Source organism: Lampetra planeri, chromosome 40 (assembly GCF_965212315.1).
Source record: "Lampetra planeri chromosome 40, kcLamPlan1.2.h2, whole genome shotgun sequence".
Taxonomy (NCBI): Eukaryota; Metazoa; Chordata; class Hyperoartia; order Petromyzontiformes; family Petromyzontidae; genus Lampetra; species Lampetra planeri.
Window position 1 is genome coordinate 5,553,539 of NC_136146.1, and position 68,874 is coordinate 5,622,412.

At 54.9% G+C, this 68,874-nt stretch overlaps 5 protein-coding genes across 15 annotated transcripts; all 5 read right to left on the reverse strand.

The window, feature by feature from the left end:
- Positions 1-7,155: 7,155 nt before the first annotated feature.
- LOC144731788 (uncharacterized) lies at positions 7,156-12,307 on the reverse strand. Its single transcript, XM_078613020.1, has 6 exons — positions 12,060-12,307; positions 11,193-11,342; positions 10,430-10,641; positions 9,758-9,918; positions 9,117-9,249; positions 7,156-8,327 (listed from the first exon to the last, which is right to left on the reverse strand). The coding sequence occupies exons 1-6, from the start codon at positions 12,211-12,213 to the stop codon at positions 8,043-8,045; spliced, it is 1,095 nt and encodes a 364-aa protein (XP_078469146.1). The 5' UTR covers positions 12,214-12,307; the 3' UTR covers positions 7,156-8,042.
- Positions 12,308-13,505: 1,198 nt separating this feature from the next.
- LOC144731791 (tetraspanin-33-like) lies at positions 13,506-24,798 on the reverse strand. The gene is made up of 8 exons (XM_078613026.1): positions 24,675-24,798; positions 23,468-23,525; positions 21,863-21,990; positions 21,628-21,702; positions 21,396-21,491; positions 20,834-20,962; positions 20,101-20,316; positions 13,506-15,315 (listed from the first exon to the last, which is right to left on the reverse strand). The coding sequence occupies exons 1-8, from the start codon at positions 24,747-24,749 to the stop codon at positions 15,181-15,183; spliced, it is 912 nt and encodes a 303-aa protein (XP_078469152.1). The 5' UTR covers positions 24,750-24,798; the 3' UTR covers positions 13,506-15,180.
- Positions 24,799-25,985: 1,187 nt separating this feature from the next.
- MTMR14 (myotubularin related protein 14) lies at positions 25,986-46,195 on the reverse strand. 4 transcript variants are annotated; one of them, XM_078613023.1, is made up of 18 exons: positions 45,776-46,193; positions 41,837-41,988; positions 39,803-39,911; positions 39,352-39,530; positions 39,107-39,232; positions 38,144-38,217; positions 37,448-37,518; positions 37,120-37,194; positions 35,697-35,763; positions 35,281-35,366; positions 34,639-34,715; positions 34,331-34,367; positions 34,009-34,079; positions 33,273-33,331; positions 29,409-29,541; positions 28,816-28,941; positions 28,423-28,536; positions 25,986-27,717 (listed from the first exon to the last, which is right to left on the reverse strand). In XM_078613023.1, exons 1-18 carry the CDS (start codon positions 45,872-45,874, stop codon positions 27,558-27,560), a joined length of 1,815 nt encoding a protein of 604 aa, XP_078469149.1. In that variant the 5' UTR covers positions 45,875-46,193; the 3' UTR covers positions 25,986-27,557. The 4 variants fall into 4 exon arrangements, with proteins under 4 accessions (XP_078469149.1, XP_078469151.1, XP_078469148.1 ...); XM_078613025.1 differs by lacking the exon at positions 45,776-46,193 and adding an exon at positions 45,388-45,620; XM_078613022.1 differs by lacking the exon at positions 28,816-28,941 and having other exon boundaries at positions 45,776-46,195.
- Positions 46,196-49,565: 3,370 nt separating this feature from the next.
- On the reverse strand, positions 49,566-52,631 carry LOC144731792 (putative protein BRICK1). The gene is made up of 3 exons (XM_078613027.1): positions 52,409-52,631; positions 51,662-51,744; positions 49,566-51,173 (listed from the first exon to the last, which is right to left on the reverse strand). Exons 1-3 carry the CDS (start codon positions 52,524-52,526, stop codon positions 51,147-51,149), a joined length of 228 nt encoding a protein of 75 aa, XP_078469153.1. The 5' UTR covers positions 52,527-52,631; the 3' UTR covers positions 49,566-51,146.
- A 3,661-nt stretch (positions 52,632-56,292) lies between these two features.
- LOC144731793 (nuclear respiratory factor 1-like) lies at positions 56,293-64,463 on the reverse strand. 8 transcript variants are annotated; one of them, XM_078613031.1, is made up of 11 exons: positions 64,269-64,463; positions 62,243-62,322; positions 61,944-62,148; positions 61,722-61,836; positions 61,274-61,400; positions 60,334-60,480; positions 59,792-59,950; positions 59,035-59,328; positions 58,835-58,929; positions 58,200-58,300; positions 56,293-58,087 (listed from the first exon to the last, which is right to left on the reverse strand). In XM_078613031.1, the coding sequence occupies exons 2-11, from the start codon at positions 62,318-62,320 to the stop codon at positions 57,981-57,983; spliced, it is 1,428 nt and encodes a 475-aa protein (XP_078469157.1). In that variant the 5' UTR covers positions 62,321-62,322; positions 64,269-64,463; the 3' UTR covers positions 56,293-57,980. The 8 variants fall into 8 exon arrangements, with proteins under 8 accessions (XP_078469157.1, XP_078469158.1, XP_078469156.1 ...); XM_078613032.1 differs by having other exon boundaries at positions 64,210-64,463; XM_078613030.1 differs by having other exon boundaries at positions 64,274-64,462.
- Positions 64,464-68,874: the final 4,411 nt, after the last annotated feature.

The window sequence follows — 68,874 nt, forward strand, 5'->3', positions numbered from 1 at the left end:
TTCCCCCCCCCCCGCAGGCTCTTCCCCCCACAGCCCCGCCCCCTGCTGCCCACAGCCCCGCCCTGCCATTGTATTGCGGGGCCACGTGATCCGCCGTTATAAAAAAAAAGTCGTCATCGTGGAAAAACCCCGCACAATTAACGCCACGTGGTTTGCGCGCACGTGGGTCGGTGTGTGTGTGCACCTAGCCTGGCACAAGCGCCGTGGTAACGTCACCGCCGGCTCAGTTTGGCGATCCTGCGGCTGTTGTTGCCGCACAGTCTGCGTGAACACACGCACGAACACACAGGCACGCGTGAACACACGCACGAACACAGGCACGCGTGAATACACGCACGAACACACGCAAGAACACGCGCGCGTGAACACACAGGCACGAACACGCGCGCGCGCTGATAGCTCCGTACAACTTGCGCGCGTGCCACTCTCTGCGCGCGTGCCACTCTCTGCGCGTGCCACTCTCTCCGCGTGCCACTCTCTGCGCGTGCCACTCTCTGCGCGCGTGCCACTCTCTTCGCGCGTGCCACTCTCTCCGCGTGCCACTCTCTCCGCGTGCCACTCTCTTCGCGCGTGTCACTCTCTCCGCGTGCCACTCTCTCCGCGTGCCACTCTCTTCGCGCGTGCCACTCTCTCCGCGTGCCACTCTCTGCGCCGTCGTGGACGGGCGACTCCCCTCGTGGTTGTCGATGCGGAGCCGTTATGGACTCGCGGCGATGTCACGACAGAATTTTAAAAAATGTAAATTTGTATTTAACGGTTCTCACCAAATATGTACGGCAGTCAAGTGTGGACAAACATCCCCCCCCCTCATCACCCTCCTCGTATAGCCCGAGCAGACTGTTGGGGAAAGTGCTTTTAGCGAATACCGATGAAGGCCGGGGCGATGTGGCCAACACCACGCACGGCCGTCTTTGTCTCGCTCGTGATGTTTACACACCGCGCCAGGTACTCAATCTGAGGCTGAGTCGACCTAGGGGAGGACCGGTTCAGATATTGGTCACCGATGTTGGCCGTGAGCTGGAATCGGAACTCGGATCGACGGGTTCGCAAGCTCAGCGCGCCGACCGCTGCGCACGTGCACGCGTCTCCACGTGCAGAGGGCATCGCGTGACGCGATGTGTATACCACGTCGTGTGCACGTCGTGCGTGAGGTTGCATGTAAAGTGCTGACACACCAAAGTCGTGGCCATCGGTGGCACACTGCTGATTAGTGAACGCAGTGGCCTCTAGTGGCCGGATGGGGTTCACGGAACTCCAAACACATTCACCGGTCGGCTGCGTTCCTGAGCATGATGGCAAAGCTGCAAGATGTCCACGAGCTAGATAACAACGTCGCGATCTGCTGCCGGCCACGCCGAGAGGGCTCCAGCACAACACACAGAGACAGAGTTCGCGTCGTGTTGCTGCTCCTCCGTTGCGGGAGCGCAGGCTTCAGTGGTTTTACTTGATGGGTCAACAGTGCGGCTTGCATAGCCACAATCGCACGACTCTGGCTCGTGTATTTAGTTTTCCATGGTGGCATCACCAGTGTGTTCGAGGAGGAGGTGGAATGTCAAAGTCAGGTGGTTGTGTCTACAACGAGGTGTTAACTCTGGACGTCCCCGTTGTTTCAGGCGGCTCGTCAGCAATTGAACCATGCGCTTAGACAATTTACATTACTTTTCTGCTATAAATGTCAAAATGATAAACCATATTGTTGAGCTTTCATTTGTGGCGAGGTCGCTTTTGAAAAATCAGTCAATACCTCAGTGGGCTATGCCTGGTAGGATGAAGATGGTTCAGTTTTATTTGTATGTTTGTTGAGTGATTTGTTTATATTTCTTGTACTGTTTGTTGTTGTAACGTCCTTACCCGCCCCGACTGGACATCTGTGAAAAAGAGGTTTATAGCTCATCGGATTCCTCCAGCATAAATACACATTCTAATTACGATTCGTTTGGACCTGAGTGAGATAGCAGGAGGGTCACCGCAACAGCGCGCACCCAGAAGGGCGATCGGGACGTGAGTCGTTCGCGGCGAGGTTTCATGTTGAGGTCTTGGTTGATGATGGTTGCAGGTGGTGGTTGTCGTTGGCAAGAAAACCTGTCAACTCCCTCGCAGTTTACGCCATGTCCCCGTCGATATTGGCAGAATGTCCACCAGAACGGGGAGCCGGGGGATCGATGTTGGCCTCGGCGTTCGCGGTTGCTGCGTACGAGCTCCTGGAGCTCCTGGAGCAGCAGGCACCCCCAGGGTCGCTCCTGCAAGCTGCTGCTGCTGCAGCAGGCCCACTCTGGATTTAGTCCTACCACGAATGTTTTTACGTGGGGTTTAAAGGTCAGGCTCCAATCCATGATGACTGCTAGATCGCCTGGGAACACTGGGCTACCAGAGGACACATTAATCGTGGCATTTGCTGCGCAGTTGTTCACGTGGAAGGGCGCTTGAGGTGGTTTTGGAAAGATTTGACCAGGCTCCAGTGTCGGAAACATGCCTCCAGTAAAGTGAAACCAGCTGTTAGCGCGTTGGCAATGTTCTCGAGGTTTGTGCCCTTTGCAGTAAGGGCTGTGTCACCTGCATTACGAACTTGTGAGATGATGTACGTGGTAGGTCACGTTATAAATGCTAAATGGTGACGGTGCCAGTTCCGATGTACACGACTTGATGATGAATACGGGTCCATCACCCCACACTTCACCATGTCTCTATTTGCACGTTGTCCCGTACCTTGCTGCCCTGAGCTCATTGGGTGGCCCCAAGGTTGTAAATACTGGCAAAACGTCGTAGTCAGATTGTAAATATTGTGGTGTGGCACTCCAACACACCGGTTAGTGCTGTACTAGTGACGAATAGGCCACGTGCTGTTGACGTGACAACCCTTACCAGTCGGCTGTGTCAGGTGGTGGCGGGTCTAATGACACATTCATATATTTACGCCATATTATCCAAACAACCTCTATTATGGCCCCAGAGTGTTTCAGAGAGACAGGGAGAGAGACAGAGAGCACTCGCGATTAACACCACGGCCTAGCCCGGCGTTATGGAATTTGTCTTAAGAGGCCACACCCCTGCTGATGATTTCTAGAACATTTAAATCGGTTCAAAAGGGCGATGTAAACATGTTGGTACAGATGCCACGGGCTGATGAGGTAACAATCGCGAGTCCTGATGCCATCACTCGGTGGTGGTGATGACGATGATGGGCACTTCCTGCCAGCGGCTTGGCATGGCGCGTGGCGCGTTGCGTCGTCTCCATGACACAACGCGGGGTGTCGTCAAGGCCGTTACGTGACCGAGGCTGGGAAATGAGGGAGTGGTTGTGGGGGGGGGGGGGGCGGTCGTGGGGGGCGGTCGTGGGGGGCGCAAGGCGGGGGGCTCCACTGAAATCCATGTTCGAGTCGATAAAGGCGCAGCTCTGCAACTGTCCGCCCGCGCCACTGTTGGCGGAAGATTGCTCCGCCAGGGCGTTCGCTCTGGAGAGAGAAAGAGAGCCTCTCGTGAAGGGTGTTTTTGGCCTACTTCTCCAAGTCTTGGCCGCACGTCTCGGAAAAAAGAGGTGGGAGCTACCCACTCCATCACACGCAACCTGCCAATCACACACTACGCATGGTGTGCACAGTACACCCGTGTACACCCGTGTGCTGGGTCATGCTTTATGAACAGATGTGGGGGGGGGGGGCGGGGGTGTGGGGGGGGGAGTTAAATAAAATCGCCTCCATTGTTTCAACTGCCGCGCCGGGAGATCGGACCAATCCGTCGATCTCTCGATTGCAAGTCCCGTGCGCTGCTCTCCCGCTGCCAATCCGCCGCTGGACTGGGCAGCTCTCCCCCCCTCCCGCCCGGAGGGGCAGCGAGGAACCGTTGATCATACTTCACCAGCCCTGTCCCTCTGCTGCCCGCAATCCCCAACCACACCTCTCCATGTCGCCCCTGCCAAACGCTGTCCAGGCTGAAACCTGCTTAGCTTCCGAGGTTTGGCACATACCGGATGGACGTGCGTAAGGGGGGGGGGGGGGGTTAAATATTTCCTTCATTTAACCAAATGAATCACCTCCCACAGGTTACGAGCAACACGAGTCCTCCTGCTGCCAGGAGACGCGTTCCTGAGTCAGCAACCACCGGAGCGATTGCCTCCGATAGCAGTGAAGTGGCAACATCCGCCAACCACCAGTCCACTCACCCCCCACGTCACCCATGCCCCCACACTCCGCGTCACCCTCCTCCCATCTCACCTGGCCGACAGCCACCACAGGGGTAGGGCGCCGCCCCACCCAGGAGGAACCAGACGAGAAGGCAGCAGCAGCAGCAGCCACGCGGTGAGGAGCCAGCGCGAAATCCCCCCCCCCCCCCCATCAAGCTCTGCGGTTTATCTATATACGAGGAAACCAGAGCTACAGCAAAAAACCCACGTGTGAGAGGGATAACACTATATCCCCGTACAGATGGAAACAGATGGCGATTATTCCACTTGCTGTCCTGGCGAGCTAGGGTATGGCTTTACAACGCCCACCCACAGGGAGTTTCACAACATCCGTGCGGTGATCCAACAACCCTCGCTGCTGCCGCCACAGTGCTGGATGATCACGGCATCATCACCGACGGGGGGGGGAGGGGTTCGTGACGAGGCTGGGTCCATCGGCTCGGTGAACTCCAGAACCGGGTCTCGCCACGGGCGGGCGAAACCCCGATTTGAACTCATGCCCTCAGCAGTGCCAGCTGCCTCCGACACGGCCATTGTGAACCCACCGACCCACCTGGGAGGTGCGTGTGGCAGAATGAAATTGGAGAGCGGTGGCGTGGCGGTTCGTGCGCTACGATATCCGGCAATTTGATTTCGATTCCCGCTCACAGTTACCAACGCGAGTGACGATTACCAGAACCAGTCCTAAGCCTCCTCTCGGTCGACTCGCTCTCAATTGAGTACTTGGTGCGGTGTGTAGCAAGCATCGCCGCGATGGAGACAAAGGTGGCCGGGCGTGGTGCTGGCAACCCGTCCCCTCGTGTGCCATGCTGGCCTTAATAGGTGCTCGCAAACATCACTTGCCCCTACAGTCTGTGGAGGCGAAACGGGGGATTTTTTGTCTTTGTCAGAGAAAGAAGAGGCTTATCGCAGCCGTGGCTCAAAGGTGCGATGGACTTTCAACAGCACCTCCATCTCTTCTCTGTCGACCTGGTCAAGACCTAAGATGCCATCAAGGGGCAAGGGCTTTTGGTTATTCTTGATGCTATTTGGGGTCCTTGACCCCTCTGTTCACGATTCATGAAGAATGACGCGATGAAATTTCGATCTAAAGCTTTCGTGACTGCAGGGATTCATCTTCTTGGTTCTTTCGGTAAAGTCACGTAGAAGGGAAATAAAAATCAAACGTAATAAAATTACAGGTGAAGAAACAGAGCTGTCGGAAAGACAGCGTCCTAATGAACACCGCCAAGCTTGGCAGCGTATATTTAAGCTGGTCGGGAGGAGGAGAGCGCCTTAACAAAAGGGTTTACATATCAACAGCGGAATTAAGCATATTGATGGCAAATGCAGATATGGGATTAGTCACTCCTTGTGGAATGTGTAGGTGGTGGTGGGGGTCTCAAAGTCACATTATGCTCGAGTATTATGTAGGATTAGCTGTGATAAAGGGAGGAAGTAGGATTAGCAGTATCAAGCTCGTGCATTGTGTGGGCAACAAAGAAGGGAGGAGTTTCTAAAGAACTGCAAATGCCCAACTACCAGATGATAAACTACATCAATGTTGATGTAGTGTATATTTTAGTTTTTTTTATCGGTTCACTATATGGTAGTCATTATATAGTGTAGCTTATACCCAGTTACTTAATGTTAATAGCTCAGCTTATTGAGCACATTGATTATATTGATGTAGTTTATATTTAGTTTTTTCACACAGGTGTATTATCTGGTAGTTGGGCATTTGCAGTTCTTTAGAAACTCCTCCCTTCTTTGTTGCCCACACAATGCACGAGCTTGACACTCCGTGGTTACGATTAAAATCCCCCTCCCTTTATTACTGCCAATCCTACTTCTCCCTTTTATGACTGCTAATCCTACATAATACACGAGCATAATATGACTTTGAGACCCCCCCACCCCCTACACATTCCACAAGGAGTGACTAATCCCATATCTGCATTTGCCATCAATATGTAAACTTCTTTGTCAAGGCGCTCTCCTCCACCCGAACAGCTTAAATATACGCTGCCAAGCTTGGCGGTGTTCATTAAGAAGCTGTCTTTCTGACAGCTCTGTTTCTTCACCTGAGGACGGCTGCTTGTGTTGTGGCCGAAACGTCGTGATAAATGTAATTTTATTATGTTTGATTTTTATTATTTCCCTTCTCCGTGACTCTACCGAAAGAACCAAGACGACGACGACGACGCGATGATGGTTGCGCACGCCTTGGGGGTCGCGAGCGCAGCTCCCCGGTTCACAAATCGCCGGTGGGACATTGGCGCCACTTAGTGGCGAAGGGCGGTAGTTGCTGTCGCCTGGGTGAGTGTCACCTGGGTGAGGGTCACCTGGGCGAGGGTCACCTGGCGCGAGGGTCACCTGGGTGAGTGTCACCTGGGCGAGGGTCGCCTGGGTGAGTGTCACCTGGGCGAGGGTCACCTGGGCGAGTGTCACCTGGACGAGGGTCACCTGGGCGAGGGTCACCTGGCGCGAGGGTCACCTGGGTGAGTATCACCTGGGCGAGGGTCACCTGGGTGAGTGTCACCTGGGTGAGTGTCACCTGGGCGAGGGTCACCTGGCGCGAGGGTCACCTGGGTGAGTGTCACCTGGGCGAGGGTCACCTGGGCGAGGGTCACCTGGGTGAGTGTCACCTGGGCGAGGGTCACCTGGGTGAGTGTCACCTGGGTGAGGGTCACCTGGGCGAGGGTCACCTGGGCGAGGGTCACCTGGGCGAGGGTCACCTGGGTGTCACCTGGGCGAGGGTCACCTGGGTGTCACCTGGGCGAGGGTCACCTGGGTGAGTGTCACCTGGGCGAGGGTTACCTGGGTGAGTGTCACCTGGGCGAGGGTCACCTGGGCGAGTGTCACCTGGGCGAGGGTCACCTGGGCGAGGGTCACCTGGGCGAGGGTCACCTGGGCGAGGGTCACCTGGGCGAGGGTCCTGGAATCCACACAGCCTCGAACACCGCCACAAGGTAGGAGAGTCCAGACACAGTCACTACGTTCGGAGATTTAATAAATTACAACAGAGGCGCCTCAGGTAACCGTAACTCTCCACCGTAATCAGCCCACTCACCGCACTCACCGCACTCACCGCACTCGCACCACTCGCACCACTCGCACCACTCGCACCACTCGCACCACTCAACATACTCGCTGCACTCACACCACCCACTGCACTTGCCACTCTCACCCCACTCGCCACTCTCACCCCACTCACCGCACTCACCGCTCTCACCCCACTCGCACCACTCAACACACTCGCTGCACTCACACCACCCACTGCACTCACCACAATCACCCCACTCGCCACTCTCACCCCACTCACCGCACTCAACATACTCGCTGCACTCACACCACCCACTGCACTCACCACAATCATCCCACTCACCCCACTCAACATACTCGCTGCACTCACCGCTCTCACCCCACTCGCACCACTCAACACACTCGCTGCACTCACACCACCCACTGCACTCACCACAATCATCCCACTCGCCACTCTCACCCCACTCACCGCACTCACCCCACTCAACATACTCGCTGCACTCACCGCACTCACCCCACTCGCACCACTCAACATACTCGCTGCACTCACACCACCCACTGCACTCACCACCATCATCCCACTCGCCACTCTCACCCCACTCACCGCACTCACCCCACTCAACATACTCGCTGCACTCACCGCACTCACCCCACTCGCACCACTCAACATACTCGCTGCACTCACACCACCCACTGCACTCACCACAATCATCCCACTCGCCACTCTCACCCCACTCACCGCACTCACGCCACGAACTCCGCACGCCACCGCACGCCCTGCGTGGATGCCGCTGCCGCGTCCCCCTCTGCCCCCGTCCCCCCACCTGCGCCCTCCGGGTCAAACGGGGCCCCTGGCGCAGTCGCGCACGCGCTCTTCCTCGTCCGCCACGGGGGGGGCGCCCCGCGAGCGGGGGCGGAGCGGGCACCCCGTCGTCACGGGGGGCGCGGGGCCCCCCCGGGCCCGGAGGGAGCGAGCGTGGGCGCGCTCGCAGGCCTCCACGCTCCGCACGAACCAGGTGCGGTCCACGATAGCGGCCAGCAGGTCGGTGCGCACCAGGCAGACGCCGAGCAGCGAGGCGGTGGGCACCGGGGAGCAGCGCGCGCTGCCGGGCCCTGCAAACACCTGCACGGCGCCCGCACGGCGCCCGCACGCAAAGGGGAAAAACCATCATCCCCCCGCCGCGTCGCCTTCAACGGATCGTCCGGGGTAATGGGAGGTGCTCGCGAGCGGCGCCTAGAAAGGCCATCGCGGCACACTGCGGTGGGAATGCGGTCGCCACCCGCGCCGATGTTTACACGCAGGGAACCAGGTACCCATTTGATGCCGAGTCGACCTGGGGGAGACCCGGCATCACCAGGCCAGATATACGTGACCAGCGTTGGCCGTGAGCGGGAATCGAACTCGGGTCGCCAGCTTCGAAGTGCAGTGCGCTAACCGCTGCGCCACTGCTCTCCGCACACGTGTACACGTGCAAGCAAACATGAACGTCTTTGTGTGCACGCCCATGAACAGACAAATGTACACGGGAAAGCATGCAAGAGCGCACCCGTGTATATTGTTGTGGATGGTATGAGTGAGTGATGTTGATCGTGTTGTTGTTGGTGTGAGTGAGTGATGTTGATATTGTTGTTGTTGATGGTGTGAGTGAGTGATGTTGATCGTGTTGTTAGTGATGGTGTGAGTGATGTTGATCGTGTTGTTAGTGATGGTGTGAGTGAGTGATGTTGATATTGTTGTTGATGGAGTGAATGATGTCGATCGTGTTGTTGTTGATGCTGTGAGTGAGTGATGTCGATCGTGTTATTGTTGTTGGTGTGAGTGATGTTGATCGTGTTGTTGTTGATGGTGTGAGTGAGTGATGTCGATCGTGTTATTGTTGGTGATGGTAGCAATGTGATGGCGATGTCCCACCTGTGGGTTGACGATTGTGTTCCCGTCATCGGGGCGGATGTTGTCGTCGATGAAGATGTGGTGGACGCTGGGGTCAAACGGGTCCACCCACAGGGGCTTTCCCCCCTCGCTCGTGAAGCCGTGCCTCGCCCACCTGCGCCGCAACCACAACCACAATCACTACCACTGCAATCACAATCACCAAAATCACAATCACCACAATCACTACCACCAACAACCACAGCCAACACCACCACTACAATGGCAACCGTGATACCACAACCACAAAGAGGATCTTGTCTGCAGACCGGACGACAACAACAACAACACAGCAACCAGGAGAGCGCTCTTCGGGTGAGTGAGTGCTTTGACCAGAGAGTCAGTGAGTGAGTACTGAGGCCGGTGAGTGAGTACTTAGGCCAGAGAGTCAGTGAGTGAGCGACCATATGCGAGAGTAGATGACAGGGGAGTCAGCGATTGGGCAAACAAGTACGTGGACGAGCGTGGACGTTGGCGAGCGACGGGGCGAGTGAGCGTGCGTACCTAGGTGAGCGAATTATGGGCGAGCGAGCGAGCCAAGTTGGCGAGTACACGGGTGAGCGAGCGAGCAAATCTAACGACTGTTGGCGAGTACACGGGTGAGCGCGTGGGGGAGTGCGTACCAGCGGAAGTCGTCCTGCAGTCCGTGCACGCCGACGAGCGCCGACAGGACCCTGTATGGAGCTCGCCCGTCCTCCCAGCTATTCACGCTCGTCCCCTCCATGCTCAGAGTCACCCCCCGGGGGCCCGGGCACACGCTCCCCACCTGCACGGCCACATCCACCTACGGGGGGCGGGAGGGGGCAGGCGGGCAGAGTTGGGCACGGAACGGTGGCGGGGGGGGGGGCAGTAATCTGTGGCAAGAGTCAGGGCAAGGAGTCAAGGTGGTTGTGGTGTCGGTGGCATTGGGGTCACAGAGGACAGTGTCGGGGTCACAGGGGTCGGGATTGAGGTTGGGTATTGAGGGTTGTGGTCAGATTTAACGAGGTCAGGGGGGTCGGGAATAGTGGCAACGACTCGGGTCGAGGCCAGGGAGGTCGAGGCTGAATGAGGGTCGGTGTCAGGAAGTGTGGTGAGGTCGGCGATTTCTGGGGTCGGCGAGGTCACCGTCGGCGAAGTCACCGTCGGCGCCGTAGACTTCGAGCCGTGCATTCGCCGCTCACGGCAAAGGGAACTCAATCGCTGCGCACGGGGCAGCAGAACAGGTGGGTTACGGCGGCTACGAATCGGGGAAGTGTGTCGGGGAAGTGTGTCAAAGGTCAGAGTTCGGGAGTCGTTCCCACGTCTGAGCACACCCGTCGCTGGGCGAGCTGGGGGAAGTCCGGGTGGTGTCCGTCGAGGGCGCGCCGCACCGCGCCCAGCGCCGCCTCCAGGTCGGTGCCGAACGTGCGCAGCACCAGGCCGAAGCCCGGGCGCCGGCGCGCAAGCCAGCACAGCAGCTCCAGGAAGCCGGGCAGCAGCAGGTGGCACGGGCGGCCGCGGGGTCGGCGGGTCCCCCCCTCGCCGCCTGCGAGAGACGGGGGGTCAGGGCCGAGGCTTGGGGGGGCGGGGTCACGGTCGGCTGCGTCCTCCGTGGGGGTCTGTCGGACGAGGTCGGGGCACGTCGGGTAAGTTCAAGCGAGGGCAGACGAGGTTAAGGGTCAGCAGGAGGGGGTCAGGGGAAATTATTTGAGGTCAGGGGTGAGCGGGAGGGGCGTGTAGTAGGCTTGAGCGGGGGGGGGGAGCAGCAGGGGTGAGCGGCAGCATTGAGCGGGAGGGGTGAGTGGGAGGGGTGAGTGGGAGGGGTGAGCGGCAGCATTGAGCGGGAGGGGTGAGCGGGAGGGGTGAGTGGGAGGGGTGAGCGAGAGGGGTGAGCAGCAGTGGTGAGCGGGAGGGGGTGAGCGGCAGGGGTGAGCGGGAGGGGTGAGCGGCAGGGGTGAGCGGGAGGGGCGAGTGGCAGTGGTGAGTGGGAGGGGTGAGTGGCAGGGGTGAGCGGGAGGGATGAGCGGGAGGGTTGAGCGGCAGGGGTGAGCGGCAGGGGTGAGCGGGAGGGGTGAGCGGGAGGGGTGAGCGCCGCACCTCCGGGAAGGGTGAGCTTGGGGTCGTCCCCGTGTCTCCACTCTAGCCGTTTAACCGCGCTCCTCACCACGGCCTCCGTGCCCCCCAGGGCCCCCCACTCCTCCAGCAGGGGGGCCACCACGGGGTCACTGCTCAGGGGTTCCCCCTCCTCTGTTAGGGATGGGAGGCGGAAGGTGGGGGCCACAAGCACGGCTCGGATGAGTCAAGTGGGGCCGTCTCTGGGTGCCATTGCCACGGTGCGCCTCTCCCACGCCTCTCTGCGCACCTTCCAGTCGGTCTGTTCCACGCTCGTTGCCTGATCACGGCGGAGTTCAAGACGCGCGTGGCGCAGCAGGCGGAACGAGCGACACGTTGGGGCCATCCGTCCCACAACGGTTCGATTGACCGAGCACGCGCGCTTTGGGGTAACGACAACCCGACGCGGGCACCCCCAGCGGCAGCTGTCCCCGTGCGGCACGAGGCGACTCGTATACCCCGTCAACCCACGCGGCGAAATTGAGTGAAACGATTTGTTCGTTTCTCCCTTGTGATGGGACTTTGCCGGGTGAACGTTGCGATGCACAAGGTAACAAGGGCACAGGGTGACCGACCAGGTCCGAGTTGGGTGTGTGACGAGGTGGGGCACTGACGAGGGGTTCACGGCGCTACTCCGCCATGATCGATGCTGCCGTGTAGTCGCGGTCGAGGAGCTTGCGTCTTAAAACCCACTACGGAGAAGGCCCGTTGCCCGAAACGGACAATACCGTATACGCGTCATTAACATAATCTGCGTCATTAACATAATCTGCGTCATTAACATAATCTACGTCATCTGCGCGGCCACGCCCCCACGGCGGGCGCCTCGCGACAGGCGGGCCGCCTCCTCACCAAGCCGCAGGCGCAGGAAGTTGGCGAGCGCCTCCTCTGGGCCCTGCGACGTCACGGAATCGGCCACCACCACCGTGTTGTTGAGGTCGACGTGAAGGACGAGCTTGGGCCTCCACCTCGTCCCCTCGTCCACCTCCTCCTCGTCGTCCGCCATCGCCTCCCACGTTATCCGACGCAAACCTCGAGCCGGCTTCTCAGCAGGAATCGATTCCTTCGATGTAATTCGTAACGTCGCTAATCGATTCTTTGTTTTATACTTTAGGGGAATCGATTGTCTCGCATGAACCGCAAAGTGGAATCGAATCGCGTCGCCCTTCAGCTTTTTGCGTCGCGCCGGAAGTTGGCAGCGCGCGAGGGGGGGGGCGGAGCTTGTCAGCGAGTGACGTCACTCGTTAACATAATTTGCATACCGCCTTACGTCAGCTGCTGGGCTTTACTAATCGTGGTGTGTATGGCAAAACCGGTAACCGGTTAAATGTGGTGGGGTAAAGAGTGGGTACGGTTCACATCCTAATTAACATTCTACTGTGCGAGACTTAACAGATTCTCCAAATGGTTACCGGTTTACGACCCGAGCCTGGCTGTGCTGATGATGAGACCTCAGCAGGTTGAATCCAGCCCGGAGCTGCTTGCAGCATCGCTCACGACAGCCACGAGGCGCGTTCACTAAAACACTAAAGTTGTTTTTCTTCTTGGTTCTTTCGGTAAAGTCACGTAGAAGGGAAATAATAAAATAATAAAAATAAAACATTTAATAATTCTCACGACGTTTCGGCCACAACGCAAGCAGCCGTCCTCTGACAGACCTGTTCTTCACCTTATTTTATTGTTTTATTTTTATTATTTTATTATTTCCCTTCTACGTTACTTTACCGAAAGAACCAAGATGAATCCCTGCAGTAACGAAAGCTTTAAATCGAAACTAAAGTTATTTATTCACATATAGAGTGTAGTTTTACACAGCTGCTGAGAACAGTAGGCCCAAAGGCCCGAAAACGTAAAAATGACCAGCAACAAACAGCGCTATCAAAGTTGTAATAGATCATGAAGAGTGTAACCTGTGTCTAATGAGTAAATGGGTGGGTGGGTGAATGAATGGGTGGGTGAATGGGTGGGTGAGTGGATGGGTGGGTGGGTGAATGAATGGGTGGGTGGGTGAATGAATGGTGGGTGGGTGAATGGGTGGGTGGGTGAATGGGTGGGTGGGTGAATGGGTGGGTGGGTGAATGGGTGGATGGGTGGGTGGATGGGTGGGTGGATGGGTGGGTGGGTGGATGGGTGGGTGGGTGGGTGGGTGGATGGGTGGGTGGATGGGTGGGTGGGTGGGTGGATGGGTGGATGGGTGGGTGAATGGGTGGGTGAATGGGTGAATGGGTGGGTGAATGGGTGGGTGGGTGGGTGAATGGGTGGGTGAATGGGTGGGTGGGTGGGTGAATGGGTGGGTGGGTGGGTGAATGAATGGGTGGGTGAGTGGATGGGTGGGTGAATTCTGGGGATGACGCCGATAAACAGGAACACTTGGATTCGAGAGCGCACACGCGGCTCGACAACACCGCATTGAACTTCAACGGGCAGTGGCTAGGCCATGACGACGACGATGAAGCGAGCATGGGGACGCGTTTCGCGTCGCTGTTGCACGTTTCTGACAGCGCGGTTCCCTCCCTTCAACTCTCCCTCTTTTAGTTGCGACAAAACCAAAAGGCTGCGGTGCAGACTCGGAGCCGTAGCTCACGCGTTGTCTGGCGCGTCCTGCTATCGTTGTATGATGTGTGCTGTCGCTTTCGTTTGCGGCCGTCAAGCGCCCCGTTTGTTAGTGGTGCAATATCCCCCGTGTCCCCCGTGTCCGCAATGTCGATGCTTCTGTCTTCGCTGCTCCTGCTACTGTTCTCACGAACCACGGATCACCCGTGCAACATACCTGGGCAACTGGCGAAACGGGATCATCCGTGTAACGAATCAAATAAACTTTATACTCAATTATTATCACCCCCCTCTCGATTTGAAGCTTTCGTGACTGCAAGGATTCATATTCTTAGGTTTTTTCGGTAAAGTCACGTAGGTAAAACATTAAAATTAATAAAAGTAAAATAAAATAAAAATCACGACGTTTCGGAGGCAACACAAGCTTCCGTCTTCAGGTGGAACCGTCACAGCCACGACAGCTGTATCAAGTAAATGAGAGATTACAAGAGCTACCACTCCGTATATATAATGGTTGGAGAGGGGAAGGACCAAGTACGGCACGCTTAGTCACAAACCGGACCTCTCCATAACAAAGGCTCAGCCTTTTGTTATGCAGTCTATTCTTAGTCTTAAGCCTCACCTTACCATATTAATAAAAAGTGTGCCGTACTTGGCCCTTCCCCTCTCCAACCATTATATATACGGAGTGGTAGTTCTTGTAATCTCTCATTTACATGATACAGCTGTCGTGGCTGTGACGGTTCCACCTGAAGACGGAAGCTTGTGTTGCCTCCGAAACGTCGTGATTTTTATTTTATTTTACTTTTATTAATGTTAATGTTTTCCCTACGTGACTTTACCGAAAAAACCTAAGAATATTATCACCCTCGTTTACCCAGCACAGCCTCACCGATCCTCAAGACTGTTTCAGGAGGGTTCTGCCAAATGTTTCGCAGGAGGGGACTATGATCGCAACGTACAGGATATCTGCTATACATGCATAGCAAGTCTGTGGGTCTCTATAGGTTCCTATATGAGTCTTTCGGTGTGGGAGACTGTCAGGGTAGTTATATGGGTCTCTGTTCGAGTGTGTGGGTCACGATGCGAATCTAAGGCCAGATGGTGCAGGTAGGCCATCAGGGTGGATCTTGGAGTTCGCTGTGGGACTCGAGCAGACAGAGCGCGTTTGTAGCGGTGAGGTGCGGTGATGGCTTAATGTGGGTGCCAGGTTGTCGCATTGTAAGCAAGTAGGGCCTGGGTTCGATCCCCATCGCAGCTGTTATTTTGCGTTGAGTTTTTCCTGTGAATGGTTAATACCACACCAGAGTATTAACCAGGGTGGCCGCTGGATTCGAACCGTGTAAACCCTCTGCCCACAAGCGGCGAGTGCACTACCACTGGGCTGCGTCACTGCCCTGACGAGCGATGCACGAGTCACCTACAAGTCCCCCTGCTCCATCATCAGCTTCATATCCTGCGGCTGCAGATGCTGCTGCTGTAGCTGTTGCTGCTGCAGCTGCTGCAGCCTCTTGACGTAGGCGATGAGCGCGCAAGCCAGGCTGATGCCGATGAGCTGAGGACACACGAGGAGACACTCAAAGACGCGGAAAAACACACGAAGACACGGGACACGGGGAGACTCAGGGGGGACGGGGAGACACGGGGGGACGGGGAGACACGGGGAGACACGACGTCCCGAAACGTCCAGCGGCCAGCAGCAAGCAGCGCTATCCAAGTTGTATGAGATAAGAGCGCCTGGACACAAGTGTCTTGCATTGAGCAAGGTTTTTGTTATTGTTAGAACTTGGGGGGGGGGGGGGGGGGAAACGACAATGATGATGATGGAAGGAGAAGGGGATTCCAGAGTGGAGCAGTGAAAGGGAAGATGCAGAAAGAGAAGCGTGGTGAACTGCAGTGTGGCGAGTGGGTGGGTGGGTGAGTGGGTGGGTGGGTGAGTGGTTGAATGGGTGGGTGGGTGAGTGGTTGAATGAGTGAGTGGGTGGTTCCGCGAGTCAGTTTTTCAGTTGCATTTATTTGGTGTAGCCCTGTGAGCCATTCGGCTCTTGAATCGGGTGCAACCGCAACAAACAAAAAACATGAACAATAAAATATCTTAAAGTGACTATGCGCAAACAGAAAAATCCAGGAAAAAACAGCAAAAAATCTTCCAGGAAAAAGCACCATACACCAACGCTCTGTGCAAAAATCCCAGTGGGATGCAAGTCAAACAACCAACCACAAGACAACTTAGATTAAATTTCGATTTAAAGCTTTCGTGACTGCAGGGATTCATCTTCTTGGTTCTTTCGGTAAAGTCACGTAGAAGGAAAATAATAAAATAATAAAAATAAAACATAATAAAATACAATTCTCACGACGTTTCGGCCACAATGCAAGCAGCCGTCCTCAGGTGAAGAACAGGGCTGTCGGAAAGACAGCATCTGAATGAACACCACCAAGCTTGGCAGCGTATATTTAAGCTGGGTTAGAGGAGGAGAGCGCCTTGACAAAGGAATTTACATATTAACAGAGGAATTTAACATATTTATGGAAAATGCAGATATGGGATTAGTCACTACTTGTGGAATGTGTAGGTGGTGGGGGGGGGGGGTCTCAAAGTCATATTATGCTCGAGTATTATGTAGGATTAGCAGTGATAAAGGGAGGAAGTAGGATTAGCAGTAATAAAGGGAGTGAAATTTTAATAGTAAGGAGCTGCAGCAGCCAAACCACCACGTAAATATATATATATAAACTACATCAATATCATCAATATACTCAATATACTCTCCAATAAGCTGAGCTACTAACAGTAAGTGATACATTACACTTAGATTAAGCCATCATTCTAACTCTGTACTACAACAAACAAACATGGCCAAACCAAAAAACTTTTCGAAATCACCAAAATGAAGCCATAAAAGCAATGTAAGAGTGACCATAGGAACTGTGAGTTTCTTGATGTGAGAAGAAACATAATAAGGAGTGGAGAGTGCCAGGGAGCATGACACGAGCAAATTAGTATTTTTTTTGTTCCTGGGTAGTAAGTGTGATTTTCTAATTGCGTATGCCTCAAAAGTAGAGAAAATGGCGATTACACTGGTCAACACACTTTTTCTGGCATAAGGTATTTCAACGGTTTTAAGGTAATTTTGGGGTGCTGATTCCAAATCTGGCATCAGTTTTTGTCTCACATCAGGTTTTTGAGATATCAAATATTGCATTTTTAATAAAAACTGCGGAAGAAAAATATTAAATAAATGTGGATATCTACATAAAATGATATTATAAACACACTATCCTAAAAATACAGCACCATATTTTAACACTAAAGCAGTCACTGACTCACAACAACTTGCAATCATAAGTGACAGAGTTAATTTCGGGTAAAATCAATGAAAATGGGGTATGCCGATAGCATAAAAAATTAACCCGTAAAAACAAAGTTTTTCACTATAAATCCTTTATATGCGTGGCGGCTAGAGTCCTCTCGTCCTCTGGCTTGAGATGGCTGCCACCTATGGGTCAGATGATTGCCTGCCACCATTAAGAAATTGGTAATTAAATATAAAAAATGTTTTCCTAAAAAGTGTAAAGTTATGGAAATTTTTTTTCACGAAAATAAATTGTCACGCACAACGAGTCTGTGTGCAAAATGTCAGCTCGATTGGATCACGGGAAATGGGTTAAAAAACGACCGAAAGATTTGCACGGTCGTAAGCGCGCAGGCAAGTGTAGTAGGTTCCAGGAGACTTGGACGACGTAGTTGGAGGCACACTTATTTATTAACCACAAGGTACATAACAGGCCGAGATGTACAACACTCGAAGGGGTATCGGCCCCTTCACCCGTCTAACAGGGAGATCACACAATCTATGTTACGGCTAGCCTTACTCCTAGGTCCTCCACTACAGGGCTAGGGGAGGCTAACTAACCCAGCTCTGGTTAAGCTGGGATTACGGCACCCTGAGTCCCCAGACCGGCTCTTACAAGAGCATCGGCTCTGGGCTCTTGGGGCCACGCCACTGGCTTGCCCTGAGAAGGACAGCGATCCAGGGGAGTCCCAGGGCCTATCTAGCCGGTCTTCTTGCTTCGCTGGTTAAGGCTGAACACTGCACCCCGAGCCCTCCGGCTCACCGCCTCGTATAGCAACTCCCCCACTGAGGGGTGGGGCCGGGGGGGATCCCAGCGCCGTGTCAGCCCCCCAGGCTCAACGGTGCGGACGTGGATGTAAGCACCTCTCGGCGTACGGGCATAACCACGCCCAGTATGTTTGTTTGCCCTCCGTAACACCTCTACACAAGCAAGCAAGCAAGTGAACTTAATATAAAGGATTTAAAAATGAGATGTGATAGAGCAAATCTGAGATCAGATTTGGAATCAGCACCCTGAAATTAGTCTAAAACAGCTGCAAAAGTCCAGGCCAGAAAAAAAATGTTTCTTTTTTGTTTGACCAGTGTTATTCCACACACACTTCGCTTTTGTGACCAGGACAGTGATATTTTGAAATTTACCTATTTTCCAGAACATTCCAGATAGATTCAGTGCTGAGTAAACTTGGAGAAACTTATAGAACATTCTAGAACTTTCCAGTAATATAAATAGTCGTAAAAATACAGGGGGCATAAGCCCACCAGTTCAGTTTAGTTCCAGCTGCCTAAGTGGATACATATCTGCATTGTTCTGAGATGGCATCAAGAGGCTGCAAGCATCCGGCAGACGTATTTTGCTATGTCTGCCGCCAATTTATCAAGACAAGAGCGAAAAAGGACTCTGTGAAAGCACCTGCTAAGATGTGTGAGGCCTACAAGGCATATTTTGGCATGCCTGTCGGGGCTCAAGCAAACCCTGGGCATTCCTGATGGGTCTCCAAGGCGGTTTTACCAAGTTTCCCTGCTATCTTTGCCTTTGGGACAGCAGGGACACCAAGGCGCACTACCACAAGCGGGACTGGCCACAGCGGACCGAGTTCTCTGTGGCGAGGAACAACGTTAAGTGGTGGTCCCCCAGAAGGTGCTGATGCCACCACTCAACATCAAATTGGGCCATATGAAACAATTTGTCAGAGGTATAGATAAGGAGTCGGCAGCCTTCAAGTACCTTCAAGACTTCTTCCCTAAGCTGTCTGAGGCAAAGGCCAACGCCAGTGTCTTCGTCGGAGCACAGATAAAGAAGATCCTGGAGTGCAATTAATTCCCCAAGAAGCTCACTAGTAAGGAGAAAGCGGCTTGGGACAGCTTTGTCGCAGTGGTTCGTGGCTTCCTGGGCAATCACAAGGTCGAAAACTACGTGGAGCTGGTTGAGACTCTGGTGAAGAACTATGTCACAATGGGCTGTAGGATGTCCCTCAAAGTCCATATCCTTGATGCTCATCTTGATCAATTCCAGAAGAACATGGGAGCGTACTCGGAGGAGCAAGGCGAGTGCTTCCACCAGGATATACTGGACTTTGAACGCCGCTACCAAGGACAGTATAATGAGAACACGATGGGAGACTACATTTGGGGGCTGATCCGTGAAAGTGATTTACAGTAAATCGTAAATCTCGAAAAGCTACTCACTTCTAAATCTTTTGTAGTAATTTTTGTATTACTTTAGTATAAATATAATTTTGATTCATATGTTGTTTTTCTGACTTTATGTGAACGAAAAGACACAAATTCCCCCATTTTCTCATTGAAAATAGGTACATTTCAAAATATCTCTGTCCTGGTCACAAAAGCAAAGTTTGTGGTGAATAATATCTATTTTCTGTACTTTTTGGGCATAAGCAATTACGAAATAACACTTACTACCCAGGAACAAAAATTGTGTTACATAGTGTAATCATAATAGCCCTGCCAGAGCCAGTGGTGAAAATGACACATTCCTATGCAAGGGGTGAGTCCATCTCCAAGACAACCACTGTCGACTTTTATCGACTCCCGAGGAGGGAGTGGGGCACCAAGAGGCGGTGGGGCTGAGATGAACATACGAGAGTCATAAGGGGTGAGCAGTGACGGTGTGGAGGAGCTGTAGCCGAGGGGCAGCACACAAGGCAGCTCGGTATAAGAGGTGCTGGTGATAATACTGCTGATGGTGATGTTGGTGACAGTGACGATGACAATGACCACGATGATGATGATGCTTCTACTGCTGACGATGATTCTTCTGTAACGACCCTGATGATGCCACTGCTGTTGACGACAATGGTAATAATATTGACGATGCTGCTGATGACTTTGATGTCGATGTCACTGCTGCCGATGACGTTGAACCTGTGGCACAGCCGGTCCGATGGCGCTGCTACCCCCGCTACCAAGAGGAGGAGAAGGTTCGAGCGGCAGAGCTGCCGACGAGCACGGCGGTGGCGAGGTACCTGCAGCACGGCGAGACCGAACGCGAGGCCCAGCAGCAGCAGGAGGTTGGAGTCGACCCACCGCTCCACGCGGCCCAGGCACCCCTCGGTAAACACCGGGGCTCTGGCCACAACACCGCTGCCACCACCACCGATGCCACCACCACTGCCGCCGCCACCACCGCTACCGTCCGGCAACAACTGGGCTCCATAACCACACATGGTGTTCATCACCACCTGCACAACGATACCACCCGATGGAAAAACGCACCGCCAGTGGGGAGTGAGCCACATCACCCCTGGTGCTCAAGCACACAACCTGAGCTAGCACACACCGCCAGGGTCAGCAGCAACCAGAAGGGGCAGCCACCACCAGAGGTCAGAGGTCAGCCACACCACCAGAGGTCACCCACCACCAGAGGTCAGAGGTCACTCACACCACCAGAGGTCAGCCACACCACCAGAGGTCACCCACCACCAGAGGTCACCCACCACCAGAGGTCAGATGTCAGCCACACCACCAGAGGTCACCCACCACCAGAGGTCAGAGGTCACCCACACCACCAGAGGGCAGCCACACCATCAGAGGTCACCCACCACCAGAGGTCAGCCACACCACCAGAGGTCATCCACACCACCAGAGGTCACCACACCACATCACCGAACCAACGTCACCACCACTCCTGAGGTCCACGCGTGACCTCCGAGCCCCCTTCGTCCCCCCTCTGACCCCCCCACCCTGGAGCCTCCTCACCTCCCCCTGGATGGGCACGCAGCACGAGTAGGGGACCCCACAGCGCTCGGGGCTCGGGTTGTCTGCGGAGCACTGGAAGTACCGGCTCCGATTCCAGTCCAGGCGGCTCAGAGCCCCACAGCACAGGAACTGGGGGGGGGAGGGGGGGGAGAGAAGGGTAGGGGGGGAAGGGACAGGAAGTGGGGGGGGGGACAGGAAGTGGGGAGATGCAGTGAGGAGTGGAGGTGGTGATATCGATGAGGTGAGGCTGCAGTCGTGTAAGTGATGATGATCTGTAGTCCACCTCTCTCTGCATGTAGTCGATCTGGAGACGACGATGCGGATGATTATGACGACATAGATGATGACGACATAGATGATGACGACATAGATGCGGACGGCCCACCTCTCTCTGCATGTAGTCGATCTGGAGACGACGATGCGGATGATGGTGACGACATAGATGATGACGACATAGATGATGACGACATAGATGATGATGACATAGATGATGACGACATAGATGATGACGACATAGATGATGATGACATAGATGATGACGACATAGATGCGGATGGCCCACCTCTCTCTGCATGTAGTCGATGGCGTTCTGCAGGTCGTGGTCTCCCCGGTACTCCTGGATGGCGGCGTGCACCAGCTCGGTGACGCGCGCTCGCACCTACTCAGCACGGGGGGCACGTGACTTGGGGGTCATCGGGGGGGGGGAGCATGTGGGGGGGGGGCGTATGTGACTTGGTGGGGTTGCAAGGAGGGGGTTTGGGGGGGGGGCTAGCTACGAGGGGGGTCTCACCGACCTTGGTCTTAAAGATGAAGGCGATGACCCCTGCGGCGAGTTGAGCTGTGAACACCACACAGAGTGTCCCTGTGAACTGGAGACACGGGGGACACGGGGACAAGGGGGGGGCACGGATAGACACGGGAACACGGGAGACATGGAGGAGACGGGGGACATGGGGGGCACGGGAGACCACGTGAGTGTATAATTGAGTGTATAGGTGAGTCTCGAGGTGAGTCCGGGTGAGCGCTCACCGTGTACAGGAGGCACGTGTTCTCCCTGAGCGCCCCCACGCAGCCGCAGAACGCGAGCAGGAAGGTGAGAGCCCCCACCACGAGGAGCAGCACGGCAGGGTCCCCCACCAGGGAGCCCACGGAGCCAGCTGCGGCACACAGACCCCCACTCACTCACACAGACCCCCACTCACTCATACACTCACACAGACCCCCACTCACTCACTCACACAGACCCCCCACTCACTCACACAGACCCCCACTCACTCACACAGACCCCCACTCACTCACTCACACACACAGATCCCCACTCACTCACACACACAGATCCCCACTCACTCACTCACACAGACCCTCACTCACACAGACCCCCACTCACTCACTCACACAGACCCCCACCCACTCAACCACACAGACCCCCCCCCACTCAACCACACAGACCCCCCCCCCCCCCCACTCACTAACCCACACAGACCCCCACTGACTCACTCACCCACACAGACCCCCACCCACACAGACCCCCCCCCCACCCACTCACCCACACAGACCCCCCCCCCCCCACTCACTCACACAGACCCCCACTCACCCACACAGACCCCCACCCACCCACACAGACCCCACCCCCCCCCCACTCACTCACACAGACCCCCCCCCCCCACTCACTCACACAGACCCCCCCCACCCACTCACCCACACAGACCCCCACCCACTCACCCACAGACCCCCACCCACCCACACAGACCCCCCCCCCCCACTCACTCACACAGACCCCCCCCCCCCCCACTCACTCACACAGACCTTCCCCCCCACTCACTCACACAGACCCCCCCTCCCCACTCACTCACACAGACCCCCACTCACTCACCACAGACCCCCACCCACTCACCCACACAGACCCCCACCCACTCACCCACCCACACAGACCCCCCCCCCACTCACACAGACCCCCCCCCCCCACTCACACAGACCCCCCCCCCACTCACTCACACACTCACACAGACCCACCACTCACTCACCCACATAGACCCCCACTCACCCACTCCCACCCATTCACCCACACAGACCCCCACCCACTCACCCACACAGACCCCCCCCCCCCACTCACTCACCCACACAGACCCCCACCCACTCACCCACACAGACCCCCACCCACTCACTCACACAGACCCCAACTCACTCACCCACCCACACAGACCCCCACTCACACAGCCCCCACCCAGTCACCCAACCACACAGACCCCCCCCCCACTCACTCACACAGACCCCCCCCCCCCACTCACTCACACAGACCCCCACTCACTCACTCACCCACTCACCCACCCATTCACCCACACAGACCCCCACCCACTCACCCACACAGACCCCCACCCACTCACCCACACAGACCCCTACTCACTCACCCACACAGACCCCCTCTCACTCACCCACCCCACACAGACCCTCCCCACTCACTCGTGTACCGAGATGACGCTGATAGTGTTGTTGTCATGATGATGTTGCTGATGGTGATAATGATAACGATGTTGCTGATGGTGATGATAACGATGTTTCTGATAACGGTCTTGCTGATAATGATAACGGTGTTGCTGCTGATGATGCTGCTGATGGAACCCCCCCCACACTCACCGGCTCGTTTCTCCGTCCGTGCATACACTCCGACTGCAACCAGCGACGCCCCGACAACCTGGACTCACCCAGATTCACCTGGTGAACGACTCACTCACCGACACTCACACCCAGTGTTTATATTGTTGGCGGCGGCGGCGGCGGCGATGCTAATGTTCGTGTTGATGGTGTTAGTGATCTTGTTGTTTGCTGGTGATAGGAGCTTTGAGCAAGTTGAGGAATTCACCCTCAGGGTTGGGGCGAGACGAGACACGGAGGGGAATGCGCCGCTCACTCACGACGCGTGGACTCAGGGACACAACAAAGATCCCCCGTGTAGCCTTGGCAGGCTGTTGGGGCAAGTGGTCTTAGCGAGTAGCACTTACGAAGGCCGACACGGCACACGAGGGGGTGGGTGGCCAGCACACCACGCCCGACCGCCTTTGTCTCCCCCGGTGGCGATGTTTTTACACACCAGGCCAGGTACTCGTTTGAGGCTGAGACGACATAGGGGAGGCCCAGTACAGGTTCAGATAACTGTCACTGGCGTTGGCCGTGCGGGAATCGAACCCGGGTCGCCGGGTTCGTAGCGCAGCATGCTCACTGCTACACTACCGCTCACCGCAACTCAGGTACACACACACACACACATGTACACGTGTGTGTGTGTGTGTGCTCAAGTGTGTCTACTCAGATGAGTGTATTTAGGTATGCACGTGTACAAGCGTGTGCACAGGTGAGTGGGCATGTGTACAGGTGAGTACAGGCGAGTCTGTGTACAGGTGTGGGTGCACAGGTGATTATAGGTGTGTGTGTACAGGTGTGTGTGTACAGGTGTGTGTGTACAGGTGTGTGTGTACAGGTGATTATAGGTGTGTACAGGTGAGTGGGTGTACAGGGTACGGGGCGAGGTGGTGTAGCGGTTCGCGCGCTGCGCTACAAACCTGGCGAGCAGAGTTCGTTCCCGCTCACGGCCAACACCGGTGACGATTGTCTGAACCGGTCCTGGGCCTCTCCTAGGTCGACTCGGCCTCAAATGAGTACCCGGTGGAGTGTGTAAACATCGCCACTGGGGAGACAAAGGTGGTGTTGTCCACCCACCCCCTCGTGTGCCGTGACCGGCCTTGAAAGATGCTCGCTGACAGCACTTGCCCCGAAAGTCTCGTGAGGCTATACCGAGGGGGGGATCTTTGTCAGTGTTTTGTGTACCCAGGCAACCCCTCCTCACCCAGAAGATGAGATTGAAGACGAAGAGAGTCCATTTCACGCAGCATCTCACGTCCACACCCGGGTCGCAGCCCATGCCGGCAAGGGGGGGGGGGGGGTCAAGAGTGGCAGCAGCGGGCAGCGGAGGGCAGGGCAGGAGGAGGCGGCTGGGCAGGAGGGAGGAGGCGGTGCGGCTGAGGACCACGAGGGGCGAAGGGCAGCGGAGGCAGAAGCGGCACGTGGAAGGATTCCCACTGGGGCGGTTTGAGGGTGTGGAGCAGGAATGTGGAATGGCAACCCAGCACACGGGGGCGGGGCGGGGTCTCCCGGGGGAGGGGGCGCGAGGGGTGGGGCTGGCCGGTGGGAGACTGAGGAACAGTTTTGGAGTTCGTTGAAAATTCACGATGTAACACGATTTTTGTTCCTGGGTAGTACGTGTTAGTTTCTAATTGCTTATGCCTCAAAAGTACAGACAATGGCAGCTATTATTATTCCCCACAAACGTTGCTTTTGTGACCAGGACTTTGTGAAGGAAAGACACAAATGCACACGGCGTTTTCTCATTGAAAATAGGTAAATTTCAAAATATCACTGTCCTTCTCACAAAAGCAAAGCTTGTGGAAAATAATAATAAAAGCCATTCTGTATTTTTGAGGCTCAAGCAATTAGGAAATAACACTGACTACCCAGGAACAATTCGTTTTTGTGACGGTGAAATTGAGCCATGGACCGTGGTGACCGCGGGGTGGTGATGCGAGGGCGCGATTCTGTTGGTCGTGGATTGTGCGGCATTGGGTCCCAACCAGGAGCCCGTGGGGCAAGCTCGACAAGCATCATCGGGTCAAGCGAGTCAGACTCCTGCTGATGAGACGCTGAAATGTCGAAACCGGTCCGGAGTGTCGCTTGCGTTGAATCAACGCCGCTGAAACGGAGCAATCCCCACCGCCGTCTCTACGCCGGAAGACCCTCCTCGTCTGGGGCCTTTCTGTGTGAATGGTGACGACCACACCGCAGCATTAGCCAGGGTGGCCGCTGGGATTCGAAGCGTGAACCTCTGTACAAGTGGCGTCACCACCCCCCCCCTCCGCTTCTCACACCGTGCAGCCCCCACTCCCGAGTCCAACAGCAACCTCGATGACTCGCCAGGCACAGATGAACCCAGGACTCTCGGTCTCAGCTTCACCAACATCTCTCAGCTTCACCAACATCCTCTCTCAGCTTCACCAACATCCCGTCTCTCTCAGCTTCATCAACACTCCCCACTTCTTTCTCTCTCGGTCTCTTGGCCCGGGAGCAAACCGGTCACTCCTGCAGTGGCCGCGTACGCAGATACTGCGGCTTTGAGCGCACGCACCTGCGATGCATTTATTTATATATTTACAGGACGAGCACGTGTGCGTGTGCCAGCATGTAAAGGTGTGTACAGGTGTGAAGACAGTTGTGGGCACAAGTTTGTTCCTATGAATGTCCAGGTGCGTTCCTGCCATGGCCGGGGATGTGCAGGAGAGCGCTCTCAGATGTGTGTGTGAGTGATGGGGCAGTTGTGGAGAGAGTGGAGAGTTTCCCAAACCTGGGCAGTGTGTTCAAGACCGGCTCCGGTTTAACAGCAGAGGTCTCACTCCGAATTAGTCGAACGGCATTATCCTTTCATCGGTTGCGTAACGCTGCATGGAAGCTACCTGGTCTGCCGCTCCGCACGAAGCTTCAGGTCTTCTCGGCCAGTCATTCCCTCCCTTCTCTACGCTTGCGAAACGTGGACCCCCCTAATGGAGCATCTTCGCTGGTTGTAAACATTTAGGCTGGCCTGCCTACCATCCATCCTGGGTTTAACCAGGCTGGATTGTGTGAGCTCACAAATCCTTGAAAGATCTGGGCAAAGTCCAATCGATGAGCTCCGGCAGGCAAGGCTGCGTTGGCTGGGTCATGTAGCCCAGCCGCCGCATGCCTAAACAGCTTTTGTTAGGCCGGATCGAGGGGGCTAAACGGACGCGACACGGGCTAGAGAAGAGATGGAGTGATGTGGTACAGGAGGACGTGGAGCTGAGTGAACTTGCCGATGACTGGTACCAGCGGTGTCAAGATCGGCCTCTGTGGAGGAGGCTCGTGAAGGACGCTGCTGGGCAGTTGGAGGCAGTCGCTCACAGCAACGAGCGGAGTGCCAGGTGGCACTCCACTCGTTGTTGGCGCAGGAGGGGGCACAGGTGGTGCATCGGCCACTCGTTTCAGTCAGTCAACCCGTGGCACCTCGGTCTGTCCCGTGACCTGCCAATGGGCGTTCAACACTTCACGTGGCCTTAAGGTGCACGTAGCCTGGCACAAGCGCCGTGGTGACGTCACCGCCACTTAGTGGCGAATGGCGGTTGTTGTTGAGTGAGCATGTGAGCATGTGTGAGTGCGTGTGAGTGCGTGTGAGTGCGTGTATGTGTGTTAGTGTGCGAGCGTATGTGTGCGAGCGAGCAAGGGTGAGAGCGTGTGTGAGCATGTGAGTGAGTGTTTGTGTGTGTGAGCATGTGAGTGTGTGAGTGTGTGTGTGTTCCCAGATGGCGTGCGTGCCCGCCTAGGGGTGTGTATCACTGTGTGTGTTCTCAGGTGCGTGTGTGTTGTGTGACGTGTTACCGTGTACGTGTGCGTGTCCCAGAAGAGTGTGTGAGTGAGTTATCAGGCGCCTTATTCATGTGAGCCAGTCCCTGGAAAGTGTTCTTATGTTTGTTACTAAGTGGAGGTCTCCGAGTCCCTGGTGAGTCACGTGAGTGAGTCAGCAAAGTCCCTGGTGAGTCAGGTGAGTGAGTCCCTGGTGAGTCAGGTGAGTGACTCCCTGGTGAGTCAGGTGAGTGAGTCCCTGGTGAGCGAGTCCTTGGTGAGTGAGGTGAGCGAGTCCTTGGTGGGTGAGGTGAGCGAGCGAGTCTCAGGTGCGCAGGCCGCGGACGAGGTGCTCCAGGAGGCCGGTGAGGGAGGGCGTGGGGGGCCCTGGCGGTGAGCGCAGCCCCACGGTGAGGCTGTACGCCGCCAGGAACACCGAGCGCACCTCCTCCAGGCGCACCTGGCGCGGCGACGGGCCCGGTAGCCTCCGCGTCGACACGGGGGGGGGGGGGGGGAGGGGAGGGGTACTCGTGGTGAGACGCCGGGCGTCTTCGCGGTTTGACGACCGGCGGACCGCCCCGGCAGACGGCGCCGTCGTATTAGATGCCGAGCGCTATCGAGCGTCGTCCGCCTCGCTCGCTCGCGGCGGGCGGTAAAGAGCCCCGTGGCGCCGTTCGGAAGAGCAGGCCGTGGTGTGCCGGCGTCGCTGTGCAAATTTGTGCAACGGCAATCACGGGGAGACACGGCGAGTGAGCGCGAGTGTGCGAATGAGTGCGCGTCGGTGAGTAACACTTGCTCAAAGTGATCTCCTGCTCAAATGCGCATTGAGGCATTGTTACTCATCTCTTGTCTACAGCAGTCAGTGGAGGAAATTCCACATTCATATGGTGGGGGCGAGTCCGTGCGTGCGTAGGACATCCTCTGTTGATTTCCCACGCCAGGCGGTGCTTTGTCTTTATCGAGCTCGGAGGGAGGGGCTCATGGGCCAAGCTGACGCCCAACCAGGATGTGAACTCACGACCTCCCGATTGCGAGCCACCCCGCTCTACCGCTGGGCGTCCCGGCCGGTGAGCGAGTGTGAACGTGAGCGAGTGTGAACGTGAGCGAGTGTGAACGTGAGCGAGTGTGAACGTGAGCGAGTGTGAACGTGAGCGAGTGTGAACGCGAGCGGGTGATTTAGAGTTGCTCACTGGTGAGGGAAAGGCGAGTCTCTGCCCATCCCCCGCGCCGGACCCCTCAGGCTGCCAGAGTCTGACACGAGCTGCCAGCTCTCGCTCTCACACGAGGATGCCACAGAGCCCGTCCTGGAACCGCACCGCGTCACGCCAACGTCACCACCAACGCGACACGTCACACCAATACCGCACTACGTCACACCAACACCGTGCCAGGTCGCACGTCATGCCAACATCATCACCAACACGTCACACCAACACCACACCGTGTCACACCAACATCGCACCACATTACACCAACACTGCATGTCACACCACATTACAAACCAACACTGCATCACATCACACAATACCATACCATCACACACTCACTCTGCACTGCACACCTACCCCGCCACCCGCCCCCACCTCTCTCTCGTCGGCACGGCCAATGGGCTGCTTCCTCTCTGCTGCAGTAAGCCGTGCTCCGATTGGTTGGGATGAGCGGCCATCCTATCTTCTGATTGGTGGAGGAGATGGGACCGCGTCTCTGCACTGAGGAGGCAGGGGGTTAGAGGTTGTCGCTTGTAACATCACTATGACCATCACTGCTACCATCAAATGCTACCGTCACCGCTACCGTCACCGCTACCGTCACCGTCACCGCTACCGTCACCGCTACCGTCACCGTCACCGCTACCGTCACCGCTAACGTCACCGCTAACGTCACCGTCACCACCATCGCTGCTACCGCCATCACCATTACTGTTACCACCATCACCACCACAACCGTCACCACCATCACCATCGCAACCGTCACCATCATCACCACTACGCCCGTTACCGTCACCATCATTACCATTACTGTTACCACCATCACCACCACAACCGTCAACACCATCACCACCGCAACCGTCACCATTATCACCACTACCACCGTTACCATCACCGCTATCGTCACCATCATCATGAGTAGGCAAATGGGCGAGCGAGTGGGTGGGTGAATGAGCGGGCGAGTATACCAGTGGTGTGAACGGGCGAGCGGATGAGCGTGCGGGTCGCCCGATTCTGTGAGGACGGACGGAGAGTCGTCCAGCAGGGTGGACAAGCTGCCCACGCTGTTCAGGCTGCTGCTGCTCCCTGCCAGACGCCCATCTGCACCACGCGGAGGCCAAGCGACAGCAGCCGCGTCACACTTCACACACGCAGCGCGCAGCTTCACACGGCTACACACAGCAAGCCACTCACGGCAACACACACAAACGACAGCAGCCGTGTTACACGTCCCACACGCAGAGCACAGGCTCACACAGCTACAACAACCGCCATTCGCCACTAAGTGGCGGTGACGTCACCACGACGCTTGTGCCAGGCCATGTGCACCTTGAGGCCACGTGAAGTGTCGAACGCCCGCTGGCAGGAGGTCACGGGGCAGACCCAGGTGCCACGGGTCGACTGACCGAGATGACCGAGATGACTGGCTGATGCACCACCTGTGCCCCCTACTGTGCCAACTTGCTGTGCTTTAGCCACCCGGCGCTCCGCTCGTTGTTGTGAGCGTCGCTCCTCCGCCCTCCGTTGTTGTTGGAGGGCGACTGCCTCCAACTGCCCAGTAGCGTCCTTCACGAGCCTCCTCCACTGAGGCCGATCTTGACACCGCTGGTACCAGTCATCGGCAAGTCCACTCAGCTCCACGTCCTCCTGTACCACATCACTCCATCTCTTCTCTAGCCCGTGCCGCGCCCGTTTAGCCCCCTCGATCCGGCCGAACAAAAGCTGTTTAGGCATGCGGTGGCTGGGCATGCGGGCTACATGACCCAGCCAACGCAGCCTTGCCTGCCGGAGGAGCTCACTGATGGGACTTTGCCCAGATCTTTCAAGGACTTGTGAGCTCCTCACACAATCCAGCCTGGTCAAACCCAGGATGGATCGTAGGCAGGCCAGCCTAAATGTTTCCAACCGGCGAAGATGCTCCACTAGGGGGGTCCACGTTTCGCAAGCGTAGAGAAGGGAGGGAATGACCGTGGCCGAGAAGACCTGAAGCTTCGTGCGGAGCGACAGACCAGGTAGCTTCCACACAGCGTTACGCAACCGATGAAAAGATATTGCCGCTCGACTGATTCGGAGTGAGACCTCTGCTGATAAACTGGAGCTGGTCATGAGCACACTGCCCAGGTATGGGAAACTCTCTACTCTCTCCACAACTGCCCCATCACCGATTGGGAGTTGTGGGGGCGGAGTGCCCGATGGTACAAAATACCCAGGCAGGTGCTTAGTTTTGGTGGGGCTGATGGTAAGGCCCCACCTCTTAGTGGCACACTCCAGCCTCAGCAGCAGCGTCTCCAACTCCTCTTCTGAATGAGCAGCTATTACCAAATCATCGGCATACATAACGTGGTTGACCAATAGGGAGCCATCCCTTGATCGCACCCGGGCGTCGATCAGCCTCCCATTATATCTGTACCAAATGGTAATTCCCCCGGTACAGCTATTGAAGGCTTCACGAACTACGCAGTCGAAATAGATGTTAAATAATGTGGGAGCCAGAGGACATCCCTGTCGCACCCCAAGGTGTACAGGGAAAGGCTCCGACTCCCGGCCACGTAGTTTTACCCGGGCCCGCTCACCATCATGAAGGTCCTTAATGATCGTGAGCAGAGGGTCAGGGACTCCGAAAGCACGAAGAACAACCCAGAGCCCAGTCCTACTGATGGTATCATAGGCCTTGACCAGGTCAATAAAGCAGAGATGTAGGTCTTTTTGGAATTCCCTACACCTCTGCTGTAGCAGACGGACAGAAAATATGGCATCTGTGCAGGACCGCCCTTTCCTGAAACCACATTGGGGCTCCGCAAGCCTCTCCTCAGCATGCCTAGCAAGGCGATGTTGAATAATCCTTGCCAGGACCTTACCCGGCACACTGAGGAGTGAGATGCCCCTGTAGTTGTTACAGTCTGTGCGGTCCCCCTTCTTAAAGAGGGGGACCACCAGGGCATCCTTCCAGTCCTGCGGAACCCGTCCAGTGGTCCAGACTGTTGTTATGATGTCATATAGGGCAGTCTGTGCACAAACGCCACCCTCCCTCAGCATTTCGCCTGGGAGATCATCTCTGCCCGGTGCCTTCCCTGGTCTCAGACTCCGGATCGCCCTCAGTACTTCCTCAACAGCCGGTACCTCAGCCAGCCACTCACAGGGGGTGACCTCTTCCAATATTTGAGGCACCGCAGCCTCAGCAGGGTTATCCCCACTTTGTGCCATGATGTTTTCCTGGCTGAGAGATTTTCCCTCCCCCAGGACCTCACAGAAATGCTCAGCAAATCTGCAAACCTGTTCCTGGGGGTCGGAGATTGGATCACCGTTTTTTCCTCTAATGATGGTAATAGGTGTGGCGCTGCAGGTTACTTTTTTGATGGAGTTAAATAGTGATTTGTGATCGCGGGCCACTGAGGCAGACTCCATCTCCTCAGCAACCCGCGACCACCACCCATCCTTACAGCGCCTTACGGCTCTCCGAACCTCCGAGCGAAGGCTGCGGTAAACCTCCTCATTCTCACACAGCTACACACACACAGCCACACACAGCCACGTTCACGTGCAAGCACAAAAATAAAACAAAGATCCCCCGTATAGCCTTAAACGGACTGTAGGGGCAAGTGCTGTTAGTGAGCACCTAAGGCCGGAACATGAGGGGGTGGGTGGCCAGCACCACGCCCGACCGCCTTTGTCTCCCCAGTGCTGATGTTTACACACCACACCAGGTACTCATTTGAGGCTGAGTCGACCTAGGGGAGGCCCAGGACCGGTTCAGTTAATCGTCACTGGTGTTGGCCGTGAGAGGCAATCGAACCCGGGTCGCCGGGTTCATAGCGCGGCGCGCTAACCGCTACACTACCACTCCCCACACATGCAAGCACACACAGCTACACATGCAACCACACACAGCCACATTCACAAACAGCAATAAACAACAGCAGCAGCGGCCCTCACAGACGGCAAGATGCAACCCACATAAAGAACGCCGGGACTTGATAGGTGGACAAGGCACACGCAGGTGGAACAGGTGGATGGAACAGGTGGATGGAACAGGTGGATGGAACAGGTGGACACAGTGGGGACACGGTGGGGACAGTGGGGACACGGTGGGGACACGGTGGGGACACCGTGGGGACACCGTGAGGACACGGTGGGGACAGTGGGGACAGTGGAGACACGGTGGGGACAGTGGGGACGGTGGGGACAGTGGGGACATGGTGGGGACAAGGTGGGGACACGGTGAGGACAGTGGGGACACGGTGGGGACACTGGGGACACGGTGGGGACACGGTGAGGACAGTGGGGACAGTGGGGACACGGTGGGGACACGGTGGGGACACTGGGGGGACACGGTGGGGACACGGTGGGGACACTGGGGGGACACTGGGGGGACACGGTGGGGACACGGTGGGGACACGGTGAGGACAGTGGGGACACGGTGGGGACACGGTGGGGACACTGGGGACACGGTGGGGACACGGTGGGGACACACGGTGGGGACACGGTGGGGACAGTGGGGACACGGTGGGGACACGGTGGGGACACGGTGGGGACACTGGAGACACGGTGGGGACACGGTGGGGACACGGTGGGGACACGGTGGGGACACGGTGGGGACAGTGGGGACACGGTGGGGACACGGTGGGGACACGGTGGGGACACGGTGGGGACACGGTTGGGACACGGTGGGGACACGGTGGGGACACGGTGGGGACACGGTGGGGACACGGTGGGGACACGTTGGGGACAGTGGGGACACGGTGGGGACACGGTGGGGACACTGGGAACATGGTGGGGACACGGTGGGGACACGGTGGGGACACGGTGGGGACACTGGGGACACGGGCTCATACCAAGGGCTCCACCGTCGTCACTGCGTCCCTCCGTTTCCCGTGAGGACTCCCGCTTTCTCCTATGCACACACAGACAGAGCGTGTGTTTTAACAAGACAAAAATCCCCCATGTAGCCTTAACAGACTGTTGGGGCAAGTGCTGTTAGCGAGCACCTATGAAGGCCGGGATGGCACACGAGGGGGTAGGTGGCCAGCACCACGCCCAGCGGCTTTGTCCCCCCAGTGGTGATGTTTACAAACCGCATCAGGTACTCATTTGAGGCCGAGTCGACCTAGGGGAGGCCCAGGATCGGTTCAAATAATAGTCACTGATATTGGGCCGTTAGCGGGAATCGAACTCGTGTCGCTGGGTTCGTAGTGCAGCACACTAACGCTTGCGCTACCGTTCTCCACTTAATATAATTTCCCATAACAGGAATTGAACCCAGGTGCAACTGGGTGAAAACCAAGAATCCTCACGACTGGACCATACAGGGAGACGAACACACAGCAAACCTGACCCGACTTTGTAATCAGGTGTCATAACATGAACACGAACATACAATCCGATTTGAACTTAATATTAACCATTACAGATAACATTTAAATTGAATCCAAATGTATCTGGGCCAATGATGGATTGATTGAATGGTAACATTCCTGCTGCTATGGAAGGGGGTTGGGGGGGCGAAGGGAAGGAGGGGTGGGGTGTGGAGGAAGGAGGTGGGGGGGGGAAGTGGGGTTTGGGGGCACCCACCGTTTTCTCCGCAGAGCTGAGAACTCGTCGCCGGAGATGTGCTTCAAGCAGTTGAAGCAGAAGAAGAAAATCTGCGAGAGACGGAGGAGATGGTCACGGGGACAAAGGATCGAGTCGCAGACACAATGAGACACGGACACAATAAAACAAAGAGACATGGAGACACGGGTAGCATGTGGCATAGAGCCCAAAGACAATTGTGCAGGAATGGGACCGGCTCAACATTGCTGTGAGCGGGGTCACGGGGTCATGGGGTCATGGGGTCACGGGGTCACGGGACTGAGAGGTCGTGTGTCATGTTCCTCTCTGGCCTTGCCCTCACCTCCTCGCCCTTAAGGAGCCGGTCCTCGAGCATGTGCCTGTGGGAACACCAAGCGGAGGCATGAACACGCGGCCTCGCGAATCCACCATGCCACCACAGGCTCACCACAGGCTCACCATGCACTCAGTACGCACCGTGTAGTGGTGACACTGGTGCCTCGCAGCGAGAAGTGCCTGGGTTTGATTCCCGACCCGAGCCCCTGTCCAAGTGGAGTTTGTTCGTTCTCCACGTGTGTGCGGTTTAATTGTTTTCAGGGGCCAGGGGAGGGGGGTAAAAGGTCACGGGTGGGAGGTTAAAGGTCACCGCACCCGAAGAGGAACCAGTCGTAGGCGATGGTGAGGTAGAGGATTTCCTCGGGCCCCAGGGATGCGTGGACCAGTCCGTCCTGCACGTACAAAGACAAAGACATCCCTTATAGCCTTAACAGACTATATATAAAAAAAGCCTTAACAGACTGTTGCGGCAAGTGCTGTTAGCAAGCACCTATGAAGGCTGGCAAGACATATGAGGTGGGTGGCCAGCACCACGCCCAGCCACCTTTGTCTCCCTGTTGGCGATGTTTACATACCACACCAGTTACTTATTTGTGGCCGAGTAGACCTTGGGGAGGCCCAGGACCGGTTCAGATAATCGTCACTGTGTTGGTGGCCGTGAGCAGGAATGGAACTCGGGTCGCCGGGTTTGTAGCGCAGCACGCTAACCACTATCCCACTCCTCACAGACACGCACACTGTCACACGTGTGCACGCACGCACAGATGCGCACACTCGCTCACGTGTTGTGTGGTGAGACAGGAACTGGGCGAGAGCTCAGAGTGAAACCGTGGAGAAGCGAACCCGAGAACTTCCCTCCTCACACCCACGCAGGTCTCAACCACTGCATGGGGATACGCGGAGACATGCGGAGACACGGGGAGACACACGGGAACATGCGGAGATGCAGGTACTCACGGCCCACAGGGAGAGTCTCAGGAGGGAGATGAAGAGCGGCGTGCGGTCCCAGCCCGAGATGCAGTGAACCAGGAGTCCACTCTCGTCTGCACAGGGACACACGCGCACCAGTCTCCTGTCCACACGTCTCCCGGCACCTCCCCTGTGTGTCTCCCCGTGCCTTCCCGTCCCTCGATCATCTCTCCCATCTCACTCTTCTCCAACGCGTCCCTCCGAGTCTCCCGCCGCTTCAGTCTTTCCTGCTTCACCCGTAATGCACCTGAAACCCACGGGCCTGCCACTCGGTACCATCCCTGGCACGTACCGAACCACCCAACCCACACCGCCCTGCCTGGTCCTTCCAGTACATCGTACCGCCCCGCACTTCCTTGCCCAACCCCTGTCCCTGCCCTGCCCTGTGCTGGCCTGTCGCTCACCGTCCAGGTTGATGATGTGCAGCAGGAGGCGCAGGTAGTTTTGAGTCTGCTCCATCAGGTCCCATGACTGCGGGTACAACGATGAGGGCGGAACGTTACCTACAAATTACCGGGAGGTGCACGCACATGCACGTGTGTGCGTACCGGGGTCTCGGAGTGCATCTAGCTGGGTGCAAGTACGGTGGTGATCTCTCTGCCATTTGGTGGCGAGTGGCGGCTGTTGATGTGTGCTGCCGGCCTCTAGAGGTGCTCGCGAACAGCACCGGTCCCATTAGCTCGTGTCGGCTACGTGGGGGATCATTGTCTTCATCGCGGTTGTTAAACAGTAACTGTCGATGTCTGTAATCGCGTCTGGCGGAAGGCGAGTGCCGCACGCACGGACTGGCCACGCGTAAACATGAAAACCGCACGGCGGCCTCAGTCGTAGCGTAGCGCAATGCCCCCGCGTTTCTCAGTTGAGAGGTACAGGGGCAGCCCCTGCAATTGCTCGCCAATGAGATGTGAGAAACTTGCACCATGGTTTGAACTGCCGCACCAGGAGATGGAGCGGAATCGGCGACCTCTGGATGGCGAGTCCGCGGGTGGTGGCCACTACACCGCCACTGTGGTACCACCTCCCCCATCGCGTCTCAGTTAAAAATCTAAGCACGTGTTTACTGCTCTGGACAATGCCGTGCGGAAAACCGGTTACTGGTTATGAAACCCTACTCCATAGCGCGTGTGTGAGATTACACACGTGAGAGTTTGTGTGAATGTGTATACGTGTGTGCGCATGTGTGTGTGTGCGCATGCGGTAGTGTAGCGGTTAGCGCGCTGCGCTATGAACCCGGCGACCCGGGTTCAATTCCCGCTCACGGCCAACACCAGTCCTGGGCCTCCCCTAGGTCGACTCAGTCTCAAATGAGTACCTGGTGCAGTGTGTAAACATCGCCACTGGGGAGACAAAGGCAGTCGGGCATGGTGCTGGTCACCCACCCCCTTGTGTACCGTTCTGGCCTTCATAGGTGCTCGCTAACAGCACTTGCTCCTACAGTCTGTTAAGGCTATACGGGGGATCTTTGTGTGCGCGTGTGTGTGTGCGCATGTGTGTGTGTGCGCACGTGTGTGTGTGCGAGTTTGTGTGAATTTGTGTGTGTGCGTGTGTGTAAGATTGCACATGTGTGCGTGGCGACCCGAGTTCGATTTCCGCTCACGGCCAACATCAGTGACAATTATCTGAACCAGTCCTGGGTCTCCCCTCGGTTGACTCAGCCTCAAATAAGTAAACATTGCCACGAGGGAGACAAAGGCGGCCGGGCGTGCTGTTGGCCACCCACCCCCTCGTGTGCCGTTCCGGCCTTCATAGGTTATCGCTAAAAGTACTTACCCCAACAGTCTGTTAAGGATATACGGGGGATGTTTGTTTGTGTGTGTGCGTACTTGCCCTGTATCCACCCCAGTTGATGGGCAGCCCCTCCCTGAGCTCCTCGGGGACGCTGAGCGGAGCGTCCACATAGTCCTGCCTCAAGAACCACACACGCGCACACACACACAAACGGACGCACGCACACACAAAGACACAAATGCGCACATGCACGCACACACATACCCGTGCACACGCACACCCACGCGCGCAAACACGCGCACGCACAGACTAAAAGCGTTCATAAAAAATAAACACTCGACACTCGTGACCCCGTCTCGTCCCAATCACTACCCCCGCAGTTTAGGCCCAGCAAACCGTAGTGCGGGACGGCACCCGCAGTCCATACCTGACTCCAGTCGAACACGAGTCCCTCGCCCGAGTAATCCCGCTCTCGGTAGGCCTTGAAGAACTCGCAGCCTGCCAGACGCAAACACCGGGCCGGGCCACGGTCAGCCCACTGCCGTAAGGAGGCCCCCCCCCTCATCCCAACCCGCCGCCGCCTCTCACGATCGCGCGACGCGACAATCCGCACGGCTGCTGCATCGTCACGAGGAGGACACCGCCTCGTCGTTCCGTCTCCACTGCGGATGTACCATCGAGCGCGCTCTCTCCTTCGGCTGCCACTCCGTCCTTAAGTCTCGACCGCCGGCCACGGTCCCTTCTGGCTGTGACGCATCCTGCCCAAGCGAGGGCTCTGCTTCGTGTGCGTTCTCTCAGCTGCATGCTCCTCTCTCTGCCTCTTGCTGCGATTCTGAGCGTGCGTCTCTCCGTTGCTTCTTTGCGCACTTTTCAGATTTTGTTCCACACGCACGTAAATCGAAATAAATCAGCTCAAGCCTCCCATACGTCGCGTGACTTGTGCGTGGCCTTGACATGGCCCTGGTAACTCGTGACCTAACCCGGTAATCCTTGACCTGCCCATCACCTTCACCGAATACTGTGGCCCTTGACCTGGTCATGTGACCCTGGACCCGACCCTCGATTTGGCACAGTGACCCAACCCTGTGACCCTTGACCCATGACTTGACGACCGAGGCCGTACCGGGATAGGGCAGGGATAGAAGGGTGAAGTCGGCGTAACGCTGAGCCTTGTCCACCTTCTCCGACGACGTGACGCTGCGGAACGCCACACACCGTCACCATCGTCACACCTCATCGACATCACACACCGTCACCATCGTCACACCTCATCGACATCACACACCGTCATCATCGTCACACCTCATCGACATCACACACTGTAACCATCGTCACACCTCGTCACACACGTGGTTGCCGTGGGTGAGGGTACGTTGGCGAGGGTGAGTGTGCGTTGGCGAAGGTGAGTGTGAGTTGGTGAGGGTGAGTGTGCGTTGGTGAGGGTGAGTGTGCGTTGGTGAGGGTGAGTGTGCGTTGGCGAGGGTGAGTGTGCGTTGGCGAGGGTGAGTGTGCGTTGGCGAGGGTGAAGGTGCGTTGGCGAGGGTGAGTGTGCGTTGGCGTGGGTGAGGGTGCGAGGGTGAGTGTGCGTTGGCGTTGGTGAGTGTGCGTTGGTGAGGGTGAGTGTGCATGGGTGAGTGTGCGTTGGTGAGGGTGAGTGTGCGTTGGCAAGGGCGCGTTGGCGAGGGTGTGTTGGTGAGGGTGCGTTGGTGAGGGTGAGGGTGCGTTGGCGAGGGTGAGTGTGCGTGGGTGAGTGCGCGTTGATGAGGGTGAGTGTGCGCTGGCGAGGGTGAGTGTGCGTGGGTGAGGGTGCGTGGGTGAGGGTGCGAGGGTGAGTGCGCGTTGGCGTTGGTGAGTGTGCGTTGGTTAGGGTGAGTGTGCATGGGTGAGTGTGCGTTTGTGAGGGTGAGTGTGCGTTGGCGAGGGCGCGTTGGCGAGGGTATGTTGGTGAGGGTGAGTTGGTGAGGGTGAGTGTGCGTTGGCGAGGGTGAGTGTGCGTGGGTGAGGGTGCGTGGGTGAGTGTGCGTGGGTGAGGGTGAGTGTGCGTTGGCGAGGGTGAGTGCGCGAGGGCGAGCGAGGGGCGACTCACTTCATGCCGAACTTCACCTTCTTGTTCTCCACCATGAGGTCGCAGATGAAGCGCACTCCCAGGTGCTTGAGCAGCTTGATGTCGTTTCCCCGGATGCGGTTAAACAGCTGGGACTCCCGGCCATTCCTACAAAGACAAAGGTCCCCCGTGAAGTCCTTGACAGACTGTCGGTTGGCGAGGGCTGCGAGCGGGCAGCACCAACGAAGGACGGCACGGCGCACGAGGGGGTGGTGGGTGGCCAGCACCTGAGCCAGGCTTCGTCGTTGCTCCCTACGCCGCCCCCTCCGTCTCCGTCCACCCCTCCCCCTCCGCCGCCGCCACCGCCACCGCCGTCGTCGACGCCCCCCGTAGAGAAGAGGTAGTTGTAGCTGCTGCGTCCGTAGATCTCGCCCCACCCGGCAAGTGTAGAGGATCGGCAAATGTGCTGTGAACACGTGGGTACACCGACACGTGGGTTCACTGACACGTGGGAACAAAGATAGAGACACACATCTTTTTTTCAACTTCATCAATCCTATCTCCCGGCATCAACCTCACTGCATTAGTCTCACAAGCCTCAGCGTGTCGATCACCGCCCTGGCCTCACTGCCGCGACATGACTGTTTCGGCTTCACCACTCCACCCTCACCATGGTGACCTCACCCTCACCACCTCACCCTCACCACCGAAGCCTCGCCTTCACCGCCCCAGCCTCACCTTGCCGCCGTAGAGGATGACAGGGCACACGAAGCGGCCGCGGCACCGCGCCATCTTGCTCTTCGTCACGAGCTCCCGCAGGCGCTGCACCTCCAGCACGCTCTCAAAGCTGCGCAACCACACAACCACAATGCAGCACCACACTACACCACAACCACAATGCAGCACCACACTACACCACAACCACAATGCAGCACCACACTACACCACAACCACAATGCAGCACCACACTACACCACAATGCAGCACCACACTACACCACAACCACACTGCAGCACCACACTACACCACAATGCAGCACCACACTACACCACAACCACAATGCAGCACCACACTACACCACAATGCAGCACCACACTACACCACAACCACACTGCAGCACCACACTACACCACAATGCAGCACCACACTACACCACAACCGCAGAACCACACTACACCACCACCACACTGCAGCACCACACTACACCACAACCACACTGCAGCACCACACTACACCACAACCACAGAACCACACTACACCACAACCACACTGCAGCACCACACTATACCACAACCGCAGCACCACACTACATCACAACCACAATGCAGCACCACACTACACCACAACCACAATGCAGCACCACACTACACCACAACCACAATGCAGCACCACACTACACCACAACCACAATGCAGCACCACACTACACCACAACCACAATGCAGCACCACACTACACCACAACCACAATGCAGCACCACACTACACCACACTGCAGCACCACACTACACCACAACCACAATGCAGCACCACACTACACCACAACCACAATGCAGCACCACACTACACCACAATGCAGCACCACACTACACCACAACCACACTGCAGCACCACACTACACCACAACCACAATGCAGCACCACACTACACCACAACCACAATGCAGCACCACACTACACCACAACCACACTGCAGCACCACACTACACCACAATGCAGCACCACACTACACCACAACCACACTGCAGCACCACACTACACCACAACCACAATGCAGGACCACACTACACCACAACCACACTGCAGCACCACAATGCAGCACCACACTACACCACAACCACACTGCAGCACCACACTACACCACAACCTCAATGCAGCACCACACTACACCACAACCACACTGCAGCCCCACACTACACCACAACCACAATGCAGCACCACACTACACCACAACCACACTGCAGCACCACACTACACCACAACCACACTGCAGCACCACACTACACCACAACCGCAGCACCACACTACATCACAACCACACTGCAGCACCACACTACACCACAACCGCAGTACCACACTACATCACAACCACACCACACTACACCACAACCACCACATTGCAGGACCACCATGCACCCCAACCACACCACACTACACCACAACAACACCACACTACACCACAACCACAATGCAGCACCACACTGCAGCACCACCACACTGCAGCACCACACTACACCACAACCACACTGCAGCACCACAACCACACAACACCGCGCTGAAGACACAGGGTTTAGGCGATGTAGGCAACAGAGACCCAGGCACAAAGGTAGTCGCAGTACATGTGGTTTACGAGCCAAGTGTTGATGAGATTTTGACTTGAAGAGACGATCGCCCCGTGTTGGGTCACGGCTCATCTCAGGCTGGGCTCTGGAAAAACCCGGCTCAAGGCCACGCGGTTACCTGAAGCCGGCTCCGAGCGTGGCGCCTAGCCGTGCACTCGGGATCTACGCGAGACGAGTTCGAGCCGAGCCACGGGCAGGCCACAGCCGAGCTGCTCGACGGCCCCCGTCGTTGGAAGCAACCGAGCGACTCGAGCCCGAGCTGGAGCCGAGCCACAGGGAGGAACGCGTCTCTCAGGAACCCAGCCGGCGGCCGGTGACGCCGAGAATAGGGTCCCAGGAATTAGGAGAAATCGGACCCCGGCAAGGGGGGTGGGGATTAACGCGACCCCGTGACCTGGCCAAGACCTCCACGCGACCTCGCCCAGGCGCTCACCGCTCGTTGTGGCGCCCGGCGTGCGTCTCGTACTCGAGCAGCACAACGTGCAGTGGGTAGTGGCCGCACAGCTCGCCGCCTGCATTCTCCAGCCAGGCGCAGACGTAGTCGCGCGAGAACAACTCCAGGCAGCGCACCTGGATCTCGTCGACCTGCACACCGCCACGGCCGCCCGTCGTGAACTCGTGCTCACTGCACCGTCTATATTCCCCCCTGACCTCCCAGTGTACATTTTCCCCGACGAAAGTCAAATTGAGTTATGGTGCTCGTCTACCGTTTACAGCTCAGAGCCGGTGATGGAAATTCCACATTTCTATGGTGGAGATGTGTATATCCAAAGGTCAACCGCTGTTGACTTCCCCACAAAGTGGTACTCGTTTTATCAAACCCAGAGGGAGGGATGATTGGATTTAAACTCGCATTATTTAAACTGAACGAGGATGTAAGAATTTGGGAAGAGAGACGATGGGAGAGAGAATTCAAAGCAGAGCGGTGCGAGTGTAATAAACAGAAAGAGACGTGCACTGACCTGCAGGGTTGCGAGCGAGTGAGCGGATGAGTGAGAGTGTTGTAGTGATCTGCAGTGTGGTAGTTGAGTGGGTGAGTGTGTGAGTGCGTAGGCGAGTTGTGCGTGACCTGCAATATGGTCATTCAACACGTGTTTGCATTGAGGAAGACCGGCAATGGTAATTGGCTGCACAATATACGTTCACCGATCAGCTCAGCTGATCATATGAAATCCACAGACCAAGACTGCACTGGACCTCCACAGCTTTCACTTGACCAGAGCGAGCCTCTGGCTAAAATAAAATACGGCGACTCGATTTGCTAGAGTGGGGGGCGGAGGGTTTGTTGTTTTTCCGGGTCTCCCCCCCACCCACCACACCCCCCTCAAACATTCCCAAACGGTGAGGTCACGTGTTAAACTCGAAGGGGGGCTCCGGTGCCCAGAGATGCTGAGCCAGAGCTGATAAGATCCAGGGTCCAAAGTTGGGGGGAGGGGTGTCACATTTCAACTGCCCAACCCTTTGATTAAAAATGGGTTCCCCAGTGAGTGGAGTTGAAAATCTCAGGCTGGTCAAGAAAGACATAAGAGCCGCCACCGTTGACTTGCGTAGTAGAGACCATGGACTCGCGTAGAAACTAAAACTCGCGTCAACAGCAACAATCACAGTTCCAACTCCTAACGGGTCACCGCAGCATTCGCTCGCTCTCCCCAACAGAGAGAACCACCAGGAGGTGCGGGGGGGACCCACAGACAAGTGCAGAGGCAGCCATGCGACGGGCCTGTGCCAAATTGCCTTGTGCTCTCCTGTGGCGAAGGGGGGGTACCGGAGTACCTGGAGAAAGCCCCACACATTCCAGGGGGGAATTGCTCCATCCTATGCAACTGGACACAGGCAGAGTCCACATTTTATGTGCTGCCTTCTCTTACAAAGCCAGGGTTGTGGTGCTTCGATGTCCACGGGAAGGGGAACTTCACGCCATTTGTGCGATCCACAGATCCTCGACTCCGTAGAGCTGGATTACAAGCATGCGCGTGCCATCACCCTTCGGTAAGAGAAGCCCAGAGACTTACACAGAGATCCAAAGACTCCCGTAGAGACCTATAGACGTACATTTATGATTATTATTCTTGCATACTCTAGGAAAGCCTCACTAAGTATGACGACTGTATTTTTTCTGAAGTGTCCGGCCAAATTTACGCAGAAAGGGGGCGATGATTGCCACATGAAATCCCAATTGAGTAATTTGCGTTGAAATCTACTCGCGTGCGGGCGCCAATTTGGATTGTTGAATTGTAGGGCCGTGAGAGATGGTGACAAATTCAGAATCATATTCATTGAAACTGGAGAAATCCAATGAGCTATTAAGCTATTTTTTCACAGATATCCAGTATGTTTTCATCCAGCAGTGGATAGTGGCCAATTACCACTACACATAGCTAGACTGAGTTGTATGTATGTGTCCTCAACTTCTATCGCACCATACGTAGCCAACCGTGCTAATCGGAGGTTTTGACAAAACCGAGCTCAAGTGCAGTGATTTTCATTGTCCCAGCCCGGTCACCAGTTGAGCTCCACAGACTCTCAGACTCGGAGAGAGACCCACAGACAAGCACAGACCAGGGCGATTCGTGGAATGCCTTGCTCGTCCAAGGAATGTATCATTTCGTGTGAATTTACTATTCTTTGAATGACACAGAGTGACAGAAAGAGGAACACAAGAATTAGAGAACATAATGCAAATCAGAGACATCACATTTTGACTATAGATAAAAGTGAAGTGGGCTTGGGCCTGACGCGTCATGGCCAGAGGGGAAGATACCTGGCGGCCAAGGCCAACGCAGGGCGAGGCAGCCAAAGGAGAAAACGCACCCGACAGGACGTCCACCGAGGAGACTCAGCGATGGGATCAGCTCGTGTGCAGGTGCCAAACTGTTGCATCGCATCGACCAGTGGATTGATCATGGCTGATGCCGATGACAGCTGGTCTCGTTATCTCTACTGCACTGTGAACTGTCGTCTTAGGAGCGGACACTGATTTGGTCATCTATGGATTAGGGCCAGCCACGGTGGTGAGATGTTAACTCCCTCGCCTGGTATACAGGAGGTCGTGGGTTAGATCCCGACCGTGACGATACCTGTTAATTTGGAATTTGCATGTCTCTCTCCCCATGGTCGGGTGGATTTTTCTCCTGGCCCTCCGGTTTTTTCCTCCACATTTAGAAACATCGCGTGCTTAGAGTCTTTGGCTGATCAGCCACTGCGTTGACCTGTCATTTGTGGTAAGGTCTCTGTTTAAAAAGAGCTTTTAGGTCAGTGGGCCCTACCTGGTAAAATAATATTTTTTATTGTTTTTTTCCCTTCTCCCAATAACCCTAACCTGTCATACTGCCCTCCTTGTTAAATGTTAAACTCCTGCATAACCGTAACCAAACAGCAGCCACGATATATCCACTGCTGGATGAAGGCCTCTCTCCAAGTTGTCACCATCTCTCACGGCCGTGTGATGCAGCAACGCAATAGCGCCGACGGAAGGGCATATTTCATCGGTCCGTGATGCACGACGAACGGTGTCCCGTTGGAAGTTCTCCCCTCCTTTGACTGCCGTCCGCCTTGAGTCTCGACCATCATCCGTCCAGCCTTGAGGAGCGCTGCCCCAAGGCCCACAACTTGCATGGTTCGTCGCGTGGCGAAGCTTCTGCAATCGGTGTTCATCTTTCTATATCTCGGGGTTCGATCCAAGCGTCCAACCTTTCCACCGTGACCTGTTTTTTGGCGCACTTCTTAGCTTCGTTTAATTTCCTTTTGCCAATAACCACGTTTACAATCCATGGGTATGTTACATTCACCACGAGAGATTTCGTAACGATTTCATCGTAATTCAACTCGCCGAAGCGTGTTAAATAACCAAAACACATGGCATAATGGACACGTGGATGATACATATTGGTTCGTGTGCGGTACAGACACCCGCGCGGTGAAGTATGGTCAAAACTTGGTAGCGGTTCCCGTGAGCTTCACTCATCGACGCCTCCCTCCTCCTACCTGTCGAAGTGAGGGGCTCCGGTTTCACGGGCAGCAAAGAAGTTCAACAAACCAGACGCCAAACCCCGTGACACGACGACAGAGTTGGGGGCCAGAGGCGTTCGCCCCAGCAGTGGAGTGAGACTGGCAGGGCGCGTGGATGGCGCCTGAACGCGGCGCAGTGTCGCGGGGCAAAGTCCACGGGGTTCAACTCCGGCCCACGGCCTCAGAGAGAACTGGGAGAGAGAGAGATTGTTGGTTGGGGGGGAGGGAGGGAGGGGAGACAAACGAGGTGCGGGCGTGCCGAGATCGATTTAACGGCGGACGGGCTCGGCTGTCGCGAGGGAGGGCGAGCGAGAGAGAGAGAAAGAGAGACAAAGGCGGCCGGGGAGCGGGTCACGCAACTCGCCTTGCCCACGCCCTCGCGCGCGCGGTACGTGTTCTTGGAGAAGTAGTCGATGAGGTCTCGCACTTCCTCGTAGCGGCCGCCTCTCGCTTGCTCGCCCATGGCTCCCCCCCCCGACCCACTCACACCACCATGGCCCCCTCGCCACCGCGCTCGGATCGCCGCCTCTGCCCGCACGCAGCTCACTTCCGGCCGGCCAAGGAGACGAGGTCGCAGCGGGGATCGTTGGGTCGGCGAAATGAATGACGGGGTGTGCGCGAGAGGGGGGCCGAGTGGAGGAGTGAAGGGGGGCCCGCGGGAGGCGATGTGACACGGGGGGTAGCGGGGGTAACGGGGTCTCGGGGGTACCACGGGGACCACAGCCGTCGCTGCAGCGTCTCGACGAGTGGGGGGCACCCCGGAAAGGAAGCGAATCGGGTGGGGGAGCGAGCCCCGCCCACAGCGTGCCGAGACCACGCCTCCTGGTGACGTCACACAGGAGCCACGCCCCCTAGCGTGGGGGACACGCTCTCTTCACGAACACCTCCCCCCCCACTCTCAACGTGCTCACGGCAATTTAACAAGTCGCAGTCGTTAGTCGTTGTTGTTGGGGTTTCGCGAGCAATATCCATAACGGAGGGTTGTTCTGGGTGAGATCGCGTAAGTATAAATGTGTTGTGAAACCCGCCACAGCCAATTAGTAAGGTTTGTAAATTGTGTGGGTTTTACTCTCCAACACACAACTTTCGGTAAAGTCACGTGGGTATAAAATAAAATAAATCACGTTTCGGGCGCAACACAAAGCGTCTGTCATCAGGTGGGAAAGCTGTAATTGTTAATTAAATTAACTTATTAACGTTTTTCTTGATCCAGCTGGACAGGTTTGGACAAAACTTAGCCAACTTTTCACTCAGGCAGGAGTGCACAGGCTAATTGTTACTAACATTTAAACGAGCAATACAATGTTTAAAAATCACAATTACTAGACAAACGACATACATACTATTTACAAATAATTATAATTTCATAACTGTAAAACTTAATTTACAATGTGCGATTGTGCAATTAACAAACAAGAAACTCGACACATTCGTCAATAAGGGTGGCCATTCGTAGCACAAGCACCGTATTGTGTGCGTCATGTGCGTTGAATAAGAGCCATTGCCCTGCGACACCCATTGCTGATTGTTCTATGAAGTCCACACTCCACACACAGCGTTATCGACGAACGTGTTGGGGTTGCCGAGATAGTGTCACGAAGACAAGATCCTCATGACAGACTTCACGGACTATGATGACTGAGACGGTACACGAGGGTGGTGGGTGGCCAGCACCACGCCCGGCCGCCTCTGTCTTCCAAGTGGCGATGTTTACACATCGTACCAGGTACGCATTTGAGGCCGAAGTGACCTAGGGGAGGCCCAGGACCGGTTCAAATATTCGCCGTTATTGGCCGTGAGCGGGAATCGAACTTGGGCGGGCCGCGGGGTTTGTAGCGGAGCGCGCTGACTGCTGCTGCGTCACCGCCCCCCACTTTCTACGATAGCGGTACAGCTGCGTGACGTCACGACACACCCACTACGAAGGGGGAAAAGCCCCCGGCGACGTCCCCAAAAAACCCTTTTCTCATTACGTCATTAAACAATTCCCCAACCCCTTCCCCCGAGAGATTCCTGGACGCTGCCACATGACGTCACGAAGATCACAGCTGAGCGAACCTGACATTGAGCGTCTTAGCAGCAGTCAGGATCGCTTGAACCACAGCTGGCGAACAGCCATATTTCTATTCGCAAGGTCTAGTTTCGACAGTCTCATCAGCACAAGCTCGCTTGAAATAATGCTTAGCTGCCAGATGTGTATAGGCAAAGACCCTCGATCTCCGAGTCAAAACCAATACAGTGTTTTGCTTGTGTTGAACCAATGGTGCTGAATGTATGCACTCCCAGAGGCCCGTGAGGGCTGATTGGATGTGGAAAAACTTTTTTTTACATGGCGTGACAAACATGGCCCGATTTCTGTCAGATCCTGCTTCCTTTCACGGGCAAGTTCACCTCAGCTGTACTTAACTCAGCTCACTTGGTTTCTCTAATCAAGGACATCTCACCGTCTCCGGATGATTTGCTTGTCAGTTTCGATGTAGTCTCTCTGTTCACCAATGTACCTGTACTTGACACCATTGCAATCATTAGAGACTTGGTCCAACAAGGACTGAATCCAGATGTACCAACTTTGGTAAGGCACGGTCTTGCCAACACATACTTCACCTGGAATGGTACATTCTAAAAACAAAATGAAGGTACCCCAATGGGTTCTCCCGTATTGCCAGTGGTAGCGAATGTTTTCATGGAGAAATTTGAGACAGATGCCATCCAGACATCCACCCTACGTCCTTCCTTGTGGAAGAGATATGTAGATGACACGTTCGTCATCTGGCCACATGACCTGCCATCACTGAACCAATTTCTCAACCACATCAATACCATACACCCGTCTATCAAATTCACCATGGATGTGGAAAAGGATGGCAAGCTACCATTCTTGGATGTGTTGATCGAGAAGAGACCTGATGGCTCGTTGGGACATTCGGTCTACAGGAAAGCCACCCACACGGATGCCTATCTAAATCCTGACTACCACCACCATCCAGCCCAGAAGAATCCCCTCATCAAAACACTACACCATAGGCCCAGTTGCATCTCCGACCAGCACCACCTAGCCAGTGAGTTGGAGCACGTACACAAAGCCCTCAGGATGAACGGATACTCGGACCGTACAATCCGCAAAGCTGTCTCCCCAGCCATGCGGAGACAACCTTCTGAGGATCCAATCAAAACCATCACTTTACCGTACATAGCAGGGGTTACCAAAAAGATTTCCAAAATCTTAAACAAACACAAGATCCAGGTTCGTTTCAACACAGTACACAAAATCCGTGATTTAATCCCATCTGTAAAGAATGTGATTTCTGACATGCAATACTCTGGTGTCTACAAACTAGTTGTGGTTGCGGCAGCAGTTACATTGGGGAAACGAAACGACATGTCTCGGACCGTGTTCGTGAACACAAGGCAGATCTGAAACACGGCAGGACCAATACCTCTGCCTTTGCCGATCATTGTTTTAACGCTGTGGGCTCACGAAATTGATTTTTCCAAGACGGAGGTACTCTGCAAACCTGCCGGCTACCTTCAGAGATTTGTTCATGAAGCCATCCAGATATATAAACAGACACTTCAACCAAGAGGATGGGTACAAACTGAACAATCATTGGAAGGACGTTATTAACCAGGTAAAGTCTTAACCGACTGTAATGTTTCCATCCAACCTGCCCATGGTCAGCTGTTATTTCCGACTCTCTCTTAGATCTCTCATGCTCACCCTCCTTTTCTAGTTACATGCTAATTTCTCACGTTAACATCATGCTAATCTCTCACATTCACATAGCTACTTCCATGTCCTCGTCTCAGAGGCCGCTTTCCTATCTTACAGTTACATGCTAATTTCTCACATTAACATCACTAGCCCCGGCCACTTCTTAATGACCCTTGGGCACCACTCATTTCAAACCTTTTAAAACAGCAGCCTCAGCAGCAGACCATGCTTTCCCACCTGATGACGGACGCTTGTGTTGCGCCCGAAACGTCGTGATTTATTTGTATTTTATACCTACGTGACTTTACCGATAGAACCAAAGAGAATGTGAAGGAGGTTGTCTGTTTATGAATGTTGCTTATATTCTATACAATAACAGGCAGCTCACCAGCCTGCACACAGCCATCATCACCACGAGGACAGAGGGGCACGAACACAGGGCCAAGGATGCGACGTTTATTCGTGACACGGGGGGGGGGGCACCTTAATTGAGAACACGCGGTGACGAGCGTGGGGGCAAAGGGGGCGGAGGGGGAGTAGGTGGCGTTGCTCCCAGCTGGTGCCAATCGAGTCGGCGTGTTTTACACAACTCTTATCCACTGTGGTACGGATGAACCGATATCGCAGATCCTATCATAGACGGTCGACTATTTTTGTCAATAATTTCGAACGCAAAGTTAACATTTAAATGCTGCCCTCGGCAAAGCCCTCCCGTCATCCCCACACTGCGCCACGGGCAAAGAAAACCCGACACGGACTCACGTGCGCCACGGGCAATTAATGTAGCCGGGTGGATCGGAGGGCGGTTGTTCGCAATGGCTTTGTCAGACACATCGAGCTGATGTAATTGGATATATGTTCCCCACAGTGAACATTTGGTCTCCACATTGTATTTGTACCCTCGGGGTAGGGGTTAGTGGTTCTGTCTTGGTAATAAAAAAAGAAAGCACAGATATAAACTCACACGCAAAGAAAGTTTACAATGGAAGGGGAACTCGCACACAGTAGTGAGCAGTGGCTTGACTGTCTTGGCCTGGTCACCAATGACTTCACAAGAAACCATCAAATACAAATTGGGAGTTTTCAACTAAATTTGGCAAAATCCAGGCTCTGACAGGTTTGACGGAACACTCATTGCACGGCGTATTGAAAAAAAATGCATCTGAAGTTTGTATTAATAAGTCATCTGTGACGTCAACTTCCAGGGTCGTTGTGACACAAGGTGGTGCGCGCTGCTCGCTGGAACATTTAGAAACGAAGATCTGTTCGTCTCGTGGTGACGTGGCAGCGCCGTTGGAACCCAACATGGGAAGGCAGTGGAATAAAAATAACAAACGCTCAATGTACAAAAATCGCCACATCAGGCACCGGACGCAGTCAAACCCAACAACAGGTGGCCCCCTCTGTGTGTCACGACAGGCCCCCAGGGTGACACCAGCGGGAGCAATGGGCCACAACACCGAGCCGTGCTCGGGGTGTAACAGTTCACCGCCCTGCAATCCGATAAGTCCTCAGGATTCAGAGAATACATCTGAATCAACCATAATTAGTTTGTTTACACTATAGTGAATGTACTGGCCTCTTGTGGCTGCAGGGGTCACACAAACCCATTACGTGCAACATACACGCATGTCAAACGTGCGATTCCTTAAAACCGCGAGTCGAGGCGCGCATAGTGAGCTTTAAGGAGCGACATTATCGAAATTGATGACTGGCGCCCAAAGAGACCCGCGGTGCGTGCCATGGCGGACGTGGACATGCTCCCAGCCCGCAGACAAGGCTTTGCGTTTAAGGCAATGGTGAAGGGACAGCGAGCGGTGAGCAGTGGTGGTTAGTGGTGGGTAGTGGTGGGTAGTGGTGAGTAGTGGTGGGTAGTGGTGGGTAGTGGTGAGTAGTGGCGAGTAGTAGTGTTATCGGCGCGGTGGGGGAGGAAACGGACGCGGAAGAAGAAGGAGGGGCACCGCCGCAGAGGGCAGATGGGACGGTGAGGATCGGTGTGGCGAGGGTGACACGTGAAGGTCTGCTAAGTCAACGTCTCCCCCTTGGTCACCTGCGGCGAGACGAAGACAAATCAGCGTGGTTATATTTGGCAAAGGTATTTTCTTGCGACCTTCCATGTGGGTGGGGAACGGAGGCATGGCATCTCCCCTCTTTGTGTCTCTCCTCAGTGTCTCTCCCGCGTCTCATATTTTGCATATCCTCTGTGTCTCACCCATGTGTCTCCCTTATATGTGTCTCCACTTTCTCCATCTCCACTCACTCAGTCTCCCCTCCTCACAGAAAAGTATTAAAATATAATAAGACAACCCAAATAGGACAGTGTAATATGAGATAGACCATTAACAAAACAACAAAATAGAGTCTCTACAAATGACACAAAAAAACAATCAACCCATGACTTGAGTTGTTACTCTGAATTATCACGATGATGTGTGGAACCGTGGGAGGATGCTATGCTTGAAGGGCCCATGATGTGTGTGTCTCTCACCGCCCTGCCTCCCCCCACCGCTCTGGTCACCCCCCCACCACTCCTCTTACCCGAGCCTCGATGTACTCCACGCGTCGCTCGAGTGACGTCAACTTCTCGTTCAGCACGGCGAGGCGGGCACGGCACGACATGTCTGCGCCGCGCACCAGCAGCCGGTGGGAGTGACGGTAGCAGCAGCAGTAGAGATGATGCCAGCAGCAGTAGAGACAACATCAAAGGCAAAGTGGGTTAGGATTCGGTATTTTCAAGACACCACAGCAACACCATCATCAGCCATGATCGATCCACTGCTGGATGAAGGCTTCCCCAAGTTGCCGTCAACTCTTACGATCCTGCGATGCAACAATCTGCCCATCACTTGTTGGCTACGTGTGGCTCTCATCGCTCCATCTCCTTGGTGGCCGAACCCTCGGACGTGTTCCATCCCTCCATAGCGCCATCACAGAAACACAGTAACATCACAGCGCCATCACAGACCACAGAGTAACATCACAGATCACATGGCAACATCACAGATCACAGGGTAACATCTCACAGTGCCATCACCGAAGGGGTAACTCTACCACGACTGTAAACACACAAAGGAGGAAGTCGATTTCTTACGACGGATAAACATCCCCGGCCGTGTTGGCGATTCCCATTGGCCAAAATCAGCATCACGTGATCTCGCCTGACCAACGGCGACCCTCGTAACAGAGCGCGCGCGCGCGAGCGCGCTGGGTAATGTAAACGGCGGAGGAATGAGGGAAAGATGGGGGGGGGGGTTGACGAGTCGGGGGCTTCGCGCTTTCTCGCACCGAACGAGTTGAGGAAGTCGGCGATCTTTTTGATGCTGCTGGAGATCACTTCGATGTACTCGCGATTCGCCCAGTCCTGGTGGATCTCGCGCTGCACGGGATCGAACTGGCCCGCCATTGTCGCCTGGGCTTTCAAGCCCCGCCCCGTTTACCACGAGCTCCGCCCCTCGCTGCAAGCCCCGCCCATCACTACAAGCCCCGCCCCTTCATTACAAGCACCGCCCATCACTATAAGCACCGCCCCTTCACTACAAGCCCCGCCCCTTCACTACAAGCCCCCGCCCGCCACTGCAAAGCCCCGCCCCTCGTCCCCAACGCTAAATCAATCGGTAATAAAAACCAGGCTTTTCAATGCACACACTTTTTTTGCATTCAATAGTAGACAACAAATTTGTTTGACCCCGGAATTAATCGAATTTGACGTGCTCAATAAAAGTGGGCGGCTTCCTTTCGATATGTTTAATTTTTTTTGATGCGAGCTTACACTTTTATTGAGCACATCAAATTTGATTAATTCCGGGGGTCAATGTAATTTCTTTTATACTTTTGAGTGAAAATAAAAGTGCATACTGTACATTGAAAAATCTCGGTTTTTATTACCTCATAATACTCTTTGGGTCTTTCGGTAAAGTCACAGATAGAAACATAAAAAATTCTATCTTCGTGACTTTAGCGAAAGACCCAAAGAGCATGAATTCCTGCAGTCACGAAAGCTTAAGTCAATATGTCATAATAGTTTGCAGTGCACTTGTTACTCTCGCACCGAGGAACAAGAGGGGAGCACAACGGCCGCTCAGGCGCCATGACGAGCGGTCATAGAAGAAGCGCCCCTCCCATTGGCCATAGGCTGCCAGCAACAGCCGCTGTGATTGGACCAGACGTTTGCCCACGTAGATGGGGAGGGGGGGGATAAAGTGTACGATCATTATACTGGTAGGAACGAAGTGAACCAGCCTACAATAGTTCTAGATTTGAAGCTTTCGTGACTGCAAGGATTCATATTCTTAGGTTTTTTCGGTAAAGTCACGTAGGTAAAACATCAATATTAATACAAATAAAATAAAAATCACGACGTTTCTGAGGCAACACAAGTCTCCGTCATCAGGTGGGACCGTCACAGCCGGATTAGCTGCATCAAGTGAGGCAATGATTCAAGATGTAATTCCTTAAAAGCAAGTTGAGGGGGGAGGAGAGGGGGGGGGCTCATCAGAATGTGGTAGCCAATGAATGGAACGTATCGGGAGGGAGGGGGGCGGGGCTCAAAGACGGCACGGAGTGCCACGTACAACGCATAAAATCTGTGATCTGATTCCATCTGTGAAGGATGTCGTTCCTGACTTACAGTATCCTGGAGTCTACAAATTGAGTTGCATTTGTGGTGATTGCTACATTGGAGAAACGAAACGTCATGTTTCTGATCGTGTCCGCGTGCACAAGTCAGATCTGAAACACGGCAGAACTGATTCTTCGGCTGTTGCCGGTCATTGCTACAACTCGGTGGGCTCTCATGAAATTGTCTTTTTCGAGACCAAGGTTTTCTGCAAACCTCCCGGCTACCATCAAAGGTTTGTACACAAAGCCATACAAATATACAAACACAGACATAATTTCAACCGTGATGATGGGTACAAACTTAGTAATCATTGGAAAGATGTTATCAACCACGCAAAAAAGACTTAATTACACTTTTTTGGACCATCTTATCTGACAGGCACTATTTTACTTTACCGAGTATTAACATCCCCAGTGTTTAACAGTACTCTCTTCATTGTTCAGCCAGCATTGGTATAAACATGGGCATTTTCGTTCTTTTTCTATCATGTGTATCAGGCCTCCCCTCCCCCTCTCTGTCCAATGCGTTGGCGTGTGCAGCAGCAACCGCGTCCACGCCGTCCATTCTTTTGGCCCCCCCCCTCCCGATGCGTTGTACGTGTAGGGGTGTTAGAGAGAGAGCCGTTATGCATGGCAGCTTATGGGAAACAAACACAGTGGGCGGGGCTACGTGAGTGCACGGGGGGGGGGGGGGCTCTCAACGACGTCCGCACCAGGCAGCCCGGGGCCCCACCCCTCAGCGGGGGTGGAGTATAAAGGGGGATGTGTCAGAGGGCTCGGGGCAGAATGTTAAAGCTAAACCAGTGAAGAGCGAAGATCGTCCAGCTAGAGCCCTGGACTCCCCTGGGACGCCGCCCTTGTCAGGGCCGCGCAGGACCGAGCCAGCGGCGTGGTCCCGTGAACCAGAGCCAGGACTCTGGGACTCCGGGTACCGTAGCCCGACTGACCAGTGTCGGGCCAGACAGCCTCCCCTAGCCCAGTAATTGGAGGATTAGGAGGCAGGCTAGGGGTAGCTAGCCGTGTGTTCCCAGCTATCCGGGTGAGGGGGCCGATACCCCCTCCAGTACTGTATGTCCCCAGTGACTGTTGTGAAATAAATACGTGTGCCTCTACTCCGGTGTGCACGCGTCCTCAACGGTACTACATACGTGGCACTCCGTGCCGTCTTTGAGCCCCGCCCCCCTCCCTCCCGATACGTTCCATTCATTGGCTACCACATTCTGATGAGCTCCCCCCCCTCAACTTGCTTTTAAGGGATTACATCTTTTAAGGGATTACATCTTGAATCATTGCTTCACTTGATGCAGCTAATCCGGCTGTGACGGTCCCACCTCATGACGGAGACTTGTGTTGCCTCCGAAACGTCGTGATTTTAATTTTAATTAATTTTGATGTTTTACCTACGTAACTTTACCGAAAAAACCTAAGAATATGAAGCCTACAATAGATTATATCGTCCGTCCGTCCGATGTCCGATTAGGTGTAGCAACATCGCCCCCTACTGCAAACACTTTGCAGGACCCTACAAAAACCTTTAGACTCACTGACGCTTTCCTGGCTAAACAAGTGTAACATTCCCTTATAATTCCCTGAGATAGTTTTTAATTAAAACATTTAAATTCAAAATTAACTCACAGCGGCCTAAAGCCTAGAACTAGGCCTCAAACTCTCCCTTCGTATCGTACCCCCGCCATTTCATTATAGCCATTCATTTGTTCGTTCTTACCAGCCCACACCGCAGGGACCTGTTTTATATTCTTTGGGTCTTTCGGTAAAGCCACGTAGATAGGGTAAGTGGGTGGGGCGGTGTCCCTCGTTTATTAACGAGCTGGTCGTCTCACAAGCACAGCCACCGTTGCGGTGGTTCCCTCACATTGACATGCTCATCTCTCTCGATACAATGGCCACCTCCACAGCTGCGTCCTCGTGGAGGTAGATCAGCTCTCCGATCTTACATTTACGTGCAAATTCCATCTCTAGCCCCACCCACTTCCCCTTGGGCTAAACCCATCTCAAACCTATGTAACAACCTGCTTCAGCAGCTCTCCCGCTAGATATTGTTTTCACCTGATGACGATTGCTCGTGTTGCGATCAAAACGTCGTGATATTTTTATTATTTTTCTATCTACGTGGCTTCACCGAAAGACCCAAAGAATATGAATTCCTGCAGTCATGAAAGCTTTAAGTCAAGATCATTATTTAGTAAGATTTAGTTAAAAACCCGAATAGGACCATGATGGGCGAGACCTGGACCGGTTTAAAAATTAAATCTTGAATTGTCACGCGAGTCGAGGCTGCGTAATGTCAGCTCGTTAGGCTTCGAAGATCTGAAGACATTAAGCGTTAAAGATTCCAAAGAATATAATGACAACACGGCACGCTCAATAAGTGTGTGAAAAAAGGAGCTATACAGCTCAATGGGCCTTACTTGGTAAAATACAAATAATTTAAATTTGCTTTTCATACAACTGCTAACCTCAGCAACAATCGGTAAATACGACGCTTCCGCTGGCCCGTGTCCCATTTCCATGCATTGAAAGCACACTGCACACACGGATATAAACGGTCTTTATTATATCACAAAATTAACATCATGTATAGTATAGAATAACGCTCATTTTGTACAGCACATACACACGCGCATCATTAGTTATAAACAAAACACGCACAAAGGGAGACCCTGCACCCTCAGCGCGTGAAGATATTTGACTGCATTCCAAGAGTTGAAGCATCCATGAGCCATACAGCCCCCACTGTCAACTCGCCCCCCTCTCTTCCTCCAATGTGCAAAGGATTCAAAGCATTCGCCCGACTCCTGGGCTGCAAGAGATTCCTGTTCTCGCAATACGAATGGAGTGCCAGCAAGACACGAGACTATTGTCATAGCTACAGCAAAGTATACTCTACATGTGGTGTGCCGCTGCTGAATGAAAGCCTCTGCACAAAGCTGGCGTACAATTTTCATGGACCCCAAAAAAAACGATCGTCGCACACAAATCTTGATGCGGTCAAGAAGTGTAAAGGTCACGACAAATATTGTTTTCGGTTAGATTGTGTCAATGTGTCGTAGACACACCTCCACATGACAGCCAATGAGTAAGGTTTGTCATGTGAACAAAACGTCCCAGCACATAAGTGTGTTAAAGAGAAAACCCGCAACATTTACAATGAATGCCATCACTTTACTCTAATTAAGACCCAAAATAGGAAGACTTATTGAGCATTCTGGCAATAACCTGACGATGCTGATTGTAATCACCAACAAAACGTAAAAATGGTCAATTGTAATGTTGTGGGTTTGCTCGCCAACACACTACTGGCGGGTCCTGAGGTTGTAACTAATTTGCATGTTGTGCTCGTTCCAATCCATACTAATTAACTGCGTCGGGTGGAGGCAGGGGTACGACACTTTTACATTTATGCGATCTAACCCAAAAAAAACTACTTTATCGTGAATAATAATTGGGCACGAAAGCCTACTATGTGTTTAAACAGGAATGGAGTGGCAGCCAAGGAATGGAGCGCATCCGAGAGGACTCCCAGGGAGGAGATGCAGCAATGAGATTGGTTCGTGTGCGGGTGCCCAATTGATTGTTGCATCGCAGGGTCACAAGAGGTGGCAGCAACTTGGGGGTGTCTTCAGCCAGTCGTGGATCGATCACAGACGACGACCACAACTGGATGCGTGTACCGCGGCGCGGGCGTTCGGATGGATTCTGTTAAACTTTTTGGTGAATTTTTACTTGCAACCAACCTTCCTCTATCTCCTGACGCTACCCACCCCCAACCCCAAAACATCTGTCTTCTTTCCTTTTCCTGTCCAGCCCCTCCGCAGGGACACTGGGGTCCGTCAACTTCCAGCAGTAGCGGCAGCGGCCATCCTCCACTGTGGGCGATCATCGTCATCAAATTCCATCTGCTCCATCCGTCAGTCTCCTGTCTTTGTCCTCCCTCTGTTTCTTTCCACTATCATTGTCATTGCTTTTGTCGGATTGCTGTTTTGGTGGTTTTGTCGCGACACGACCGTACAGCGACAGTTTGCGTTCCTCACTTCTTGCCGTTGTTGTTCAGTCCACCTAGAAATAGGAATCCCCCCCCCCATCCCCAAAAAGGGTCCTCTCCGCCCCTCCTAGGTTCCCATGCATCAAGTGAAAGGTGTCCCTCTTCTCACAACTCATGGGTTTGCAAGTCCGCTGCGTGACCTCGTGTACCTCCAGCAAGGAAGAGGTCACGGCGACATCACCCCAGGGTCACGACCTCCACGTCTTCGGCGCACGCCAGTCCGTGCGTCGCTGCCACGGAGACCTGGGCAGGGTGGTCCGTCGCCAAGCGCACGTGGTAAGACCCTGTGGGGTCGGGAGGTCACGGAGGGCGTGGGTCAGGGTAAACGTGAGATTGGCTCAAGGTGAATTTAGGCCAGGGAAGTGTGGAGTGGCGAGAAGTGAGGGAGAGCTGTACCCTCCTGCTGGGCAAGGGCACCCACGGCGGCCGCCGCTTCGCCAGAGAAGAGGATTTGGTTCCCACCGGGCAGGGTCGTCACCGCAGTGACCGTGCCTTCGCTGTAAAGACAATCAGAATATTTATTTATATTGAAAGAATCCCATTAGCTACAAAGCTCTATTTCACAAATGTCGAGTAGATCTCCCCTGTAGCCTTAACAGACTGTTGGGGCAAATGCTGTTAGCGAACACCTATGTGTAGTCCGGGACGACACACAAAAGGGTGGGTGGCCAGGACCACGCCGAGCTGCATGTCTCCCTAGTGGCGATGTTTACACACCGCACCAGGTACACATTTGAGGCCGAGTCGACATAGGGGAGGCCCAGGACCGGTTCAAATAATCGTCACTGGTGTTGGCCATGAGCGGGAATCAAACTCGTGTTGCCGGGTTCGTAGCGCAGCGCGCTAACCACTGCGCTACCACCCCCCACATACAAACACACACCGACAGACTCGTGTTCACTTTTGTGTGTATGAGTGTTAGGGTGCGTGTGTTACTTGTGTAGTATGTTAGGGTGCCAGGGTGAGTGTTTGGGCAATTGTCAGTGTGATTGTCAGTATGAGTGCTGGGTCTCGGTGGCACAGGCTGGCACCTGTTAATGGCCACAGTGACGGTGGCCGTGTCGTGGACCCCCGCCTGGTAGACCATGTCGGAGAGGGTTTCCACCTCCGTCCATCCCCTGTCCATCTTTCAGGGGAGGAGACAGGTGGTGAGTGGTCGGTCATACTTCGTCATCAGCCATCCTCGATCCACCAGACGCACACTCACGATGCACCCCATCACCACACTCACCATCACCTGTACGAGGGACAAAGAGCCATCAGGGTTGATCGCCTGCACCATGGTGGCGCCACTGCCGTCATCGTCCGTGCCGAGCAGCGTGCTCGTCAGCGTGGTGGCCTCCTCCTGCTCCTCCTGCTCCGCAATGGTGGCACCATTGTCGCCGGCAACATCGTCGCCGGCCCGCCCTCCCGCCGCGGCCACCTGTGGCACGGGCGCATCGTCGAAGGCGTAGAGCAGGTCCTCACGCCCGTGCTGCCGGTAGCAGTTCTTGACGATGGCGCGCAGCGCGTGCGTCCAGGACACCTGCCACCGTGCGCCACACGGCCGCCCGGTTGCACAGCTTCATGAGTTGGTGGCTGCTCTGGTTAATACCGCGGTGCGTGTTAATAAAGAGTAATTTCACCTTGTAACGCGACAGCGACGCCAATGCCGACGCTGCACGGTATCCGCTCACTCTCGAAGAGTGACAACGAATCCAAAGAGCGAGGAGGAACCACAAACGAGCGGATGAGCTGGTGCCAAAGATTCACTGATTTCTGCAGTCCTCAACATATTAAGGTGTTATTGGCCAATTTATAGGTGTGCATACATATGGGAGGAAACAAGAGTACACGGACAAAACCCAAACGTGCAGATGAGTCCACATTTTTGCTGTACCGTCTTCTCGGCTATATATATGTATGTTGAACTTCTTCCATGCTGTACGCAGCCAAACGTGCTATGGGGGATCTTTGTATGTGTGTGTGTGTCTATGTGTGGTTCCCACCAGCTGTTTCTGCTGGTGGGAGCGTGCGTCGGAGCGCACGTTGGCCCACGGCACGTGGGGTGGCCACCACGGCGGGCGGCACGCCTCCTTTCCCCAGCCTGGCTTCCCGCGGCCTGTTGAAAACTTCAGCATCTCAGGGATGAAGGCCCGCAGCTGGGCCTACTCCATCACCACAGCGTCACAAACAAAAGACAAAGATCCCCCGTATAGCCTCAACAGCCTTTTGGGGCAAGTGTTGTTAGTGTGCACCTATAAAGGCCAGCAAGGCACACGAGGGGGTGGGTGGCCAACACCATGCCCGGCCGCCTTTGCATCCCTAGTGGCGATGTTTACACACCACACCAGGTACTCATTTGAGGCTGAATCGACCTAGGGGACGCCTAGGACCGGTTCAAATAATCTTCACTGGTGTTGGCCGTGAGTAGGAATTTAACACGGTTCATAGCGCAGTGTGCTAACCGCTACACTATCACGCCCAACACAAACATGTGCGTACACACACTAGCGCGTACACACACACATGCATGCGAGTGTACACGTGCCTGCGTCATCTTGTCCACGGATACGGGGATGCCGTCAATAAGGAGTGGCGGGAGCTCCGGTTGCCGTTGCCCCCCGTGCACGGCGGGGGCGTGCACCGAAAGTGCCTCCTCCACATCCTCCAGGATGGACGACTTGTACCGGCGCACCTGGGGCAATGAGTGTACGGAGACAAATATCCCCCGTACAGTCCTTAACAGACTGTTGGGGCAAGTGCTGTTCGCGAGTAGCGCCTGTGAAGGCCGGCACGGCACACGAGGTGTGGGTAGCTAGCACCACGCCCGGCTGCCTTGGTCTCCTTGGTGGCGATGTTTACACATAATACGAGGTATTAATTTTAGGCCGAGTCAACATAGGAGAGGCCCAGGAATGGTTCAGCGGGTATAAATAGATGCACACGCAAGTGCACGGATAGACATCTACACACTCACTCGCTAAGACATCACATATTCCCAATTAGGCCCACACAGGCTGTGGGGCAAGCGATGTTGGCGAGGATATATGAGGGGGCGGGATGTGGCCAGCACAATGGCCAAACACCTTTGTTTCCCCAGTGCTTATGTTTAATACACACCGAACCGGGAACTATTTAAGGTCGTCCTAGGGAAAGCCCTGGACTGGTTCAGATATTCGCTGCCACTGATGTTCGCTATGAGCAGGGATCAAACTTGGGTCACTCGGTTCGTAGCGCAGTGGTGGGGAACAGCTTCTTTGCACGGTTCAGCATCGTCCAAGTTCACTCCACACTCTCCCTCGCTCACCCCACGCTCTCCCTCGTTCACCATTTCACCGCTCTCACGCACGCCCACCCCAACCCAACGAGTCCCCACTTACCCAATTGTCCCCGGCTCACTCTGGCTCACCCTTCCGCACGTCCCCGCTCAATCGCTCGCACACTTGCTCGCTCGCCCGCCCACCCTCACTCCCTGCTCGTCCCCGTACCACGTTGTCGAGCGGCGCGGCGCCGAAGGCCTTGAAGACGGGGTTGGGTTTACGTGGAGACACAAAAAGCACCACTGCCTGCTGCCCCACGCGGGTCGTGTACTCGTCTATCATGCCCCTCAGCTTCCTAGGGGGGTAGGGGGGCAGGGGTGGGGGAGAGGGGGTGAATCACGACATTACCAGTGAGGAAGCAGCGAACTTTGGATGCAACATGAGTGAGGAGAGAGTAAGGGGAGTGTGAGGACAGGGTGAGGAGAGTGAGGCAAATGCGGGAGACAGTGAGGAGAAGAGGGTGAGGAAAGGGTGAGGGGAGCATGCAGAGAGAGTTAAGAGTGAGGAGAGTGAGGCTAGAGGAAGGCTAGATTGAGGAGCATCGGGTAAGGCACGAGTGACACGAGAGTGAGGAGCGAGCGAGAAGTGAGTGCGGCGTGTGTGCCACTTGGCTGACCGCAGGAGCCTCGTCTGCTGCCGCTTGCGCACGAACGGGTTCGACTCGAAGGCATGCAGCCGCCGCCTCCTCCTCCCCGTCGCCACGGCAGCAGCGGCCGCCAACCCCACGGGGCCTCGGGTGATACAACGCGGACGCATTAGCTCTCACAGCAGTGGCGGCATCGCGCGTCCAGCCTGTGAGTGTGGGTAAGCATGGGCGAGCCTGGGCGAGCGTCCTTACCAGAAGCGGCGAGGTGTGCCGTGACCTGATCGGCCACGCTGGGCGCAAGGACACCACCGCCACCATCGCCGCCATCGTCGTAACCATCATCGTCGTCGTCATCATCAGCCGAGGATGACGATGGTTCATCGTTATCTTCGTCAATATCTTCAATATCTTCTTCGTGGGCCATCGTAGGTCCCAGGACCCTTGTGTAGGCATCCATCTGTTGGGTGATAGTGTGTCAAGAGTCGGTGTGTCAGGCGAGGAGTCGGTGTGTCAGGAGTTGGTGTGTCATGCGACGAGTCAGTGTACCAGACCTCCACCTGATTGGCAATCGCTGTGTCATCAGTGGTGGGACTTGGTAGCTCCTCCTCCATGCAGGCCGGCTCCTCCATGGCTGCATGGGCCAACCACAAAACATGGAAAACACGGGGAGGGAATGATTCAATTGGCAGGATGTGATTCATTTGTGTAGTCATTGGTAACTGGGATGAGACCACTCACTGCACTTCAAAACCCAATTTAATCAAAACTCAGTCCATGTCAGTCTATGGGTCGACATAATTATATGATTCTCTTCAAAAGTTATTGGTGACCGGGCTGAGGTCATTAACTCGCTATACTCGGCTTCATCATTGGTGGATGGCCGACACCTCGATTCGAACCCAGGTTCTCAACAGTGCTGACTCAGTGATTGACAAGGCCATTATGAACAGCACAAGCCACCCTAACACCACAATGTGGTTGTTTAACTGCTCATTGAGGAATGTTGCAGGACACAATGTAGACATGAAATTTAATTCTAAGGGGAATGTAAATATTGCCAATAGATTTGTCAATATTGGACCTCTAGGGTTCCGTTTACAATGTAAATCAGTGTAAACATCGACTAACACGGTTCTCTATGTACGGTGCAAAAGACGTTCAAACATACACATACATTCGTCAGCCCATGATCAATCGCCCGGAATGCGACTGGTCTTATCAGATTTCCAAAGCAAGGCATGGTTGAACCTGGCTATTGACTAAATGGGCAATAACCACAAACACAATCAGGTTGTCATAAAGTAGCCGTGCGATACGTTTTGGGTAGCAGAGGAGAGAGAAACAAAACCCTTCATTGCACTCTATACATTCTAAATCCTTAAATAAAAACCCAACGCAGGACCCTCCTGAAAAGGAGTCCTACGACTCAGTGTGGCTTTCATGAATACGTTCTTATCGACAAAACGGGCTGTACATGTACATGTTGGCATCCATATGTACGCGAGTTAGAATCATGTGTGAATGAGTGGATGAGATTGATACCGCGTGGGTGAATGGGTGGATGAGATTACCGTGTGAGTGAATGAGATTACCAAGCTAATGAGTGAATTAGGTGCCAGCTCAGTTGTGGGTGCATGACGTTTGTCAAGTCAAATGTCAACCAAGAAATGTTGTGACGTGTGAGGTCATGTAAGTGACCTTGCGGACGACGCTAAATAGTGAGGGGGGGGGGGTCACATCCAGTGCGGCTGAGTAGCTCGGCTCAACTGCGAACTGAATCGCGGCGCCTCTCTCTCCACTGCCAAGCTCCTAGTTCATATCGCCCCAAGTTTGTATCGCTCCTCGTTCCTATAGCTCCCAAACTACCTGAGCCAGCTGTTTAAGGCCACTTACGCCACTCTTAAGAATAGCCCACAGTGCGCCTGCCGGTCACGGGCCTCACCACAACTTCTAGATTTGAAGTTTTCGTGACTGCAAGGATTCATACCCCTGGTTTTTTCGGTAAAGTCACGTAGGTGAAAAATTAAAATATTTTTTTACCTACGTGACTTTACCGAAAAAACCAAAGAGTACCTCACCACAACGTTCGGCGGGTCGTAAGGGTTTATCTTGACCATACTTCATCACGCTGGTCGGTGTGGATTGTTGGGGACGGCATAGACCTTAGAGTCCGGTATCACTATGTAATACTCTAGCACTGCCCTCAGCAGTTCTAACACCTGTTTATCCATGTGGGTCGCCCAGAAAAGCACTACTCAGGCTCAAACAAGCTCAAGGTCTGAAGTTTGATGCGCATTTTTTCATTGCAGTATTCGCTGACGCAGCAACGTTAGATATTACAATTATATACGTTAAAGTATGCTATTCATGAAAACTCCCCGACACGTTTGTAGCTTTACACTGCAGGCCTAGGCTATATGTGCACGCCTATGTAAACATTAATTGTTACCAATGAGTGAACGCACTAAACCTACACGCATAGAAATGTAAATATGCGCACGTGTTAAATTAAAACAACCTAAGAACCGCGCCCGCTCCGTAAGACGGACGTGCCCTGAGCCCCAGTGTCGCACTGGCCTCGCCTGGTTTCGTTCGCCGACTTTGGAGCCTCTTCCACGGCGTAACTGGCAAGCGAGGGACAAGGCTCGGCCGGGCCTGCAGGGCCCCGGGGGTTGGGCTTGGCCGCTCCTTTGACTAGACGCACTGCGGTGATGACGCAATCACGCACCCCGATGATGTCATCACGTACGGAGTTGCCCAATTAGAGACATCAGACCAGTGATGAGATCATCACGTAACCAGTTACGCTTGGCGCGCGGAGCGCAAACTGAGTTACGTCATCGCGCACAACGTTGCGCGGAGTCGGGGGGGAGGAAATTGTCTGATGATGTCATCGCGTTTTGCGATGACGTCATTACGCAATTCTCTGAATAGGGCAATTATGTCATCGTGCATATATCGACAAACCACTTTTACAGGTACGAACAACAGTTCCACACTGCCCACCAGGTATAATACAGGTAGGAACTACAGGTGCAGGTAGGAACAACAGGTACAGGTAGGAACAACAGGTACAGGTAGAAACAACAGGTTCAAACTGCCCACCAGGGATTATTTATCTGTCTGTCGTGCATAGCCACGCCCTCGAGTTGTATTTCATAGAGCGCTTCGGGCGGGCTCAGCACCACGTGACGCGCCGCATCGTGAAATGAGCCCCCAAAAAGCATTTGCAATTTATACGTCCTTGAATTGTACTAAAAACATAGGCAAACATCGGATAGCATGGGGGGGGGGGGGGGCGACATTTTTTTTTCAAAATCCCTTTTCTCAAATAACTTAATCATAGCAACTGGAATTATAACAATCATTATGGCATGCAAGCCAGATATTCAATTCAATCAAGGCCATAGGGTTGAGGTGGCTATGTGATGCCGCCGCCACGAAGCCGCTCGGCGGGCACCCCATCTACGACCTCGCCACCACCAAGCGACGGAGCCAGCCCCACTTCCCCCTCACCTCACCTCACATAAACACACCCGCACGCATTCCCCCCCCCCCCCCCCCATAGAGCTCCGAGGGGAGGTCACCTGGCTGACCGGTTTTAATCCGAGAAGCACTTATCGGGATAACTGTCACGGTTTCCGGTGACCAGGGAATTGGACGACCTCCCCCGATGCTACTTCGCGGCTCTGCGAGCGGCATTAAGATTGCAAGGTCGTGGCGAGGGGCCACTCGGCCACTGCGGTTAAAACGCACCCCCCACACCCACGCACGTATCGACGAGACAGGCAGGGGAGGGACGGGACGGCATGGTTAGCATGACCGCAGGGGCTCTTGCGCGTAGTCGCTGATGGTTAGGATAATTACGCTTGAGCACGTAGGCACCAAAATTAGGGAAATTAGGGAAGTTAAAGGGTAAAAGCTGGAATTACAAATAAGCGGAGGTACGCGGAGGCTCCGCGCATAACTTCCCACGGCAGGCCTTTGTGATGGACGCTGCTGCATAATTTGCATAACCAAGGCACCATGCATGAGAAAGGGATTAATTAGAATAAACGCCGCAACACGCAGCGCATCTTATTAGCATAGCAAAGGCGCCCGGAACCGCCGCACGCGCCCTGACTGGCGCGCGCCCATTGTTAAAGAAAAACTGGGAGAGCACCGCAACAGGCGGAGCAGCATCTCTTTGATGTAGGGACGATAAAAGGGGGGCGAAAAGGGGTAGAGCCCTCTCTTGCTCCAGCATCAGGCCATGAGACGCTCTCCAGCCCAGCGACCCGGACGTCTGTGCGACGCATCAAAGTACACTGCGAGCACGGGATCAACGGACCACCGTGGGCACCTAACCGTGAGTAAGAAGGTGAATTAGTATCATAAGCCGATAAATAGGGAATAGGTCTAGGGGTATTAGAATAGGCCAGCTTCGTCGATTCTTACTGATTTAACGTCAATTCCCAGGTAGCCGAAAATAAATCATTAATAACTGATCGTGGCCTCGTGTGATCTCGTTGAGAAGTGTGAACGCGTGTGGTACTGTGTACACAGTGGTTCGCCACGTGGGAGCGCTGCGCAGAGCGGCGCAAGAGAGGGTGTCGCGTGTGGAGCTGTGTGTGGGTGTGGGCATACGTTCGCTATGTGGAGGATACAGGTGCGCGATTAGGAAAGAGAAGTATCATGGTAGTGTGAAGGGGACGTAATACTACTCGGTAACTAACTAACCATGCCTACTACGCGGACCCGCGGTGGAGGGGAATCCTCAAGCGACGGCTCCCACCCCATGGGTGAGGAACCCAGCAGCGGTTCGCCTAGCAGCGGGAGGGCGAGTAATGATGTTAGCCCGGCCGTTAGCATTATCGAGGGAGGGATCTCGGGGGCCAGCGACCCCCACATATTGGCGTCAGAAACGGGACGATCCCCCGCACCCCCAAGGGAAAGAGGCCCCCCAACCCAGATTAAAATCAAATGCACATTTACGGGCAAAGGAATTCCATCATGGAAATCGTTTGCCCGCAGCATCAGGGGGGCTAAAAAGGTTAATGGGTGGTCAGATGAGGCGTTGCAGCAGTTAGAGCTACATTTAGATGGGCGGGCAGCTGACTTTGTGGAAGCTTTGCCCGCAAGCGCACAAACTCAGTGGGAAGAATTAACGTGCCAACTCGAACGGCGCTTCGGCACCTATGACGAAGAGGAGGCGCAGGCGGCCTTAGAGGCACGCCGCCGCCAACCCGGCGAGGATCTGCGAGATTACGCCGAGGACGTACGCACGCTGACCCAGCTCGCGTACCCGGAGTACGAGGCAAAAATAATTGAGGGCCTCGCCGCCGGTAAAGTCCAGCGATATTTGGCATGCACCCCGTGGTGGCAGCCAAATGTAGACGGTGCACGCCTCTCCTTTAACTCCCTCGTCAAGCGCGCGCGCAAATGCGAGAAACTCTCGGGTGAGCGCGCACAGCCTCGAGGTAGGGGACGAGAGTGTGCCGTAGCGAGCCTACTCTCCGACGAGGAGGAAGAGCTCGCCATCGCAGTAAGGGGACGGGCAAGGGAGCCCCAGAGACCCAGCGAGACAACCCCGGGGTGGGTAGCCGGCTTACAGACCGGCATGGGAGAGTGTGAGAGAGTGTTAGAGAGTGTGAGACTCTCTCACACTCTCTCACTCTCTCTCACACTCTCTCACACTCTCTCACACTCTCTCACACTCTCTCAAACTCTCTCACGCTCTCTAACGCTCTCTAACGCTCTCTCACGCTCTCTCACGCTCTCTAACACTCTCTCACACTCTCTCACACTCTCTCAAATTCTCTCACACTCTCTCAAACTCTCTAACACTCCCTCACACTCTCTCACACTCTCTCACACTCTCTAACACTCTCTCTGGCGTGGACCAATCAGTTTCAAAGACAATGCATTTGTAATAAAGGACTCGTTCACTGGGTCTGTCTCCGTTGTCCTTTATTTGGGTTCTTTACACTTGTCCCACACGGCCCTCGCTCAGAGTCTCCCCCGCTTGGCAGCTCGACCTCTGCCTTCGCTCCCGTAGCCTTTCTCGCTCCGGTGCAGCTCCGCTGCAGGTTCCCCTTGTGCAGTCCTCCGGCTGCTCTCACAGCAGCTCCACCGCTGCTCCTCGTTCCTCCGTGCTCGGTCACCGCTGGCCGACGGTGCCGAGTCTTACTGTGTGTGGCGATCTCGCCACTCTCCAACCTCCGCCCTGCGTGGCCTCTGTGGCGATCTCGCCACTCTCCAACCTCCGCCCTGCGTGGCCTCTGTGGCAATCTCGCCACTCTCCAACCTCCGCCCTGCGTGGCCTCTGTGGCGATCTCGCCACTCTCCAACCTCCGCCCTGCGTGGCCTCTCCCTGTCTCTATCCCCAACTCTCTCTTCCACCCCGCTGGCTGGCGCCGTCATGAGCCCCTCAGCCACCAGGCTGAGGCACGGCGACCACCCAACGTGGTCTCCCCTCTTCACTCCCCCCGACTGCTCCAAATGTCTTCCTGTCTCCCCGCTATAACCTCTCCCCCCACATTTATTACCAGAGTACGTTTTCTGTTTGCATTCTGGCCACAAGCAATGTGGTTAATGCACACATGATTCCTTGTAAAAAGGTTTCAGTTTGGTGTTTTAACATCTTAACACCTGTTTTGTTGCCAGAAAAGAGGGGGAAACCTATGATCATATGACACTTTCCTGTGGAGGGAGCTGGTATGAACGTTGGCTTGCTCGGTTAATGGCCAGGGTCAACGGCGGCGTGGTGTATTCCGCAAGTATGCCCGACTGTGAGGGCGGGCACAAGCCGGCGTGAGTAGGTTAAACGTTGAGTTTTATAAGAGCACCACGGGGTGACCAGCCCCTCCTCACCCAGCCCCACCCCTCCCATCCCCCACCAAGCCCCTCCCCACTCTCCCCACCCACCGAGCCCCTCCCCACCTTCCCCACCCACCGAGCCCCTCCCCACCCTCCCCACCCAGCTCCTCCCCACCCTCCCCTTCCTTCCCAGCCCCACCCTCCCCACCCAGCCCCTCCCCACCCAGCCCCACCCTCCCCTCCCCACCTAGCCCTTCCCCACCCTCCCCTCTCCACCCAGCCCTACCCTCCCCACCCAGCCCCTCCCTACCCTCCTCTCTCCACCCAGCCCCACCCCTCCGATTTTTGTATTCACGACGGACGGACGGACACAATAATCCCCTGT

Coding starts and splice junctions, on each gene's coding strand:
- LOC144731788 (XM_078613020.1), bottom strand. CDS start 12,213: ATGGCGGACGACGAGGAGGAGGTGGACGAGGGGACGAGGTGGAGGCCC. Junction 10,642..11,192: donor CAAGCTCACCCTTCCCGGAG/GTGCGGCGCTCA, acceptor CGTCTCTCGCAG/GCGGCGAGGGGGGGACCCGC. Junction 9,250..9,757: donor CTGCAGGACGACTTCCGCTG/GTACGCACTCCC, acceptor GTTGCGGCGCAG/GTGGGCGAGGCACGGCTTCA.
- LOC144731791 (XM_078613026.1), bottom strand. CDS start 24,749: ATGGGCTGCGACCCGGGTGTGGACGTGAGATGCTGCGTGAAATGGACT. Junction 21,703..21,862: donor ACACGTGCCTCCTGTACACG/GTGAGCGCTCAC, acceptor CCGTGTCTCCAG/TTCACAGGGACACTCTGTGT. Junction 21,492..21,627: donor CCTTCATCTTTAAGACCAAG/GTCGGTGAGACC, acceptor CGTGCTGAGTAG/GTGCGAGCGCGCGTCACCGA.
- MTMR14 (XM_078613023.1), bottom strand. CDS start 45,874: ATGGGCGAGCAAGCGAGAGGCGGCCGCTACGAGGAAGTGCGAGACCTC. Junction 39,233..39,351: donor AACGACGAAGCCTGGCTCAG/GTGCTGGCCACC, acceptor TTGTCTTTGTAG/GAATGGCCGGGAGTCCCAGC. Junction 34,368..34,638: donor TACGACTGGTTCCTCTTCGG/GTGCGGTGACCT, acceptor GTGTTCCCACAG/GCACATGCTCGAGGACCGGC.
- LOC144731792 (XM_078613027.1), bottom strand. CDS start 52,526: ATGGCGGGCCAGTTCGATCCCGTGCAGCGCGAGATCCACCAGGACTGG. Junction 51,745..52,408: donor CGACTTCCTCAACTCGTTCG/GTGCGAGAAAGC, acceptor TGCGCGGCGCAG/ACATGTCGTGCCGTGCCCGC. Junction 51,174..51,661: donor TGGAGTACATCGAGGCTCGG/GTAAGAGGAGTG, acceptor GTCTCGCCGCAG/GTGACCAAGGGGGAGACGTT.
- LOC144731793 (XM_078613028.1), bottom strand. CDS start 63,815: ATGAAGTATGGTCAAGATAAACCCTTACGACCCGCCGAACGTTGTG. Junction 62,149..62,242: donor CGATTGCCAATCAGGTGGAG/GTCTGGTACACT, acceptor ATCACCCAACAG/ATGGATGCCTACACAAGGGT. Junction 61,837..61,943: donor GGCACACCTCGCCGCTTCTG/GTAAGGACGCTC, acceptor GTATCACCCGAG/GCCCCGTGGGGTTGGCGGCC.